Source organism: Tachypleus tridentatus, chromosome 1 (assembly GCF_004210375.1).
Source record: "Tachypleus tridentatus isolate NWPU-2018 chromosome 1, ASM421037v1, whole genome shotgun sequence".
In the NCBI taxonomy this organism is placed as follows: domain Eukaryota; kingdom Metazoa; phylum Arthropoda; class Merostomata; order Xiphosura; family Limulidae; genus Tachypleus; species Tachypleus tridentatus.
Window position 1 is genome coordinate 177931584 of NC_134825.1, and position 70499 is coordinate 178002082.

The 70499-nt window shown below is 32.9% G+C and overlaps 2 protein-coding genes across 3 annotated transcripts; one reads left to right on the top strand and one right to left on the bottom strand.

The window, feature by feature from the left end:
• Positions 1 to 255: 255 nt before the first annotated feature.
• Positions 256 to 45441, top strand: LOC143231159 (R3H domain-containing protein 4-like). 2 transcript variants are annotated; one of them, XR_013016798.1, is made up of 8 exons: positions 256 to 511; positions 28496 to 28629; positions 29508 to 29623; positions 41842 to 41968; positions 42538 to 42623; positions 43230 to 43371; positions 44013 to 45319; positions 45363 to 45441. XR_013016798.1 is itself a non-coding variant. In XM_076465818.1 (7 exons), the coding sequence occupies exons 1-7, from the start codon at positions 435 to 437 to the stop codon at positions 44138 to 44140; spliced, it is 810 nt and encodes a 269-aa protein (XP_076321933.1). In that variant the 5' UTR covers positions 256 to 434; the 3' UTR covers positions 44141 to 45441. The 2 variants fall into 2 exon arrangements, 1 of the variants encoding a protein (XP_076321933.1); XM_076465818.1 differs by having other exon boundaries at positions 44013 to 45441.
• Positions 45442 to 45909: 468 nt separating this feature from the next.
• On the bottom strand, positions 45910 to 47652 carry LOC143233778 (uncharacterized). The gene is made up of 4 exons (XM_076470433.1): positions 47547 to 47652; positions 47339 to 47485; positions 47042 to 47249; positions 45910 to 46211 (listed from the first exon to the last, which is right to left on the bottom strand). Exons 1-4 carry the CDS (start codon positions 47650 to 47652, stop codon positions 46034 to 46036), a joined length of 639 nt encoding a protein of 212 aa, XP_076326548.1. The 3' UTR covers positions 45910 to 46033.
• Positions 47653 to 70499: the final 22847 nt, after the last annotated feature.

Here is a 70499-nt window from a genome sequence, read left to right on the forward strand (position 1 = left end):
TTGACGTACATGACCTAGTTTCACCAAGCTAATGTCTGCAAAACGTGAACCAAGCACATCAGGCAGAATATCAAAATTTTAAACTAGAAAAAAATATTTGAAACAGAGATAATATTACTTGAAAGAGGTAATAAAATCATTACTTTGTGAATATTATTTTTTGTTTGAAATATTTTTATTTAATTAATATAATAATTTTGGCTTATACTTTTTTCTTTGTTAGTTTAGCATGTTTCACCTTTTTTGAGTTCGGAGAAAGTGAACAGGTAGTTTCTTTCGCACTGAAAGAGGGCGAAAGGTCGCGAAGTTGGAGATAGTAAACGAGTTCAACGTAATCTTTGTATATCTGAAGCAAAATATTGATCCTCTTGCTTTTTCAATCACATCCGTTTACGAAGAAGATTTACATATATATATATATATAAACCGACAGGATGGGCGTTATTCATAACTTCAATTTTTTAACGGACTCTCCTGTTGCTCTGGCTGAACTGGAAGACAACTTGGATGAGTAAGTTAAGAATTAACTCTAGTTATTTATACAAACTAACTTGTAGTGTTGAAATATTGTTAATAGTTTTACTTTTAGTGTTACTGATAGTTGCAGAAATTGACTGAGGAAGTGTCTGACACTGGTAAGTTGCAAAACAAGATTTTCTTGCCTATTATAAACAAACTCTTCTCCCACAGTTTATATTGTTGGTGTTTCAGTGTTTGTCACTCAGTCATATAAGTACGTCTATTTATTACTGATGGTCTAACATGAGATTGGTAACAGAAAAGTTGAAAAGTTTCGAATTTTACTATTCTCTTACGATTTTCTCCCCAGTGGCACAACGGTACGCCTGTAGACTTATAACGCTAGAAACCGTGTTTCGACACCCGCGGTGGGCAGAGCATAGGTACCCCATTGTGTAGCTTTGTGCTTAATTACAAACAACAACAGCTCTTACGATTTTTTTCGTTATCTTAATAATAAGTTATTGGTTTATAACAATATATTTTATTTATGGCAACATACAAATTATAAGTTCACTAAGTTTAGAACTAAGGCTGGGTAAATGTTAGCCAAGATAAATGATGCTAAGTTGATGCACACCGTTAAAAAGATTCAGTGTTAGTAATGCACATTAAAGATACATTTTGTTTTTTACATTTGCTACTCAAATAGCTGTTGTTTTGAATAATTTCTAACCATTTGGGTTAAGTCCTTTTTGGACTGGTTCACACCCTTGAAAATAATAGTGGAATTTGATTTGTTAAATGTGTTGTAATTAGCCTGAGTCTGACCACACTCTTAAGGAACAATGTCAACTTTGGATGAGGTTGTCCAAGCTGTTGACAGGGCTGCTAGAGATTGCTTAAGAAGTGGTTATCATGGTATAATTTATTATTATTACGTATTAGTTTATCCTGAAGGTGATACCAGAAGAACCTTGCTCAGAAAATATACAGAGTGGCCCATAAGTTCCTACCCATTCATATGTTATTATGTTATATTCAATTATGCATGTATTATAAATGTTTCTTTTTTTCAGAGAAATATGGCGATGTAAGCCCATTTACACATGAATAACATATTGTGACAAGTACGTGGACACATGAGCACAAGAATACTGGTGACACCACACCGATACACTAGATACATAAGATATGTGGATGGGTAGGGACTTACGAGCCACCCTGTAGATTCTGGAAGTAAAAAACTAGAGTATTTGGTTTGTCATATTCAAATATGAATGTAAATCTTCTTGTGTCACTCCCTGAAGGGGGACTCTAAGAGTACATGCCCAATATGGTGACAATTCATCCAGTGTTTTGCTAGTTATGAGTAGACAGGCACATGCATACACTTCTTGTCAATTCTGATAATGTGTGTGTTGATACTTCAGATAGGAAACCACATTTCTTAGCAACTATACCTCATCCAGCTTATCTCTTTGTGTTTCTTAACATGTTGGATAAGATAGAAGTGGATAAGCTATATAAATGTAGCACTGATTTCTTCACATGATTCATTTGCTTTCAAGTTTATTCTCAAATTGCATCTTCAAACATTATCCTATGTGTGAAAAGTAAGCTATTTACCAAAAACAAAATTTAGATGTTTTTAACATAAACACTCTTTGAATAATTAAACTGAACTTGTAATTTATGTTTTCAGAGTAATTTTATAATATCTGTTGATATTTTAACTTTGTTGACAAAATATTATGTTTTTTGTAAAACAAATACTTGTAGTGCTAATTACCTGAAATCGAGGGAATGAAGAGATCTTTTTTCCATTTACATCCAATTGAATTATGAACAAAATATGTTAAAATAAAATGTTTCTCTGTCTTTGTCCACAGTACTAAGTCACAAAGTTACTGTTGACCACTCGCTAATTTCTATAAATGTTTCACTATCAATTTTCTTATTCTATGTACATAAAGTTGACAATTTCTAAGCTTTCTGTTTGTTCAGTGAAATATTTATAGTTGAAACCAGACATCTCAATATGAGAATTGGATAACCAAGTTTTCTACATTCAAGTTATAAGGTATAGTTGTTAACTCTGTGTAAAGATGCCAACATTTGTGGATTTGTGTAGCATGTTCCTGGCTCACAATCTCAACATGGCCAGTTTTGAACAACTGAAAAATTGAAAACTGTCTATATTACTGTTTGAGACCTGCAAGAAGTTGTATTTGTACCAAATCTAATATCAGTTATCTCGCACGAACATAGATAGTTTAGAAAAACTTTAAATTCTATTTCTTTGCTGAAAAATTGAGAAAAGACAAAAATTGTCCACATCTTTATTTGTAAAGAGTGTCTTTGTACTAAATTCCATGTAAATTGGTTGAAAGAAGGCTAATAAATTGACTAAAACTACTAAAACAATCATAAAATTATGCTTTTTGTAGCATCTTGACCTTCTTTTAGTCAATAAAATGGGCAAGACAACAATTTTATTTTTCAGTTTGTTGGGCCTTTAGAAAAGTATCCTTATACCAGATCCCTTATACATTGGCCAAAACCTCAAAATTTCTTTATTTCCTAAAGATACTGAAAATGGGCAAATCCAACTTTTTTATGTCAATATGTTGAGTGCCAGAAAATTTATATATCTGTGTCAGTTTTCATTTTATTACTGCACAGGAGCCCAAAATATACTTATTTTGTGTTGTTTGACCTTGACTCCATAAAAAACCTTCAAGTGACCTAAATTAAAAAAATAGAATAAAAACTTGTTTAGACATATTGGACCAATGTATAACCCTTTAAGGTTTCAAGTTAATTTGTCGAGAAGTGAAACAAAACAAATTATAACAATAAATAATTTTTTCCTTTCATTTCTTTACATGTATATATAGTTTATTATAAACAAAAACAAGCCAAAACTAAAATGCAAAATAGTGCATCAATTGAAAGGATTTGCAGGGTACAGTCTGTGACGTGGGGTATAAAATTAGTGAAAGGATCCACAAGGTACAGGCTGTGACGTGGGGTATAAAATTAGTGAAAGGATCCACAAGGTACAGGCTGTGACGTGGGGTATAAAATTAGTGAAAGGATCCACAAGGCATAGGCTGTGACGTGGGGTATAAAATTAGTGAAAGGATCCACAAGGTACAGGCTGTGACATGGAGTATAAAATTAGTAAAAGGATCTGCAGGGTACAGGCTGTGACGTGGGGTATAAAATTCGTGAAAGGATCTGCAGGGTACAGGCTGTGACGTGGGGTATAAAATTCGTGAAAGGATCTGCAGGGTACAAGCTATGGCGTGGGGTATAAAATTAGTGAAAGGATCTGTAGGGTACAGCCCGTGACGTGGCATATAAAATTAGTGTAGCATTTTGAATTTTTGTTTTGGCTTGTATGTGCTTATTTACTTTCACGCACCACCAGGAGACTTTGACATGGTAGGCCTTTCTATAGGATAGTAGTTTTAACAATATGGGCTTGAAACAACCCATAGATATAATTTTTTTACGTGTACGAACAGGTCAGAGTAGCAAGTGGATGACAGATCAACAATATGGGCTTCAAATAACCCATAGATCTCATCTTTTTACACGTATGAACAGGTCAGAGTAGCAAATGGACAACAGATCAGCAATATGGTCTTGAAACAACTCATAGGTCTCATCTTTTTACCTGTATGAACAGCTCAGAGTAGCAACGGGATAGAGATTGGTATGCAGATGGTCTGAATCAGGATTTATGAAGGTTATTCTCTATATTGGATAATAATGGTTTGCCTTTAGTATGTTGTCACAAAATTTTCTGTCTTCAACAATATTGAGAACATGTAGCAGTTAAAAATGTATGAATCACAAATAACACTACAGTAAGACATGAAATGTGTAGTTGTGTACATGATAAAATCCATTTTAGCTTTAGGGAGAGAAACTTTATATTATGATAGCAGCAAATGGGTTTGGACAGATATCAGTATTGGTTAGCACACTAAAGTTTATGTGCTTCAACTTGGCAGTATGAATACCTTCAGATGTAAGGTTTCAGTGTTATGACAATTAATGATGCTAGTGATAATGCGCGCCTCCACTGGTCTGACATTTCTTCAAATGGATGATAACATGGACATTCACTGGTCTGGCATTTCTTCTGGTGGATGATAATGTCCCCATCCACCGGTCTGATGGGTAATAACATGCACATCCACCAGTCAGACGTTTCTTCTGATGGGTAATAACGTGCACATCCAACAGTCAGACGTTTCTTCTGATGGGTAATAACGTGCACATCCACCGGTCAGACGTTTCTTCTGATGGGTAATAATGTGCACATCCACCGGTCAGACGTTTCTTATGATGGGTGATAGAAAGTATTAAACAACTGAATGCTTACCAACTAATGAATGGTAAAAGTGTTTAGGAAGATTGGTAATGTGTGATTCACTGCTTAAAAGTCTTGATGAACTGTGACAAAAAGTAGGTCCATATTATCTCCATGTTTCCTTTAACTGCACTACTTTAGTGTATGATATGTATTAGTTGGTCATCCACATTTATTATCAAATGTTTTTGTGACCATTTATTGAAATACATAGTCTGTTGTAACAATGCACATTGACATTAGATATTTGCAAACCTGGTCAAATAACACTTGTGCTTGTATTAACATAAATTGAGGGATACCACTGACATTATGCCATATTAATAGTTGTGTCTTGTCTTAGCTAGAACATAGAAAAGGAAAGAGCTGAAATTGATATCTAATAAGAATACTTGTAACAAGTATACAAAGTTTTGTTTTTTTAATATATATGTATTGATATTTTGTCACAGTTCTTTGCATAGAGCTTGGAATCATATTAACTTTATAGATAAAACAACTTGAATCACGTGACATGAACAAATAATTGTATAATCGATATTACAAGGTGTTTAGAAAGTCACTGTGCAATTTTGTAATCATATTTTATTCAGTCTATTTCAAGCCAGCACCTGATAGAGGTGTTTAGAAACAAAATAAGAAGGATCCAGGCTTGTAATGATGCCAACGGGGGTCACTTTCAACATTGTTTATAATTGTCATTCATATTTACCTCCTGTATTCTATATTGAAACATGTCTGTTAATAAATATATAAGTGCACAGTGACTTTCCAAACACCCTGTACATATATATAAAAGTGCACAGTGACTTTCCGAATACCATGTAGAATTTTTTATTGTGCTCCAAATCTGTTAATAACAAGCTAACAATGGTAACTGTAAATATGTACACTGTGAACCCAACTGATAATGAGTGTTGTGAACAACACCATAAATAGACCAAAATAGTATGGTAACTGTAAATACATACACTCTGAACCCAACTGATAATGAGTGTTGTGAACAACACCATAAACAGACCAAAAGAGTAGTTTAAAAGAATTTGTTAATTAGGTTCAAGAGAGTCACAGACTATAATATTTCTTGATATATTTTATAGAGTGTATAATGGTGTGATCATGTTTAGTGATACCTGTATAACACCAAGTGCAGGAAATATTTACAACAAAACCAGTGATAAACATCTTTAAACACTCTTTTATGAATAAGTGTAAAATCTGTTGTGTTTCAGCTCTAGAAAACTGTTAATCTCTTAGACATTAACAGTTATGTAAATGGACAGTTAGCTTCACAAACCTTTATGGTCCATTCCAAAATACAAACTATCTTCTTTATAGCCTTCTAATGGGATATAATTTTCAGATTATAACCTTTGCAGAGTACACAAAAAAATAAATTTGTTTCTGATTTCTTTTATAAAACACAGATTTATAACAGTTGACAGTAAGGCTGGTGTTGCCTCTATTTACAAGTAAATTGGAAAATAATAACAGCATTCAAACCATTGTTAATGGTTTAACTTCTCCAGGCTGGATATTATACTGTTCTTACTTTATTACAAAATATGGACATGAAATTTTGCTATATTATTTAACAATATTTAAGATGTCTTATCTTACAGCAGAAGGATATATTAAAGTCAACACAAAGTTTGTAGTATCAGCTTATTCGTTACTGTCTGGTTCAAAGTTTTTAAGCTATAGTTAAACACAAGGTCTCTGGTATCAGCTTATTGGTTGTTTTCTGGTCCAACATTTTTAATCTTAGTTAAACACAAGGTGTATGGTACTAGCTTATTGGTTATTGTTTGGTTCAAGGTTTTTAATCTTACTTAAATACAAGATCTATGGTACTAGCTTATTGGTTATTGTTTGGTTCAAGGTTTTTAATCTTAGTTAAACACAAGATCTATGGTACTAGCTTATTGGTTATTGTTTGGTTCAAGGTTTTTAATCTTAGTTAAACACAAGGTTTATGGTATCAACTTATTGGTTATTGTTTGGTTCAAGGTTTTAATTCTTAGTTAAATACAAGATATATGGTACAAGCTTATTGGTTATTGTTTGGTTCAAGGTTTTTAATCTTAGTTAAACACAAGATCTATGGTACTAGCTTATTGGTTATTGTTTGGTTCAATGTTTTTAATCTTAGTTAAACACAAGATCTATGGTACTAGCTTATTGGTTATTGTTTGGTTCAAGGTTTTTAATCTTAGTTAAACACAAGGTTTATGGTATCAACTTATTGGTTATTGTTTGGTGCAAGGTTTTAATCTTAGTTAAATACAAGATCTATGGTACTAGCTTATTGGTTATTGTTTGGTTCAAGGTTTTTAATCTTAGTTAAACACAAGGTTTATGGTATCAACTTATTGGTTATTGTCTGGTTCAAGGTTTTTAATCTTAGATAAACACAAGGTTTATGGTACTAGCTTATTGGTTATTGTTTGGTTCAAGGTTTTTAATCTTACTTAAATACAAGATCTATGGTACTAGCTTATTGGTTATTGTTTGGTTCAAGGTTTTTAATCTTAGTTAAACACAAGATCTATGGTACTAGCTTATTGGTTATTGTTTGGTTCAAGGTTTTTAATCTTAGTTAAACACAAGGTTTATGGTATCAACTTATTGGTTATTGTTTGGTTCAAGGTTTTAATTCTTAGTTAAATACAAGATCTATGGTACAAGCTTATTGGTTATTGTTTGGTTCAACGTTTTTAATCTTAGTTAAACACAAGATCTATGGTACTAGCTTATTGGTTATTGTTTGGTTCAAGGTTTTTAATCTTAGTTAAACACAAGATCTATGGTACTAGCTTATTGGTTATTGTTTGGTGCAAGGTTTTTAATCTTAGTTAAATACAAGATCTATGGTACTAGCTTATTGGTTATTGTTTGGTTCAAGGTTTTAATCTTAGTTAAACACAAGATCTATGGTACTAGCTTATTGGTTATTGTTTGGTTCAAGGTTTTTAATCTTAGTTAAACACAAGATCTATGGTACTAGCTTATTGGTTATTGTTTGGTGCAAGGTTTTTGATCTTAGTTAAACACAAGATCTATGGTACTAGCTTATTGGTTATTGTTTGGTTCAAGGTTTTTAATCTTAGTTAAACACAAGGTTTATGGTATCAACTTATTGGTTATTGTTTGGTTCAAGGTTTTTAATCTTAGTTAAACACAAGATCTATGGTACTAGCTTATTGGTTATTGTTTGGTTCAAGGTTTTAATGTTAGTTAAACACAAGATCTATGGTACTAGGTTATTGGTTATTGTTTGGTTCAAGGTTTTTAATCTTAGTTAAACACAAGGTTTATGGTATCAACTTATTGGTTATTGTTTGGTGCAAGGTTTTTAATCTTAGTTAAATACAAGATCTATGGTACTTATTGGTTATTGTTTGGTTCAAGGTTTTTAATCTTAGTTAAACACAAGGTTTATGGTATCAACTTATTGGCTATTGTCTGGTTCAAGGTTTTTAATCTTAGTTAAACACAAGGTTTATGGTATCAACTTATTGGTTATTGTTTGGTTCAAGGTTTTTAATCTTAGTTAAATACAAGATCTATGGTACTAGCTTATTGGTTATTGTTTGGTTCAAGGTTTTTAATCTTAGTTAAACACAAGATCTATGGTACTAGCTTATTGGTTATTGTTTGGTTCAAGGTTTTTAATCTTAGTTAAACACAAGATCTATGGTACTAGCTTATTGGTTATTGTTTGGTTCAAGGTTTTTAATCTTAGTTAAATACAAGATCTATGGTACTAGCTTATTGGTTATTGTTTGGTTCAAGGTTTTTAATCTTAGTTAAATACAAGATCTATGGTACTAGCTTATTGGTTATTGTTTGGTTCAAGATTTTTAATCTTAGTTAAATACAAGGTCTATGGTACTAGCTTATTGGTTATTGTTTGGTTCAAGGTTTTTAATCTTAGTTAAATACAAGATCTATGGTACTAGCTTATTGGTTATTGTTTGTATCAAGGTTTTTAATCTTAGTTAAACACAAGGTTTATGGTATCAACTTATTGGTTATTGTCTGGTTCAAGGTTTTTAATCTTAGTTAAACACAAGATCTATGGTACTAGCTTATTGGTTATTGTTTGGTTCAAGGTTTTTAATCTTAGTTAAACACAAGATCTATGGTACTAGCTTATTGGTTATTGTTTGGTTCAAGGTTTTTAATCTTAGTTAAATACAAGATCTATGGTACTAGCTTATTGGTTATTGTTTGGTTCAAGGTTTTTAATCTTAGTTAAATACAAGGCCTATGGTACTAGCTTATTGGTTATTGTTTGGTTCAAGATTTTTAATCTTAGTTAAATACAAGGTCTATGGTACTAGCTTATTGGTTATTGTTTGGATCAAGGTTTTTAATCTTAGTTAAACACAAGATCTATGGTACTAGCTTATTGGTTATTGTTTGATTCAAGGTTTTTAATCTTAGTTAAATACAAGATCTATGGTACAAGCTTATTGGTTATTGTTTGGTTCAAGGTTTTTAATCTTAGTTAAACACAAGATCTTTGGTACTAGCTTATTGGTTATTGTTTGGTTCAAGGTTTTTAATCTTAGTTAAATACAAGATCTATGGTACTAGCTTATTGGTTATTGTTTGGTTCAAGGTTTTTAATCTTAGTTAAACACAAGATCTATGGTACTAGCTTATTGGTTATTGTTTGGTTCAAGGTTTTAATCTTAGTTAAACACAAGGTTTATGGTATCAACTTATTGGTTATTGTTTGGTTCAAGGTTTTTAATCTTAGTTAAACACAAGATCTATGGTACTAGCTTATTGGTTATTGTTTGGTTCAAGGTTTTTAATCTTAGCTAAACACAAGATCTATGGTACTAGCTTATTGGTTATTGTTTGGTGCAAGGTTTTTAATCTTAGTTAAATACAAGATCTATGGTACAAGCTTATTGGTTATTGTTTGGTTCAAGGTTTTTAATCTTAGTTAAACACAAGATCTATGGTACTAGCTTATTGGTTATTGTTTGGTTCAAGGTTTTTAATCTTAGTTAAACACAAGGTTTATGGTATCAACTTATTGGTTATTGTTTGGTGCAAGGTTTTTAATCTTAGTTAAATACAAGATCTATGGTACTAGCTTATTGGTTATTGTTTGGTTCAAGGTTTTTAATCTTAGTTAAACACAAGGTTTATGGTATCAACTTATTGGTTATTGTCTGGTTCAAGGTTTTTAATCTTAGTTAAATACAAGATCTATGGTACTAGCTTATTGGTTATTGTTTGGTTCAAGGTTTTTAATCTTAGTTAAATACAAGATCTATGGTACTTATTGGTTATTGTTTGGTTCAAGGTTTTTAATCTTAGTTAAACACAAGGTTTATGGTATCAACTTATTGGCTATTGTCTGGTTCAAGGTTTTTAATCTTAGTTAAACACAAGGTTTATGGTATCAACTTATTGGTTATTGTTTGGTTCAAGGTTTTTAATCTTAGTTAAATACAAGATCTATGGTACTAGCTTATTGGTTATTGTTTGGTTCAAGGTTTTTAATCTTAGTTAAACACAAGATCTATGGTACTAGCTTATTGGTTATTGTTTGGTTTAAGGTTTTTAATCTTAGTTAAACACAAGATCTATGGTACTAGCTTATTGGTTATTGTTTGGTTCAAGGTTTTTAATCTTAGTTAAACACAAGATCTATGGTACTAGCTTATTGGTTATTGTTTGGTTCAAGGTTTTTAATCTTAGTTAAACACAAGATCTATGGTACTAGCTTATTGGTTATTGTTTGGTTCAAGGTTTTAATCTTAGTTAAATACAAGATCTATGGTACTAGCTTATTGGTTATTGTTTGGTTCAAGGTTTTAATCTTAGTTAAATACAAGATCTATGGTACTAGCTTATTGGTTATTGTTTGGTTCAAGGTTTTAATCTTAGTTAAATACAAGATCTATGGTACTAGCTTATTGGTTATTGTTTGGTTCAAGATTTTTAATCTTAGTTAAATACAAGATCTATGGTACTAGCTTATTGGTTATTGTTTGTATCAAGGTTTTTAATCTTAGTTAAACACAAGGTTTATGGTATCAACTTATTGGTTATTGTCTGGTTCAAGGTTTTAATCTTAGTTAAACACAAGATCTATGGTACTAGCTTATTGGTTATTGTTTGGTTCAAGGTTTTAATCTTAGTTAAACACAAGATCTATGGTACTAGCTTATTGGTTATTGTTTGGTTCAAGGTTTTAATCTTAGTTAAATACAAGATCTATGGTACTAGCTTATTGGTTATTGTTTGGTTCAAGGTTTTTAATCTTAGTTAAATACAAGGCCTATGGTACTAGCTTATTGGTTATTGTTTGGATCAAGGTTTTTAATCTTAGTTAAACACAAGATCTATGGTACTAGCTTATTGGTTATTGTTTGATTCAAGGTTTTTAATCTTAGTTAAACACAAGGTTTATGGTATCAACTTATTGGTTATTGTTTGGTTCAAGGTTTTAATCTTAGTTAAATACAAGATCTATGGTACAAGCTTATTGGTTATTGTTTGGTTCAAGGTTTTAATCTTAGTTAAACACAAGATCTTTGGTACTAGCTTATTGGTTATTGTTTGGTTCAAGGTTTTAATCTTAGTTAAATACAAGATCTATGGTACTAGCTTATTGGTTATTGTTTGGTTCAAGGTTTTAATCTTAGTTAAACACAAGATCTATGGTACTAGCTTATTGGTTATTGTTTGGTTCAAGGTTTTAATCTTAGTTAAACACAAGGTTTATGGTATCAACTTATTGGTTATTGTTTGGTTCAAGGTTTTAATCTTAGTTAAACACAAGATCTATGGTACTAGCTTATTGGTTATTGTTTGGTTCAAGGTTTTAATCTTAGCTAAACACAAGATCTATGGTACTAGCTTATTGGTTATTGTTTGGTGCAAGGTTTTTAATCTTAGTTAAATACAAGATCTATGGTACTAGCTTATTGGTTATTGTTTGGTTCAAGGTTTTTAATCTTAGTTAAACACAAGATCTATGGTACTAGCTTATTGGTTATTGTTTGGTTCAAGGTTTTAATCTTAGTTAAACACAAGGTTTATGGTATCAACTTATTGGTTATTGTTTGGTGCAAGGTTTTTAATCTTAGTTAAACACAAGGTTTATGGTACTAGCTTATTGGTTATTGTTTGGTTCAAGGTTTTTAATCTTAGTTAAACACAAGATCTATGGTACTAGCTTATTGGTTATTGTTTGGTTCAAGGTTTTTAATCTTAGTTAAACACAAGATCTATGGTACTAGCTTATTGGTTATTGTTTGGTTCAAGGTTTTTAATCTTAGTTAAACACAAGGTTTATGGTATCAACTTATTGGTTATTGTTTGGTTCAAGGTTTTAATTCTTAGTTAAATACAAGATCTATGGTACAAGCTTATTGGTTATTGTTTGGTTCAAGGTTTTTAATCTTAGTTAAACACAAGATCTATGGTACTAGCTTATTGGTTATTGTTTGGTTCAAGGTTTTTAATCTTAGTTAAACACAAGATCTATGGTACTAGCTTATTGGTTATTGTTTGGTTCAAGGTTTTTAATCTTAGTTAAATACAAGGTCTATGGTACTAGCTTATTGGTTATTGTTTGGTTCAAGGTTTTTAATCTTAGTTAAATACAAGATCTATGGTACTAGCTTATTGGTTATTGTTTGGTTCAAGGTTTTTAATCTTAGTTAAACACAAGATCTATGGTACTAGCTTATTGGTTATTGTTTGGTTCAAGGTTTTTAATCTTAGTTAAACACAAGATCTATGGTACTAGCTTATTGGTTATTGTTTGGTTCAAGGTTTTTAATCTTAGTTAAACACAAGGTTTATGGTATCAACTTATTGGTTATTGTTTGGTGCAAGGTTTTTAATCTTAGTTAAATACAAGATCTATGGTACTTATTGGTTATTGTTTGGTTCAAGGTTTTTAATCTTAGTTAAACACAAGGTTTATGGTATCAACTTATTGGTTATTGTCTGGTTCAAGGTTTTTAATCTTAGTTAAACACAAGGTTTATGGTATCAACTTATTGGTTATTGTTTGGTTCAAGGTTTTTAATCTTAGTTAAATACAAGATCTATGGTACTAGCTTATTGGTTATTGTTTGGTTCAAGGTTTTTAATCTTAGTTAAACACAAGATCTATGGTACTAGCTTATTGGTTATTGTTTGGTTTAAGGTTTTTAATCTTAGTTAAACACAAGATCTATGGTACTAGCTTATTGGTTATTGTTTGGTTCAAGGTTTTTAATCTTAGTTAAACACAAGATCTATGGTACTAGCTTATTGGTTATTGTTTGGTTCAAGGTTTTTAATCTTAGTTAAACACAAGATCTATGGCACTAGCTTATTGGTTATTGTTTGGTTCAAGGTTTTTAATCTTAGTTAAATACAAGATCTATGGTACTAGCTTATTGGTTATTGTTTGGTTCAAGATTTTAATCTTAGTTAAATACAAGGTCTATGGTACTAGCTTATTGGTTATTGTTTGGTTCAAGGTTTTTAATCTTAGTTAAATACAAGATCTATGGTACTAGCTTATTGGTTATTGTTTGTTTCAAGGTTTTTAATCTTAGTTAAACACAAGGTTTATGGTATCAACTTATTGGTTATTGTCTGGTTCAAGGTTTTTAATCTTAGTTAAACACAAGATCTATGGTACTAGCTTATTGGTTATTGTTTGGTTCAAGGTTTTTAATCTTAAACACAAGATCTATGGTACTAGCTTATTGGTTATTGTTTGGTTCAAGGTTTTTAATCTTAGTTAAATACAAGATCTATGGTACTAGCTTATTGGTTATTGTTTGGTTCAAGGTTTTTAATCTTAGTTAAATACAAGGCCTATGGTACTAGCTTATTGGTTATTGTTTGTTTCAAGATTTTTAATCTTAGTTAAATACAAGGTCTATGGTACTAGCTTATTGGTTATTGTTTGGTTCAAGGTTTTTAATCTTAGTTAAATACAAGGTCTATGGTACTAGCTTATTGGTTATTGTTTGGTTCAACGTTTTTAATCTTAGTTAAATACAAGGTCTATGGTACTAGCTTATTGGTTATTGTTTGGTTCAAGGTTTTTAATCTTAGTTAAATACAAGATCTATGGTACTAGCTTATTGGTTATTGTTTGGTTCAAGGTTTTTAATCTTAGTTAAACACAAGATCTATGGTACTAGCTTATTGGTTATTGTTTGGTTCAAGGTTTTAATCTTAGTTAAACACAAGATCTATGGTACTAGCTTATTGGTTATTGTTTGGTTCAAGGTTTTAATCTTAGTTAAACACAAGGTTTATGGTATCAACTTATTGGTTATTGTTTGGTGCAAGGTTTTAATCTTAGTTAAACACAAGATCTATGGTACTAGCTTATTGGTTATTGTTTGGTTCAAGGTTTTAATCTTAGTTAAACACAAGGTTTATGGTATCAACTTATTGGTTATTGTTTGGTTCAAGGTTTTAATCTTAGTTAAATACAAGATCTATGGTACTAGCTTATTGGTTATTGTTTGGTTCAAGGTTTTTAATCTTAGTTAAACACAAGGTTTATGGTATCAACTTATTGGTTATTGTCTGGTTCAAGGTTTTTAATCTTAGTTAAACACAAGGTTTATGGTACTAGCTTATTGGTTATTGTTTGGTTCAAGGTTTTTAATCTTAGTTAAACACAAGATCTATGGTACTAGCTTATTGGTTATTGTTTGGTTCAAGGTTTTTAATCTTAGTTAAACACAAGGTTTATGGTATCAACTTATTGGTTATTGTTTGGTTCAAGGTTTTAATTCTTAGTTAAATACAAGATCTATGGTACAAGCTTATTGGTTATTGTTTGGTTCAAGGTTTTTAATCTTAGTTAAACACAAGATCTATGGTACTAGCTTATTGGTTATTGTTTGGTTCAAGGTTTTTAATCTTAGTTAAACACAAGATCTATGGTACTAGCTTATTGGTTATTGTTTGGTTCAAGGTTTTTAATCTTAGTTAAATACAAGATCTATGGTACTAGCTTATTGGTTATTGTTTGGTTCAGGGTTTTTAATCTTAGTTAAATACAAGGCCTATGGTACTAGCTTATTGGTTATTGTTTGGTTCAAGATTTTTAATCTTAGTTAAATACAAGGTGTATGGTACTAGCTTATTGGTTATTGTTTGGTTCAAGGTTTTTAATCTTAGTTAAACACAAGGTTTATGGTATCAACTTATTGGTTATTGTTTGGTGCAAGGTTTTTAATCTTAGTTAAATACAAGATCTATGGTACTTATTGGTTATTGTTTGGTTCAAGGTTTTTAATCTTAGTTAAACACAAGGTTTATGGTATCAACTTATTGGCTATTGTCTGGTTCAAGGTTTTTAATCTTAGTTAAACACAAGGTTTATGGTATCAACTTATTGGTTATTGTTTGGTTCAAGGTTTTAATCTTAGTTAAATACAAGATCTATGGTACTAGCTTATTGGTTATTGTTTGGTTCAAGGTTTTTAATCTTAGTTAAACACAAGATCTATGGTACTAGCTTATTGGTTATTGTTTGGTTCAAGGTTTTAATCTTAGTTAAACACAAGATCTATGGTACTAGCTTATTGGTTATTGTTTGGTTCAAGGTTTTAATCTTAGTTAAATACAAGATCTATGGTACTAGCTTATTGGTTATTGTTTGGTTCAAGGTTTTAATCTTAGTTAAATACAAGATCTATGGTACTAGCTTATTGGTTATTGTTTGGTTCAAGATTTTAATCTTAGTTAAATACAAGGTCTATGGTACTAGCTTATTGGTTATTGTTTGGTTCAAGGTTTTAATCTTAGTTAAATACAAGATCTATGGTACTAGCTTATTGGTTATTGTTTGTATCAAGGTTTTTAATCTTAGTTAAACACAAGGTTTATGGTATCAACTTATTGGTTATTGTCTGGTTCAAGGTTTTTAATCTTAGTTAAACACAAGATCTATGGTACTAGCTTATTGGTTATTGTTTGGTTCAAGGTTTTTAATCTTAGTTAAACACAAGATCTATGGTACTAGCTTATTGGTTATTGTTTGGTTCAAGGTTTTTAATCTTAGTTAAATACAAGATCTATGGTACTAGCTTATTGGTTATTGTTTGGTTCAAGGTTTTTAATCTTAGTTAAATACAAGGCCTATGGTACTAGCTTATTGGTTATTGTTTGGTTCAAGATTTTTAATCTTAGTTAAATACAAGGTCTATGGTACTAGCTTATTGGTTATTGTTTGGATCAAGGTTTTTAATCTTAGTTAAACACAAGATCTATGGTACTAGCTTATTGGTTATTGTTTGATTCAAGGTTTTTAATCTTAGTTAAATACAAGATCTATGGTACAAGCTTATTGGTTATTGTTTGGTTCAAGGTTTTTAATCTTAGTTAAACACAAGATCTTTGGTACTAGCTTATTGGTTATTGTTTGGTTCAAGGTTTTTAATCTTAGTTAAATACAAGATCTATGGTACTAGCTTATTGGTTATTGTTTGGTTCAAGGTTTTTAATCTTAGTTAAACACAAGATCTATGGTACTAGCTTATTGGTTATTGTTTGGTTCAAGGTTTTTAATCTTAGTTAAACACAAGGTTTATGGTATCAACTTATTGGTTATTGTTTGGTTCAAGGTTTTTAATCTTAGTTAAACACAAGATCTATGGTACTAGCTTATTGGTTATTGTTTGGTTCAAGGTTTTAATCTTAGCTAAACACAAGATCTATGGTACTAGCTTATTGGTTATTGTTTGGTGCAAGGTTTTTAATCTTAGTTAAATACAAGATCTATGGTACAAGCTTATTGGTTATTGTTTGGTTCAAGGTTTTTAATCTTAGTTAAACACAAGATCTATGGTACTAGCTTATTGGTTATTGTTTGGTTCAAGGTTTTAATCTTAGTTAAACACAAGGTTTATGGTATCAACTTATTGGTTATTGTTTGGTGCAAGGTTTTAATCTTAGTTAAATACAAGATCTATGGTACTAGCTTATTGGTTATTGTTTGGTTCAAGGTTTTAATCTTAGTTAAACACAAGGTTTATGGTATCAACTTATTGGTTATTGTCTGGTTCAAGGTTTTTAATCTTAGTTAAATACAAGATCTATGGTACTAGCTTATTGGTTATTGTTTGGTTCAAGGTTTTTAATCTTAGTTAAATACAAGATCTATGGTACTTATTGGTTATTGTTTGGTTCAAGGTTTTAATCTTAGTTAAACACAAGGTTTATGGTATCAACTTATTGGCTATTGTCTGGTTCAAGGTTTTAATCTTAGTTAAACACAAGGTTTATGGTATCAACTTATTGGTTATTGTTTGGTTCAAGGTTTTAATCTTAGTTAAATACAAGATCTATGGTACTAGCTTATTGGTTATTGTTTGGTTCAAGGTTTTAATCTTAGTTAAACACAAGATCTATGGTACTAGCTTATTGGTTATTGTTTGGTTTAAGGTTTTAATCTTAGTTAAACACAAGATCTATGGTACTAGCTTATTGGTTATTGTTTGGTTCAAGGTTTTAATCTTAGTTAAACACAAGATCTATGGTACTAGCTTATTGGTTATTGTTTGGTTCAAGGTTTTAATCTTAGTTAAACACAAGATCTATGGTACTAGCTTATTGGTTATTGTTTGGTTCAAGGTTTTAATCTTAGTTAAATACAAGATCTATGGTACTAGCTTATTGGTTATTGTTTGGTTCAAGGTTTTAATCTTAGTTAAATACAAGATCTATGGTACTAGCTTATTGGTTATTGTTTGGTTCAAGGTTTTAATCTTAGTTAAATACAAGATCTATGGTACTAGCTTATTGGTTATTGTTTGGTTCAAGATTTTTAATCTTAGTTAAATACAAGATCTATGGTACTAGCTTATTGGTTATTGTTTGTATCAAGGTTTTTAATCTTAGTTAAACACAAGGTTTATGGTATCAACTTATTGGTTATTGTCTGGTTCAAGGTTTTTAATCTTAGTTAAACACAAGATCTATGGTACTAGCTTATTGGTTATTGTTTGGTTCAAGGTTTTAATCTTAGTTAAACACAAGATCTATGGTACTAGCTTATTGGTTATTGTTTGGTTCAAGGTTTTAATCTTAGTTAAATACAAGATCTATGGTACTAGCTTATTGGTTATTGTTTGGTTCAAGGTTTTTAATCTTAGTTAAATACAAGGCCTATGGTACTAGCTTATTGGTTATTGTTTGGATCAAGGTTTTTAATCTTAGTTAAACACAAGATCTATGGTACTAGCTTATTGGTTATTGTTTGATTCAAGGTTTTAATCTTAGTTAAACACAAGGTTTATGGTATCAACTTATTGGTTATTGTTTGGTTCAAGGTTTTAATCTTAGTTAAATACAAGATCTATGGTACAAGCTTATTGGTTATTGTTTGGTTCAAGGTTTTAATCTTAGTTAAACACAAGATCTTTGGTACTAGCTTATTGGTTATTGTTTGGTTCAAGGTTTTAATCTTAGTTAAATACAAGATCTATGGTACTAGCTTATTGGTTATTGTTTGGTTCAAGGTTTTAATCTTAGTTAAACACAAGATCTATGGTACTAGCTTATTGGTTATTGTTTGGTTCAAGGTTTTAATCTTAGTTAAACACAAGGTTTATGGTATCAACTTATTGGTTATTGTTTGGTTCAAGGTTTTAATCTTAGTTAAACACAAGATCTATGGTACTAGCTTATTGGTTATTGTTTGGTTCAAGGTTTTAATCTTAGCTAAACACAAGATCTATGGTACTAGCTTATTGGTTATTGTTTGGTGCAAGGTTTTAATCTTAGTTAAATACAAGATCTATGGTACTAGCTTATTGGTTATTGTTTGGTTCAAGGTTTTAATCTTAGTTAAACACAAGATCTATGGTACTAGCTTATTGGTTATTGTTTGGTTCAAGGTTTTAATCTTAGTTAAACACAAGGTTTATGGTATCAACTTATTGGTTATTGTTTGGTGCAAGGTTTTTAATCTTAGTTAAACACAAGGTTTATGGTACTAGCTTATTGGTTATTGTTTGGTTCAAGGTTTTTAATCTTAGTTAAACACAAGATCTATGGTACTAGCTTATTGGTTATTGTTTGGTTCAAGGTTTTAATCTTAGTTAAACACAAGATCTATGGTACTAGCTTATTGGTTATTGTTTGGTTCAAGGTTTTAATCTTAGTTAAACACAAGGTTTATGGTATCAACTTATTGGTTATTGTTTGGTTCAAGGTTTTAATCTTAGTTAAATACAAGATCTATGGTACAAGCTTATTGGTTATTGTTTGGTTCAAGGTTTTTAATCTTAGTTAAACACAAGATCTATGGTACTAGCTTATTGGTTATTGTTTGGTTCAAGGTTTTTAATCTTAGTTAAACACAAGATCTATGGTACTAGCTTATTGGTTATTGTTTGGTTCAAGGTTTTTAATCTTAGTTAAATACAAGGTCTATGGTACTAGCTTATTGGTTATTGTTTGGTTCAAGGTTTTTAATCTTAGTTAAATACAAGATCTATGGTACTAGCTTATTGGTTATTGTTTGGTTCAAGGTTTTAATCTTAGTTAAACACAAGATCTATGGTACTAGCTTATTGGTTATTGTTTGGTTCAAGGTTTTAATCTTAGTTAAACACAAGATCTATGGTACTAGCTTATTGGTTATTGTTTGGTTCAAGGTTTTAATCTTAGTTAAACACAAGGTTTATGGTATCAACTTATTGGTTATTGTTTGGTGCAAGGTTTTTAATCTTAGTTAAATACAAGATCTATGGTACTTATTGGTTATTGTTTGGTTCAAGGTTTTTAATCTTAGTTAAACACAAGGTTTATGGTATCAACTTATTGGTTATTGTCTGGTTCAAGGTTTTTAATCTTAGTTAAACACAAGGTTTATGGTATCAACTTATTGGTTATTGTTTGGTTCAAGGTTTTTAATCTTAGTTAAATACAAGATCTATGGTACTAGCTTATTGGTTATTGTTTGGTTCAAGGTTTTTAATCTTAGTTAAACACAAGATCTATGGTACTAGCTTATTGGTTATTGTTTGGTTTAAGGTTTTTAATCTTAGTTAAACACAAGATCTATGGTACTAGCTTATTGGTTATTGTTTGGTTCAAGGTTTTTAATCTTAGTTAAACACAAGATCTATGGTACTAGCTTATTGGTTATTGTTTGGTTCAAGGTTTTTAATCTTAGTTAAACACAAGATCTATGGTACTAGCTTATTGGTTATTGTTTGGTTCAAGGTTTTTAATCTTAGTTAAATACAAGATCTATGGTACTAGCTTATTGGTTATTGTTTGGTTCAAGATTTTTAATCTTAGTTAAATACAAGGTCTATGGTACTAGCTTATTGGTTATTGTTTGGTTCAAGGTTTTTAATCTTAGTTAAATACAAGATCTATGGTACTAGCTTATTGGTTATTGTTTGTTTCAAGGTTTTTAATCTTAGTTAAACACAAGGTTTATGGTATCAACTTATTGGTTATTGTCTGGTTCAAGGTTTTTAATCTTAGTTAAACACAAGATCTATGGTACTAGCTTATTGGTTATTGTTTGGTTCAAGGTTTTTAATCTTAAACACAAGATCTATGGTACTAGCTTATTGGTTATTGTTTGGTTCAAGGTTTTTAATCTTAGTTAAATACAAGATCTATGGTACTAGCTTATTGGTTATTGTTTGGTTCAAGGTTTTTAATCTTAGTTAAATACAAGGCCTATGGTACTAGCTTATTGGTTATTGTTTGTTTCAAGATTTTTAATCTTAGTTAAATACAAGGTCTATGGTACTAGCTTATTGGTTATTGTTTGGTTCAAGGTTTTTAATCTTAGTTAAATACAAGGTCTATGGTACTAGCTTATTGGTTATTGTTTGGTTCAACGTTTTTAATCTTAGTTAAATACAAGGTCTATGGTACTAGCTTATTGGTTATTGTTTGGTTCAAGGTTTTTAATCTTAGTTAAATACAAGATCTATGGTACTAGCTTATTGGTTATTGTTTGGTTCAAGGTTTTTAATCTTAGTTAAACACAAGATCTATGGTACTAGCTTATTGGTTATTGTTTGGTTCAAGGTTTTTAATCTTAGTTAAACACAAGATCTATGGTACTAGCTTATTGGTTATTGTTTGGTTCAAGGTTTTTAATCTTAGTTAAACACAAGGTTTATGGTATCAACTTATTGGTTATTGTTTGGTGCAAGGTTTTAATCTTAGTTAAACACAAGATCTATGGTACTAGCTTATTGGTTATTGTTTGGTTCAAGGTTTTTAATCTTAGTTAAACACAAGGTTTATGGTATCAACTTATTGGTTATTGTTTGGTGCAAGGTTTTTAATCTTAGTTAAATACAAGATCTATGGTACTAGCTTATTGGTTATTGTTTGGTTCAAGGTTTTTAATCTTAGTTAAACACAAGGTTTATGGTATCAACTTATTGGTTATTGTCTGGTTCAAGGTTTTAATCTTAGTTAAACACAAGGTTTATGGTACTAGCTTATTGGTTATTGTTTGGTTCAAGGTTTTAATCTTAGTTAAACACAAGATCTATGGTACTAGCTTATTGGTTATTGTTTGGTTCAAGGTTTTAATCTTAGTTAAACACAAGGTTTATGGTATCAACTTATTGGTTATTGTTTGGTTCAAGGTTTTAATCTTAGTTAAATACAAGATCTATGGTACAAGCTTATTGGTTATTGTTTGGTTCAAGGTTTTAATCTTAGTTAAACACAAGATCTATGGTACTAGCTTATTGGTTATTGTTTGGTTCAAGGTTTTAATCTTAGTTAAACACAAGATCTATGGTACTAGCTTATTGGTTATTGTTTGGTTCAAGGTTTTAATCTTAGTTAAATACAAGATCTATGGTACTAGCTTATTGGTTATTGTTTGGTTCAGGGTTTTTAATCTTAGTTAAATACAAGGCCTATGGTACTAGCTTATTGGTTATTGTTTGGTTCAAGATTTTTAATCTTAGTTAAATACAAGGTGTATGGTACTAGCTTATTGGTTATTGTTTGGTTCAAGGTTTTTAATCTTAGTTAAACACAAGGTTTATGGTATCAACTTATTGGTTATTGTTTGGTGCAAGGTTTTTAATCTTAGTTAAATACAAGATCTATGGTACTTATTGGTTATTGTTTGGTTCAAGGTTTTAATCTTAGTTAAACACAAGGTTTATGGTATCAACTTATTGGTTATTGTCTGGTTCAAGGTTTTTAATCTTAGTTAAACACAAGGTTTATGGTATCAACTTATTGGTTATTGTTTGGTTCAAGGTTTTTAATCTTAGTTAAATACAAGATCTATGGTACTAGCTTATTGGTTATTGTTTGGTTCAAGGTTTTTAATCTTAGTTAAACACAAGATCTATGGTACTAACTTATTGGTTATTGTTTGGTTTAAGGTTTTTAATCTTAGTTAAACACAAGATCTATGGTCTTAGCTTATTGGTTATTGTTTGGTTCAAGGTTTTTAATCTTAGTTAAACACAAGATCTATGGTACTAGCTTATTGGTTATTGTTTGGTTCAAGGTTTTAATCTTAGTTAAATACAAGATCTATGGTACTAGCTTATTGGTTATTGTTTGGTTCAAGGTTTTAATCTTAGTTAAATACAAGGATCTATGGTACTAGCTTATTGGTTATTGTTTGGTTCAAGGTTTTAATCTTAGTTAAACACAAGGTTTATGGTATCAACTTATTGGTTATTGTTTGGTTCAAGGTTTTAATCTTAGTTAAACACAAGATCTATGGTACTAGCTTATTGGTTATTGTTTGGTGCAAGGTTTTTAATCTTAGTTAAATACAAGATCTATGGTACTAGCTTATTGGTTATTGTTTGGTTCAAGGTTTTAATCTTAGTTAAACACAAGATCTATGGTACTAGCTTATTGGTTATTGTTTGGTTCAAGGTTTTTAATCTTAGTTAAACACAAGGTTTATGGTATCAACTTATTGGTTATTGTTTGGTTCAAGGTTTTTAATCTTAGTTAAATACAAGATCTATGGTACTAGCTTATTGGTTATTGTTTGGTTCAAGGTTTTTAATCTTAGTTAAACACAAGATCTATGGTACTAGCTTATTGGTTATTGTTTGGTTCAAGGTTTTAATCTTAGTTAAACACAAGGTTTATGGTATCAACTTATTGGTTATTGTTTGGTTCAAGGTTTTAATTCTTAGTTAAATACAAGATCTATGGTACAAGCTTATTGGTTATTGTTTGGTTCAAGGTTTTTAATCTTAGTTAAATACAAGGTCTATGGTACTAGCTTATTGGTTATTGTTTGGTTCAAGGTTTTTAATCTTAGTTAAATACAAGATCTATGGTACTAGCTTATTGGTTATTGTTTGGTTCAAGATTTTTAATCTTAGTTAAATACAAGATCTATGGTACTAGCTTATTGGTTATTGTTTGGTTCAAGGTTTTTAATCTTAGTTAAATACAAGATCTATGGTACTAGCTTATTGGTTATTGTTTGTTTCAAGGTTTTTAATCTTAGTTAAACACAAGGTTTATGGTATCAACTTATTGGTTATTGTCTGGTTCAAGGTTTTTAATCTTAGTTAAACACAAGATCTATGGTACTAGCTTATTGGTTATTGTTTGGTTCAAGGTTTTTAATCTTAGTTAAACACAAGATCTATGGTACTAGCTTATTGGTTATTGTTTGGTTCAAGGTTTTTAATCTTAGTTAAATACAAGATCTATGGTACTAGCTTATTGGTTATTGTTTGGTTCAAGGTTTTTAATCTTAATTAAACACAAGGTTTATGGTATCAACTTATTGGTTATTGTCTGGTTCAAGGTTTTTAATCTTAGTTAAACACAAGGTTTATGGTATCAACTTATTGGTTATTGTTTGGTTCAAGGTTTTTAATCTTAGTTAAATACAAGGTTTATGGTACTAGCTTATTGGTTATTGTTTGGTTCAAGGTTTTTAATCTTAGTTAAACACAAGATCTATGGTACTAGCTTATTGGTTATTGTTTGGTTTAAGGTTTTAATCTTAGTTAAACACAAGATCTATGGTACTAGCTTATTGGTTATTGTTTGGTTCAAGGTTTTTAATCTTAGTTAAACACAAGATCTATGGTACTAGCTTATTGGTTATTGTTTGGTTCAAGGTTTTTAATCTTAGTTAAACACAAGATCTATGGTACTAGCTTATTGGTTATTGTTTGGTTCAAGGTTTTTAATCTTAGTTAAATGCAAGATCTATAGTACTAGCTTATTGGTTATTGTTTGGTTCAAGGTTTTTAATCTTAGTTAAACACAAGATCTATGGTACTAGCTTATTGGTTATTGTTTGGTTCAAGGTTTTAATCTTAGTTAAACACAAGATCTATGGTACTAGCTTATTGGTTATTGTTTGGTTCAAGGTTTTAATCTTAGTTAAACACAAGATCTATGGTACTAGCTTATTGGTTATTGTTTGGTTCAAGGTTTTAATCTTAGTTAAATACAAGATCTATGGTACTAGCTTATTGGTTATTGTTTGGTTCAAGGTTTTTAATCTTAGTTAAACACAAGGTTTATGGTATCAACTTATTGGTTATTGTTTGGTTTAAGGTTTTTAATCTTAGTTAATTACAAGATCTATGGTACTAGCTTATTGGTTATTGTTTGGTTCAAGGTTTTTAATCTTAGTTAAACACAAGATCTATGGTACTAGCTTATTGGTTATTGTTTGGTTCAAGGTTTTTAATCTTAGTTAAATACAAGATCTATGGTACTAGCTTATTGGTTATTGTTTGGTTCAAGGTTTTTAATCTTAGTTAAACACAAGATCTATGGTACTAGCTTATTGGTTATTGTTTGGTTCAAGGTTTTTAATCTTAGTTAAATACAAGATCTATGGTACTAGCTTATTGGTTATTGTTTGGTTCAGGGTTTTTAATCTTAGTTAAATACAAGGCCTATGGTACTAGCTTATTGGTTATTGTTTGATTCAAGATTTTTAATCTTAGTTAAATACAAGGTGTATGGTACTAGCTTATTGGTTATTGTTTGATTCAAGATTTTTAATCTTAGTTAAATACAAGGTGTATGGTACTAGCTTATTGGTTATTGTTTGGTTCAAGGTTTTTAATCTTAGTTAAATACAAGATCTATGGTACTAGCTTATTGGTTATTGTTTGGTTCAGGGTTTTTAATCTTAGTTAAATACAAGGCCTATGGTACTAGCTTATTGGTTATTGTTTGGTTCAAGGTTTTTAATCTTAGTTAAACACAAGGTTTATGGTATCAACTTATTGGTTATTGTTTGGTGCAAGGTTTTTAATCTTAGTTAAATACAAGATCTATGGTACTTATTGGTTATTGTTTGGTTCAAGGTTTTTAATCTTAAACACAAGGTTTATGGTATCAACTTATTGGTTATTGTCTGGTTCAAGGTTTTTAATCTTAGTTAAACACAAGGTTTATGGTATCAACTTATTGGTTATTGTTTGGTTCAAGGTTTTTAATCTTAGTTAAACACAAGATCTATGGTACTAGCTTATTGGTTATTGTTTGGTTCAAGGTTTTTAATCTTAGTTAAATACAAGATCTATGGTACTAGCTTATTGGTTATTGTTTGGTTCAAGGTTTTTAATCTTAGTTAAACACAAGATCTATGGTACTAGCTTATTGGTTATTGTTTGGTTCAAGGTTTTTAATCTTAGTTAAATACAAGATCTATGGTACTAGCTTATTGGTTATTGTTTGGTTCAGGGTTTTTAATCTTAGTTAAATACAAGGCCTATGGTACTAGCTTATTGGTTATTGTTTGATTCAAGATATTTAATCTTAGTTAAATACAAGGTGTATGGTACTAGCTTATTGGTTATTGTTTGGTTCAAGGTTTTAATCTTAGTTAAATACAAGATCTATGGTACTAGCTTATTGGTTATTGTTTGGTTCAGGGTTTTAATCTTAGTTAAACACAAGATCTATGGTACTAGCTTATTGGTTATTGTTTGGTTCAAGGTTTTAATCTTAGTTAAATACAAGATCTATGGTACTAGCTTATTGGTTATTGTTTGGTTCAAGGTTTTAATCTTAGTTAAACACAAGATCTATGGTACTAGCTTATTGGTTATTGTTTGGTTCAAGGTTTTTAATCTTAGTTAAATACAAGATCTATGGTACTAGCTTATTGGTTATTGTTTGGTTCAGGGTTTTTAATCTTAGTTAAATACAAGGCCTATGGTACTAGCTTATTGGTTATTGTTTGATTCAAGATTTTTAATCTTAGTTAAATACAAGGTGTATGGTACTAGCTTATTGGTTATTGTTTGGTTCAAGGTTTTTAATCTTAGTTAAATACAAGATCTATGGTACTAGCTTATTGGTTATTGTTTGGTTCAAGGTTTTTAATCTTAGTTAAACACAAGATCTATGGTACTATCTTATTGGTTATTGTTTGGTTCAAGGTTTTAATCTTAGTTAAACACAAGGTTTATGGTATCAACTTATTGGTTATTGTTTGGTTCAAGGTTTTTAATCTTAGTTAAACACAAGATCTATGGTACTAGCTTATTGGTTATTGTTTGGTTCAAGGTTTTTAATCTTAGCTAAACACAAGATCTATGGTACTAGCTTATTGGTTATTGTTTGGTTCAAGGTTTTAATCTTAGTTAAATACAAGATCTATGGTACTAGCTTATTGGTTATTGTTTGGTTCAAGGTTTTAATCTTAGTTAAACACAAGATCTATGGTACTAGCTTATTGGTTATTGTTTGGTTCAAGGTTTTAATCTTAGTTAAATACAAGATCTATGGTACAAGCTTATTGGTTATTGTTTGGTTCAAGGTTTTAATCTTAGTTAAACACAAGGTTTATGGTATCAACTTATTGGTTATTGTTTGGTTCAAGGTTTTAATCTTAGTTAAATACAAGATCTATGGTACTAGCTTATTGGTTATTGTTTGGTTCAAGGTTTTTTAATCTTAGTTAAACACAAGATCTATGGTACTAGCTTATTGGTTATTGTTTGGTTCAAGGTTTTAATCTTAGTTAAACACAAGATCTATGGTACTAGCTTATTGGTTATTGTTTGGTTCAAGGTTTTAATCTTAGTTAAACACAAGATCTATGGTACTAGCTTATTGGTTATTGTTTGGTTCAAGGTTTTAATCTTAGTTAAATACAAGATCTATGGTACTAGCTTATTGGTTATTGTTTGGTTCAAGGTTTTTAATCTTAGTTAAACACAAGATCTATGGTACTAGCTTATTGGTTATTGTTTGGTTCAAGGTTTTTAATCTTAGTTAAACACAAGGTTTATGGTATCAACTTATTGGTTATTGTTTGGTTCAAGGTTTTTAATCTTAGTTAAACACAAGATCTATGGTACTAGCTTATTGGTTATTGTTTGGTTCAAGGTTTTTAATCTTAGTTAAACACAAGATCTATGGTACTAGCTTATTGGTTATTGTTTGGTGCAAGGTTTTTAATCTTAGTTAAATACAAGATCTATGGTACTAGCTTATTGGTTATTGTTTGGTTCAAGGTTTTTAATCTTAGTTAAACACAAGGTTTATGGTATCAACTTATTGGTTATTGTTTGGTTCAAGGTTTTTAATCTTAGTTAAATACAAGATCTATGGTACTAGCTTATTGGTTATTGTTTGGTTCAAGGTTTTTAATCTTAGTTAAACACAAGGTTTATGGTACTAGCTTATTGGTTATTGTTTGGTTCAAGGTTTTAATCTTAGTTAAACACAAGATCTATGGTACTAGCTTATTGGTTATTGTTTGGTTCAAGGTTTTAATCTTAGTTAAACACAAGATCTATGGTACTAGCTTATTGGTTATTGTTTGGTTCAAGGTTTTAATCTTAGTTAAACACAAGGTTTATGGTATCAACTTATTGGTTATTGTTTGGTTCAAGGTTTTAATCTTAGTTAAATACAAGATCTATGGTACTAGCTTATTGGTTATTGTTTGGTTCAAGGTTTTAATCTTAGTTAAACACAAGGTTTATGGTATCAACTTATTGGTTATTGTTTGGTTCAAGGTTTTTAATCTTAGTTAAATACAAGGTTTATGGTACTAGCTTATTGGTTATTGTTTGGTTCAAGGTTTTTAATCTTAGTTAAACACAAGATCTATGGTACTAGCTTATTGGTTATTGTTTGGTTCAAGGTTTTTAATCTTAGTTAAATACAAGATCTATGGTACTAGCTTATTGGTTATTGTTTGGTTCAAGGTTTTTAATCTTAGTTAAATACAAGATCTATGGTACTAGCTTATTGGTTATTGTTTGGTTCAAGGTTTTAATCTTAGTTAAATACAAGATCTATGGTACTAGCTTATTGTTTATTGTTTGGTTCAAGGTTTTTAATCTTAGTTAAACACAAGGTCTATGGTACTAGCTTATTGGTTATTGTTTGGTTCAAGGTTTTTAATCTTAGTTAAATACAAGGTCTATGGTACTAGCTTATTGGTTATTGTCTGGTTCAAGGTTTTTAATCTTTAATTGACTACAGAATTTTTTAGTACCGACTTGTTAAGATTTGTATGTTTTAACACAACACAGAATTATTATGATAAATATTTGTCAGTGTTAGTTTGATGATAATGTTATGTTTTCAAATACAGTGTTTCCATAAGTAAATCTTCAGAATTCATCTTATAAGGCTGAGTTGATTTTCACTGCTGTTTACTTGTTTTTACAGAATACCTGAGAATACTGTGCATGATGAACAAGTTCACCGTAGACAAAGAAAGATCAAGCACAGGAATCCTGTTAGGCCTGAGGTTTCTGGCATCAGAGTTCGAAATGGGAAACGTTTCAAACATGGAGAAACAAGTATTTTAACACTTGTGTATATATGTTAGACTTTAATATTAAAATTAATCTACTTGGTTTTAATGCTGGTATACATCTGTTAGACTTTATTATTGAAATAAATTTACTTGATGTTAACATTGGTATATATCTGTTAGACTTTATTATTAAAATAAATTTACTTGATGTTAACACTGGTATATATCTGTTAGACTTTATTATTAAAATAAATTTACTTGATGTTAACACTGGTATATATCTGTTAGACTTTATTGTTAAAATAAATTTACTTGATGTTAACACTGGTATATATCTGTTAGACTATTATTAAAATAAATTTACTTGATGTTAACACTGGTATACATCTGTTAGACTTTATTATTAAAATAAATTTACTTGATGTTAACACTGGTATACATCTGTTAGACTTTATTATTAAAATAAATTTACTTGATGTTAACACTGGTATACATCTGTTAGACTTTATTATTAAAATAAATTTACTTGATGTTAACACTGGTATACATCTGTTAGACTTTATTATTAAAATAAATTTACTTGATGTTAACACTGGTATACATCTGTTAGACTTTATTATTAAAATAAATTTACTTGATGTTAACACTGGTATACATCTGTTAGACTTTATTATTAAAATAAATTTACTTGATGTTAACACTGGTATACATCTGTTAGACTTTATTATTAAAATTAATCTACTTGGTTTTAAAGTCTGTTAGACTTTACTATTAAAATAAATTTACGTGGTCTTAACACTGGTATATATCTGTTAGACTTTACTATTAAAATTAATGTACTTGGTTTTAACACTGGTATACATCTGTTAGATTTGAAATTAATCGACTTGGTCTTTCGCTATTTACATATATCTGATATAGCTGGTTTGCTGAAACCTGTAGATGATGAAGACATCGAAGAATTGAATATCTATGATTTTATTCCCAAGACGATGTCAGTTTTCTCTCTGTTGTTACAGGAGAGAGAAAAAATGAAGGTAAAGAACTTTTCAACATTATCACTAATGTGTTAAATCAGAACTAACCCTACTTGGATATGATATCACTTGTGTTAAGTCAAGAGTAAGTCTACTTATATATGACTAACATGAATATATTTAATATGAAAGTGGAACACTAATGTTTTTATCCTATACTTATATATGACTAACATGAGTATAATTAATATGAAAGTGGAACACTAATGTTTTTATCCTATACTTATATATGACTAACATGAGTATAATTAATATGAAAGTGGAACATTAATGTTATTATCCTGTACTTATATATGACTAACATGAGTATAATTAATATGAAAGTGGAACACTAATGTTATTACCCTGTACTTATATATGACTAACATGAGTATAATTAATATGAAAGTGGAACACTAATGTTATTACCCTATACTTATATATGACTAACATGAGTATAATTAATATGAAAGTGGAACATTAATGTTATTACCCTATACTTATATATGACTAACATGAGTATAATTAATATGAAAGTGGAACATTAATGTTATTACCCTATACTTATATATGACTAACATGAGTATAATTAATATGAAAGTGGAACATTAATGTTATTATCCTATACTTATATATGACTAACATGAGTATAATTAATATGAAAGTGGAACACTAATGTTATTATCCTATACTTATATATGACTAACATGAGTATAATTAATATGAAAGTGGAACATTAATGTTATTATCCTATACTTATATATGACTAACATGAGTATAATTAATATGAAAGTGGAACACTAATGTTATTACCCTAGCACTTTCAAATGATGGATCTTTCTTCTTCAGGGCAAAGTATTCATGGTATAGGATTTTATATTAAGACTTTGAATCTGTCTGGTTTTGATAATTCTGAATGTGTTATTACATCAATATGTGAAATAATTCTACAGTTGTACTAAGGTTCAAAACATACATTGTTTAGTCAGTCCTGAGTAACTAGGAAGTTCATGGGTCAACTAGAATATCCAAACAATAATGTTACTGGCCCAACAGGGCAAACTGTAGTTTTAAGCTGGGTTATTCCATGTAAAAATATCCAGATTTTGGAAAATTTTCCAGGTGACCCCCTCAGAATGCCTTAAAAAAAATTCACATATTCTCATCTACCCATATAATGAGAAATTACCAAAGATTAGATCAATATCTCTAATAGTTTCTGATTTACAGCTCTGTAAAGTTTAGTTAATTTTTTTTTTATTTTTCGTGAATTCATTTTCGAGCAACTTTGGCTGCTTAAAGCTGCAAGGGTAATGGTGGTAGAAGGCTTAAATTTGCAACATTGACTAAATTAATATTACAAAATTCAAAAATGATCTCAAACCAAGTTTATCTCTCTTAGGATTTTCATTGTGAAGCTGTAAAATTACCTGAAAACCCAAAATCGTAAAACATATTGGTTTATTTAATAAGCCATAGCTCTAAAACTTAATATGATACAAAGATGAATTGTTTTTTCAAATTTCCTATAACATATGTGTTGATAAATCAGCAATTGTTATACTTAAAAGTCTGTTAGATCTACTGTAAAAAAATGTATCTGCATGCAACTTTTTATAATTTAGCTAAAAATAGCCCAACTTCAGGCCACAGTTTGACCATGTCACCAGTTATACAGCCTTTTCAGATTTTTACCATATATTCTTACATTTCTGAATATGATCTACAAAAAACATCAGGATGGTGTTCAACCTACTTTTTGAGTTATAATTTTTTAAAGTATCCTCTGACCACATGTTGTTTACTTGAAAAAAAAATTCAGTTCAGGTGTGTTACTGTGTGCAAATATATCCAGACAATTTTGAAAAAAATGATGAATCCCATTGAAATACTCTAATCAGCCTTTACCATATATTCTTACATTTCTGAACATGATCTTAAGATATCAGTGTTGTTACCATGTGTGTTCCATCAGAATGTCTGAAATACGACACAGTAGTTGTTCATGCTTTCATTATCACAGTACTGAGCCATGCTGAAAAGAAATATTCAAACACAGAAAAGATCATTTATTTCAGTGATGGTGCAGCTTCACAATACAATAATTTTAAAATCTTTTAAATCCTTGCTACCATTTTGAAGATTATCAGTTGTCTGCTGAATGGCATTTTTTTGCCACCAGTCATTTGAAAAGTCCATGTGATGGAATTCGGGGTATGGTGAAGAGGCTGGTGGCTCATGCAAGCCTTCAGTTGCCTATAAATAATAAAATTTTAAGTGTCTCTGATATGTACCATTGGGCAAAGGACCACATTCAGGGCATTCAGTTCTTTCTTGTCAATCAGTAATCAGTCCTGCAGAATTGTGTAAAGTTTGATCTACTTGAGCACTTTGAAAATGTAAAACTGTGACAGGTATGAGGTCACATCATAGTTTTATTCCCCACTCTACCAACAAATTGTGTATGAGAAGGTGATGATGTGTACACAGTTGTAACTGTTGGTAGTAGCAGTGAAAGTGATGCTACAGCAGCTCAAATAGGGTCTAATGATAACAATGACAATTATCAGCCAGGGAAATATGTGGCATACATATATGATCATGAATGGTATGTGGGAAACATAACAGATAGATCAGATGAACATTCAGATGTGTTGGTGTAATTTATGAAGAAATCAAGAAGCGAACTGTTCTCATGGCCTGCAAGGTCACGTAAAGATGAAAGTTGGATTTCTTTCCAACATATTCTTTGTCTGACAGGTGCACCTACCATGCAAGGCAGTAGTGCTCACCACTATGTTCTAAGTCAAAGTAATCTTAACATAATCAAACTCGAAGTTTAGAAATTTATTCAAGCTGTCTGAACAAAGTAATGTTTATTTGATGTTGTTTATGGCTAATTTATCACCAAAGCAGTTTTTGAAACATTTTATTGTCTCGATTATTGCAGTTTGGTGTAACTATAATCTTTCTCGGTTATCCCCTGTTATAGCACTGTGTCTGATTTACTTTTGTATTTATTATATTATGAATGTAATATATTATAATTTATTATAATATGAACTCAGCCATATCTGCATAATTGTAATGCATACACAATATATTTGCATTGCCATGTGATCTAACTAGTTATGTCAATAAACTTGTTCAGAAATGAATTAATTCTTTCTTGTTTCTTACAACTTCATTATTTAACATTGTGAAAGGCTGGTTAGAATATTTCAGTGGGATTCATAACGTTCTGACAGGTATTTTTTTCAAAATTCTCTGGATATGTTTGCACACAGTAACACAACTGAACTGAATTTTTTTTTTCAAGTAAACAACATGTAGTCAGAGGATACTTTAAAAACTTGTAACTCAAAAAGTAGGTTGAACACTATCCTGATTTTTTTTTGTAGATCATATTCAGAGATGTAAGAACATATGGTAAAAATCTGAAAAGGCTGAATAACTGGTGACATGGTCAAACTGTGGCCTGAAGTAGGGCTATTTTTAGCTAAATCATAAAAAGTTGCATGCAGCTACATTTTTTACAGTAGATCTAACAGACTTTTAATTATAACAATTTCTGATTTATCAACACATATGTTATAGGAAATTTGAAAAAAACAATTCATCTTTGTATCATATTAAGTCTTAGAGCTATAGCTTATTACACAAACCAATGTTTTATACAATTTTGGGTTTTCAGGTGATTTTACAGCCTCACTATGAAAATCCTAAGAGATAAACTTGGTTTGAGACCATTTTGAATTCTGTGGGATTAATCCAGTCAGTGTAGCAAATTTCAGTTTTACCACTGTTACTTTTGCAGCTTTAAGCAGCCAGTGTTGCCCAAAATGAATTTGCCAAAAAATAAAAATAAAAATCTAAATTTTACAGGGCTGTAAATTAGAAACTATTAGAGATATTGATCTGATCTTTGGCAGTTGTTCATTATATGGGTAGATGAGCACATGTGAATTTTGTCAAGGCATTCTGTGGGGGTCATCTACAGCCCCCTGGATGATTTGACATGGAATGACCCAGCATCTTTCCTGATTTATCTTGTTACCAAATATGTATTTTTATAGTTATGTGTTGATCCACAGTGTCTTATTTAATTTCTCAAATAAAGTCTTTAGTTTTCTAGAGATCCCTGATCTATTTATAAATATTGTGGGATACCTCTATAAGGTCTGAAATAAACAGGTGGTTCTCTAATATGTGAATAGCAAGATCAAACAAAGTATGATGAATGTTGATATCTGAAGGGAGGAACACCTCACCTTTTGGTCAGAATTAAAATTCACATATATATATGCGTGTGTTTTTATCTGGATAATTCTATCAGCACAGGTCAAAGGCCATGTCCAGAGATGCCAACCATTACGATTTGAGCGTAATCATTACAATTTTGGTGTATACACTATGACTAGATGCTCATACAGACAAATATTACGACTTGTTGCAACTCCTAAATTATTATATATTATATAGGCCTATACAATAAAGTGATAAATTGTTCCCCCAGGGCTTGAAAGGGGTGAAAAGAAAATTTCGAGGGAGATACAACTAAATTTTGATGATAAATAAAAGACATAGTCCAAATGGCTACTTGCAATAATCATGTTTGTGCTTGAAGTAATAAAAAATATTTGTATCTCCGACATCCACCAATAGTTTGAGTGTGGTGCTTCTCCATACTGGGTATGTGGGGCAATCCATATTTACATAATCAGTGCTTGTCAGCCAATCAGCACTCACTTAGATGGGTAGTTCTTATTTTCTAATCAGCATAGAAACACCAATGCGATCGTTCATAAGATGGAAAAAAAGAAGCCTCATTCACCAGATTGCCTTGTTTTGGCAAATCTAAAAGGACTAAAACTGTGAATCAAAAATTTAGAAAAGAGTATAGTGCAAAATATCTGGTCATTGCATCAAAAGACAGTGACAGTCATGTGTTTTGTTCAGTTTGTCATATTGATTTTTCTGTGGTGCATGGTGGGATAAACGATTGTTCCAGACATAAAAAATCAGCATTTCACCAACAAAAGGCTGAGGCGAAGACAAAAACAATGCAGATAACGACGTTTACGAGTAAGAATTCAGAATATGAAACCATAAATGCAGAAGTGATGTTCATGCAATTTGTCATTGCTCACAATTTACCCATAGCTGTAGTTAATATGCAGGACATCTATTCAGAAAAATGTTCCCAGACTCTGATATAGTGAAAACATGTTGCTGTGCTAGAACCAAAACTACAGCCGTTGTACAAATGTTGGGTTGTGAAGATGACAAAATTATTTCAAGCATACCTACTAACAGTGTTTACAGTTTAGCCACAGAAACTGAATATATATATTCAGGCTATATATATATATATGTCTGAATACAGACATGGATGACTCAAAACTGTGTCCAGTCATAAATGAGCAATCTATAGCAGTAATAAATAATAATAATTATAATAACAATATAATAATAAACAGCTTAGAGACATTGGTCAGGCCTAGTAGCCACAAATGATAAAGGGCTCTGTCTACAATCATTATGCTCAGTCATTTGAAATAGTTGGCATCTCAGCATGTTGTCATGGCATTTGATAACTTGCATTTGAATGTGGATTGTAAGCTAAATTTTAGTATACATTAATTAATTTATACATTAATTAATAACTTAATTTAAAAGTTAATATTAAAAAAAACACCATCTAAACATCAATTTTAGTGAATCATGTAATTTGTTGAATGCAGCACTGGTTCAAATTAAATTTTTGTATTGTTAAAATATAAGGCTATAGTTTCATACAAATTAAGAACTCAAATTATTGATATTCTCAAGCTTGAATTATATATTAAGAACTGCCCATATTTTATATTTGCCAAGATATCACTGTGTTTACTGAATCAAACACAGTGGCACCATCCACTCCTTTCAATTTTGGAAACACTTCCTTACATTCAACAACTTCTGTCTCTGTGATGTGAATAACAAATCAAAAGCTCAGAATGTCCTCCTAGTGGCTTTTGCACCATTTCAAAGTGTTAGGGTGTAAATTTTGTTCTTTTGATACATTTCATGTGGTAAAATGTTAGTGAGCTCAAAATTTGATATATTTTTTAGACCCAAACACAGTTTAGCTATTAATCTTGATAAATTATAGTAGAATTCTGTGGTATTCATTTAGTAATTTATGATTTTTTGTTATTTCAAATATTTATATAAAACCTAAAAAGATAGTTTGTTTTACATCTTTCATGTGTGAAATTTGATAAGGCTTAGCAACATATGAGAGCAGTACATTAGTATAAAGTTCATAACTAGAAGAAATAATTATTTGTTATATTTTTTATTTACTGTTTGTGTTTTAAGAAACATAATTAACTCCTTCGGAATAGGGTTCAAAGACCATGTCATTGTGTTTACTGAATTCCATTCAAAAGTTTATTGAAGTAATATTTTATGAATTTATGTCAATAAGTTTGGAATCAAATTGTAGATTATAATTTAAACTTTAATATTATATACGAGTTAATTTCTTAAAATAAATATTAAAAGAACATGCCTTTAATATAAATTTTAGTGAGTTACCTGGTTTGTTGAATGTAGCAGTGTTTTAAAATTAGATGTTTGTGATGTTAAGATACTAAGTCTATAGTTTTGTACAAACTAGGAACTCAGATTACTAGTATTATCAGCTAGAATATAAAATTAGAACCTAATATATTTTTATTTTGTTGATATATGGCTTATGTACTGAATCATACATAGTGGCCTCCTTTCAACTCTTTCCATTTTTTAAACAGTCCCTTATATATACTTACTTCAATATATGGCATGTGAATAACCAATTAATCAACAGCTTAGAATGTCCCTAGATAGTTTCTCTGCCATTTTTATCTTTCAAAATACAACACTACTCTCTCAATCCAAGGTTTCAATGAGGTAAGTATTGTTTGTTTTTAGTCTGCTTGAGGTTTCATATTTTTTAAAATCCAAATAAATGTTAGTCACTAAGTTTAATAAATTATAGTGGAATTCTGTGGTATCATTGTAGTTATTTATGATTTTTTGGTTATTCTACTGCATATATAAAACTTTAAAATGTTTCATATCCTCCATGTGCATAATATTAAAAGGCTTAGCAATCTATATCCAACAGCATCTGAGTACAAAGGTTGTAGTGAGAAAAGATAATTGTTTGTTTTACTTCTTGATTTATTGTCCTCTATTTTAAGAGAAAAGTTTAATAATTTGTTTCTAAATAGTAATAATCTATATACAATATATATTTACAAATATATTACAAAATACTAGTTTACTAAAACACAGGGAAAACTAAAGGTCAGTTTTATATATCACTAGATACATGAGCACATGTGAACCGTGTAAGGACAGATTATGTAATGTTATAAAGTATGAAAAGAAGATCGGGTATAGTAAAAAATAAATATATATGTTTATATATAGTGTTATGAGACATTAGCTACATAGACTAAACATTTGTATTTTTGTGTTATAATATGTAGTAATTCTAGCATGAGAAAAGTATAACTTTCCTGATTTCCTTTATATATTTATTTTTATGGCAGTTGCAAGGTTGGTCAAATGACATACCCAGTGTAGTTAGAGCAGTGGTTCTTAACCTTGTTGGAGGTACTGAACCCCGGAAGTTTTGTACTTGCATTCACTGAACCTTTCTTAATTGAAAAAATGAAATATGATTTTTTCAAATTCAAAACATTAGTAGATATCTTATTGGTGCACAAAATAAACCATGCTTCAGTTGCACACAATATCACTGTGTTCAAAGAACAAAAACCAACAAAACATGAATTTCACACAAAAACATAACTCAATGAATATTTACTGCAAATCAATGTGATTTTTGCTGTTGAGACAAGTTCAGAAATGCACAGCTGCACCTTGGCAAGTACCACTCTCATGTCATTTTCACAACAAAGTCTGTTCCTTTTCTTCGTTTTTATGTCTACCATCCTCGGAAAGGATTGCTCGCAAAAATACGTTGTAACAAACAGTATGAGTATCTCAAGGGCTTTCTTAGCAATAAAAGTGCGCTACGATTTGGTGACACCAAAGCGTTGAGAGTGTTGTTGTTCTGAAAAGTGGTTGTTGAACCTAGCTCTGCTGAAGTTCAATGATTTCGTCGAGGTATTCATCATTGACATCTGCTGTCACAACACTAAACGTGAACGGCTGTCTCACCCATGCTGGATATGACTCTCTGGTGGGTAAGTATCCGTCAAGAGACTTTGCGAGCTCATCTAAGTGCATGGCAATTGCTTACTTCAGTTCCCTGAGTACAGAAATGTCTCGATTTCAGACACATCTTGATCTTACTTACACAGTCGTCCAGCAGGGAAAAGTTTGCGAAGTTATCATTCTCTGTTCGTCGTTTCCATAACAGTAACTTTTGTGAAAAGCCTTCAGGTTTTCTTCCGCTTTGATGATGTTGACTCCACCGCTCTGCATCTGTTGATTGATAGCATTGAAGATATCGGCCATGTACGCCAAAATGAGAGTGAATTCAGATTTTTCGAAGCAATCTGCATGGCAGTGTTGGTATTCTCACAAAAACAGGGCTAATTCCACACGCATGGCAAAAACACAATTCAACACCTTTCCCCGGGATAACCACCGGCGTTAGAATGGTACAGAAGTACCTCAATTCAGAGCCCATTTCATTACACAGCTCTTTGAAGATGCAGTGCTTCAGGGCACTATTTCACACAAAGTTCACACATTCCACTACAATTTTTAATACTTCTGCCAGTTTTGAAGGCTAGGGTTTTGTTGCCAATGCATGCCTGTGCAGAACACAGTGTGTTACAATAATGTGTGGTGCATCAGCTTTCACCAGTGCACCAAAACCAGAGTTTCGTCCCAGCATGACTGGTGCTCCGTCCGAACAAACTGCAGAAACCATATCCCATGAAAGATCGTTGTCTCTGAAGAAGTCATCCACAAGTTTGTTCAAATCGACTGCCTTAGTTGTTGTTGTAAGAGGCTTACAAAATAAAAAATCTTATTTTATCTCGTTGTTCTTCACATAGCGCATGAATACAAGTTTCTTCATATCAGCTGCCTTAGTTGTTGTTGTAAGAGGCTTACAAAATAAAAAACCTTATTTTATCTTGTCGTTCTTTACATAGCGCATGAATACAAAAGCTAGCCTAGATTGGAAACATTGGTGGTCTCATCAAGTTGAAGGCTGAGTTTTGCTGGGCTTGAAATCAGATCTGCAACTACTTGAGTCAATGTCATCTATTCTGCTGCTGATGGTGTCATTTGAAAGAGGAATTTGGGATAACTTTTTTCAGCAGCTTTTCCCAGCATGATATTCGCCATCTTGAATGCAGCTGGTTTTACGAGTGCTTCACCAATGGTGTGTGGTTTGCCCTGCTTTGCGATCAAGTACGCAACTTCGTACGATGCTGTGAGGATCGCTTTGTCGATGGGTACAAAGCCGAGAACAGGCAGAGTAGCTTTTTCATCGAACCTGGCTCTCTTTACCATGAATTCAGCAAGCGTTATGTTCTTGTATTTCCTATCTCCATGCAGCTTTAGGGAGTGTTCTCTTAGTTTTGCCAGTGCTAGACTAGAATTGCTCGACTTGGTATTGCAACTCATGCATTGAGGACACTGACTCCCATCATGTTCCGTTATACATGTGAATCCATATTGTACGTATTTGTCTGACCACTTACAGTTTTTGCTCGATATAGTTAGTATGAAGGGTTTGAAAGATTAGGAAAAAATAAAAAATGATGCACGATTACTACAGTCACAAGTCGACTGCTAAGCGCATGAAGTTCCTTGCAAGCACAGATATTAAGACCAAGTGGAGCATGATGTCACGAATCATACGAGTGAGGTGAACGGAACGGACACACTTGTGTGTGTGTCTTGACCTCTGTCGAACCCAGGTTAAGAACCACTGAGTTAGAGTATAAAAAATAACGATGTATGATGTGTTACTGAAAACAAAAGTTTGAAATGTATTTAGAAAGTTCTAGAGATTACACAAAAATAATATTTGAGAATTTTGGGACAAAGAATGGTGTGTCTAACAAACTATAATATTGTAGTAAGATTATCACTAATATTTGAAATTTGGCTAAACCTTTCTATATGGTAGTGTGCCTAACAAGGTCGGATACTGTAGCAAGATTATCACTAATGTGTAAAACTAGGCCTAACCTTTTTATAGTTAAATACACCAAGTTATAGCCATTGTGCTTTTGTTTTTTAGAGAAACCATAATAAGTGTTGTAAAGAAACTGATGTGACACATGTAAAATACTATTCTCACAATGCTTTCATTCATTGTTTTCTAGTTTTTGGACATCCCAGTGTATAGGAGTATATTGGCTATGAAAGAATTGTCCATTGAGAATATAATTTTCATGGTTTGTTTGTCATGTTAATACCCTTTTCTATCAGGGGTTCACTTCATGTGATTTTTATTGTTTATTGTATTCTGAGTTCAATAGTGTTGATGCTGCTTTTGATGTACTGTATACCACTTGTGGTTTTCAATGTTTATTGTATTCTTGGTTCAATAGTGTTGATGCTGCTTTTGATGTACTGTATACCACTTGTGGTTTTCAATGTTTATTGTATTCTGAGTTCAATAGTGTTGATGCCGCTTTTGATGTACTGTATACCACTTGTGGTTTTCAATGTTTATTGTATTCTTGGTTCAATAGTGTTGATGCTGCTTTTGATGTACTGTATACCACTTGTGGTTTTCAATGTTTATTGTATTCTTGGTTCAGTAGTGTTGATGCTGCTTTTGATGTACTGTATACCACTTGTGGTTTTCAATGTTTATTGTATTCTTGGCTCAGTAGTGTTGATGCTGCTTTTGATGTACTGTATACTACTTGTGGTTTTCAATGTTTATTGTATTCTTGGTTCAGTAGTGTTGATGCTGCTTTTGATGTACTGTATACCACTTGTGGTTTTCAATGTTTATTGTATTCTGAGTTCAATAGTGTTGATGCTGCTTTTGATGTACTGTATACCACTTGTGGTTTTCAATGTTTATTGTATTCTTGGTTCAGTAGTGTTGATGCTGCTTTTGATGTACTGTATACCACTTGTGGTTTTCAATGTTTATTGTATTCTTGGTTCAGTAGTGTTGAATGCTGCTTTTGATGTACTGTATACCACTTGTGGTTTTCAATGTTTATTGTATTCTTGGTTCAGTAGTGTTGAATGCTGCTTTTGATGTACTGTATACCACTTGTGGTTTTCAATGTTTATTGTATTCTTGGTTCAGTAGTGTTGAATGCTGCTTTTGATGTACTGTATACCACTTGTGGTTTTCAATGTTTATTGTATTCTGAGTTCAGTAGTGTTGAATGCTGCTTTTGATGTACTGTATACCACTTGTGGTTTTCAATGTTTATTGTATTCTTGGTTCAGTAGTGTTGATGCTGCTTTTGATGTACTGTATACCACTTGTGGTTTTCAATGTTTATTGTATTCTTGGTTCAGTAGTGTTGATGCTGCTTTTGATGTACTGTATACCACTTGTGGTTTTCAATGTTTATTGTATTCTGAGTTCAATAGTGTTGATGCTGCTTTTAATGTACTGTATACCACTTGTGGTTTTCAATATTTATTGTATTCTTGGTTCAATAGTGTTGATGCTGCTTTTGATGTACTGTATACCACTTGTGGTTTTCAATGTTTATTGTATTCTTGGTTCAATAGTGTTGATGCTGCTTTTGATGTACTGTATACCACTTGTGGTTTTCAATGTTTATTGTATTCTTGGTTCAGTAGTGTTGAATGCTGCTTTTGATGTACTGTATACCACTTGTGGTTTTCAATGTTTATTGTATTCTGAGTTCAATAGTGTTGATGCTGCTTTTGATGTACTGTATACCACTTGTGGTTTTCAATGTTTATTGTATTCTTGGTTCAATAGTGTTGATGCTGCTTTTGATGTACTGTATACCACTTGTGGTTTTCAATGTTTATTGTATTCTGAGTTCAGTAGTGTTGATGCTGCTTTTGATGTACTGTATACCACTTGTGGTTTTCAATGTTTATTGTATTCTGAGTTCAATAGTGTTGATGCTGCTTTTGATGTACTGTATACCACTTGTGGTTTTCAATGTTTATTGTATTCTTGGTTCAGTAGTGTTGATGCTGCTTTTGATGTACTGTATACTACATGATGTTTTTTTGATCAGTGAAATTTGATTCTCTTCAAGGCTTGGAACAACTTTATTAACAGCAGTGATGAAGAACAGTGGAAAATTCTGAACAAAACTGATGATCAGTCTGAATGGATTGTTAATGATGGTGATGAAGACTGTGTTGATGATGATAGACGTAACAGTAAGTATCATTTTAGAATATTTTGGTTTTCATTTATCTAAAGCTTTGAGGCTATTAATCTCATTATTGTATTAAATCACTAATTTAATCTGTTCTAAATCCTCTTTATAATTTATATTCTCACATTTTACCAAACTTCTTTATCTGGAACTGAAATTGAATGTTAATGAAGCAATGGGTTTTAAAGGTATTAACTTGACAAATTCAAAGTGTGACTGCTTTTAAATTAGTTAATTGTTTATAAAGATTTTATGTTACGTAAACAACTTGTTACATTGGATATAAAACAACTTTCTAAGCAGAGAATATTGCATGTTTTAGTGCTAATAATATTGAGTTTCTTAAAGTTATCATTTTAAAAGTGATATGTTTTGATACTGGTTCTGTCTTTTTATGTCTAAAATATAAAATGTCAATGGGACAGTTACATTATCATCCCAACATAGTAAGTTAGATATGATGTTAATTAATATAAATAATTTATTCAAATCACTTCACTGACTTCCAAAATGAAATATATTAGATTTGTGGATTATGTAAATTACAATTGATGTTGCTGTTGGCTGTAGGTCATCCTGCTTTCTCTGCTGAAGAATGCTACAGTAAGATTGACTGGGACTTGAGAAACACGTTAAAGAAGCGTCACATACCTATGGTGAGAAACCTTTAGTTGTGGTAGAAATGATTTAATCTCTCATATATATTTTTTAAGGTAATTAATCATAAAGGTTTAATATTATGTTGCACAAAAGGTGCTCAATTTAAGAACATTTTCAGATCTTGGGGAATAACTGAGAAACTATTAGCCTGAACTTATTAGGAATGTATTGTTTCTTTAGTTATTGTCATGGTAATAACCCACAGCATAAGTTATAAAGTGATTATACAATTAGGTTTTAAGGTATCTTCTCTTACAGTATTATGATAAGACACTTAGCTGTAGATTGTAAGTAACTGTAACATTTTTTTTATTAAGGAAATTAAGTATAACAATAGTTTACAAAGTTAACACTAAATAATATTACTTTAACCATCTTAACATAAAGCATGTTGAAATATGTCACTCGAGTATTCTTTTTGATGCACAAATATATGTACCACTTTATATGCTATCCCAAAGTCATACTAAAGTACTTTACAGAGCTATTATAACTTATTAAACCTTGTATGTATTACAGTTGAATGACATGTATCGAGTAACTGTACCTTCACAAAAGTATTACAAGTTATTAGATTTTGTATGTTTTTGCATGCTGTTAAGGGAACATTGATCCAGTTGGAAAAGAAGCTATCAGATTTCTTTTTGAACCAACCATACTCTATCTACAAACTGCGTCTGGGGAACAGCTATGAAAGACTGATGGTTCATGCTCTCTGTCAATACATGGGCTTAAAGTCATGTAGTAAGTTTCATATATTAAATGCTTTCAAAGTTTATTTTTGTGGAGACTGTTAATCAACATAATTCTAATGTTACTCAGATATTTAATGTGTAAAACAGTTCATGTCTTGGTTTTTCATTTCTGTGTTAAAAGGGATAAATTAAATATAAGTGGAAATTACATTACCAATCGCAATCACTGTCATTATTCAGTAGGGTTAGTGCAGTGTGTAAAACTGTCATCGTTCAGTAGGGTTAGTGTTATTGATAAATTCATATTCTGCCAGGAGAATGTTAACAAAGCTGTATAAACAGTTGTTGAGGTCAGAATTTATTTTAAATGTTTATTGATGACAACTTGATGTTTTAAATTCAGTAACGTGTATTGTTAGAATAATCAGTGTTAGTCTACAATGATATTTGAGAATCCATTGTTTTAATTTTTCATGAAAACATTTTTTTTGAAGGAATAATAATATTGGAAAGTGTTTTTAAATAACTAACATTTTTTTAGTGACTATGTAAACAGAGGGTCAGTAGTGTATTAGTTTGTCTTAATGTACAAGCTAACTTTATTACAAAGTGTGATGTGTCTGTCATCTGTGATACATGCTCCTTATCAAGAAAGCATTAGACATCAACTTAACCAATATAATTTTTAAGGCTACAATGAAAATGGTGTTCGTTGGACCAAAGTACATAACAAGTACGTGATATTCCATCCACCACCAGTCTTCTTGTCTACCTTCTTGGAGCTGAGAGCACAACGTTTCTGTCGAGGTTTCTGCTAATTGCTTGTTTGTAAACTGGACACAATGTAGTGTTTCTCGAGTTTAGACAAAATTGTAAACAGTGTATTTAAATTGGTTTTGTATTCCCCTCTTCAACTTAAGGTAGGACATGGTGTTGTATTTTAAAATCTTGTACTCGTGCCTTCATTGTACAGCAGTCTTTATCAACTGTTCCTTTAAGTTTTATTTCTAACAATAAATTTTTTGTTAAGCTTCTTTGTTCAGTTTTTGTGAATCTAGAACTGTTCTTCAGATGTTATTTGTTGATATATACTTCTCAATTGTTATTACTTTGGAGGAAATGAATTGTTACTTTTGTGGCAACATTATTTCAACTGGTATTAGCATGTTTGTTTTTATATCATATGTGGGTTTTGAAACTTTTTATATACAAGGTACATACTTATGTAGATATTTAGAAGTAGACATTGTGTTGGTTTTCATGTAATTATATTGTGACTATAAGACTTAAGATATAAAATTTAATTTGAAATATGTTTGTGATAATATGAAATTTTATTTTAAGAAACAAGTTGATCCTAATGTAAGATTTAAGTATTACATGTCCATGTATAATGAATATCAGATGGAATTCTCTCCTTTACATACTACAATGTTGCGTGTCCATAGCTACTATGAACGTGAGATGTAATTCTGTCCTTTACATACTACAATGTTGCGTGTCCGTAGCTACTATGAACGTGAGATGTAATTCTCTACTTTACATACTTAGTGAGCTCTTTACAAATATAATATCCAAGCTGTTTATTGTCTTATTTTTATTGTGAGTTAAAACAACTTTTATTTAAAAAAATGATAATTAAATGTAAAAACCTTTTTTTCCAGGAAAAAAGGTTCACTCCAATTTTTCTATATTCTCTGCTGATAAATAGTATGCCTTAATTCATCAGAAACAGACACCAAACTTTCAGAACAATCAGGTGTGTGTGTAATTGAACCAACGTTTTTCATTAAGCCTCTGGTGGATGTACAATATCTAATTTAGTTAATACAAAAAAAACACCTTCTTTAAGTAAACATAGGATAACAAGTTGAATGTTAATGTGAAAGTTACCAGATAACACTGATTTAGGTGTACGTTTTTATATGAAAGTTAAAATATAACACTGATTCTGGTGTACGATATAATTTGAAAGTTATCGGATAACGCTGAGTCAGGTGTACGATTTAATTTGAAAGTTATCGGATAACGCTGAGTCAGGTGTATGATGTAATCTGTGAAGGTACTGCTAACCAGTTTCTGGGTATTTGGAGAACAATAAATGGATTGGATGAATTAATTACAGCACTAAAATTTTAATTCTGATGTATCTTTCATATATCACACAGTCAAATTAATAAGTAATAAATAAGTACAACATATTTAAAACATGAAGAAATGAGGCATTACAAACAATACATGTTACACATATGTACAATAACCTGTGTAGATGTACTAACATGAAATTGATGATATAAACCCAATATATACAAGATGTGTGGGTGTAGTAATAGCAGAAATGAGATGCTGTTAACCCCCATTTTACCACTAATATCCTCTTTACATTACAACTTTTATATTTGTTGACCTTGGTTTCCATCCAAGGTCTGTTGATTGATTTTCAAAGTGTCTTTGTTAAACACCCTAGCTGTATGACTGACTGTTGTAACACTCTTAGAAATACATAATGTGTGAATTGTCTGACATCACAGTTGTGAAACACTCACTCTGACTTCTTTTGTCTTGAAGGCTTAATCTGACTGTTAAACAATAACAAATGCAGGTATCTTATTATGATAACAGAACTCTTTTGAATGGCCCAAACAGGTTTGTCAAATGTGGTGGTAATTGTGTTAAGTTTGTCATTCTAGTTGGATAAATAGTGATACTGTTTAGAATAATGTTAGTATGGCTGATATTTCAACTTCAAACGGGTGTTCCAAATGTTGCTGTTGTTCATTTCTGTTTACACGGTATTTAGGGCACTGGCTTCCATCTCGAGACAAAGCTGCCATTTTGAAAACACCCATCTTAGACTCCATCCAGTTCGGGACGAATTTATCAACAATGCTAAAAATAAATATTGGATTTACCGTTATTTATTTGAATAAACTGGAACACTAGAATGACAACTATAAAATTTCACCAGTTCCATATTTTATAAAAAACAAGAAATTACAACAGCTTTATAAAAAGTGAAAACCTTTCAATTTAAACTGATCAAGCAACACTAAACTATAACATCCACCTGACCCTGTACTCTAATCAGTTCAAGGTTCCTAGTATTTGTTATTATTATTATAGATTCAGTGTTTATACATGCATTTAAGCATCTTTAAAACATTTTGTTATATTGTTACCTTTAATGTTACGTGTTCTTTCTAAACTTTCAGTTGTATCAGAAACTTTAAAAGCTGGTGTTCCAGGTTGTTTCTCAATTGTAATCAGTCAATAACTAAACTCAAATGAAACTAAGTACAGAGATTTTCAACTTATTTAATTTATAACACCATAAGCTTAATATCATATTTAAACATTGCTTCATCATATCCTTCTTCTTACATCACTTCAAATTTAAATTGTACTCTACCTTATAATAGTTGTCTTTCATCTGGTGTCAAGTTATTATCATTATAATTTACCATCAAATTCAAATTGTGCTCTTTACTTGGTTATATAATGTCTCCCCTCTGGTGTCAGTTATTAACACTATAATTAACCATCAAATTCAAACTGTGCTCTTTACTTGGTTATATAATGTCTCCCCTCTGGTGTCAGTTATTAACACTATAATTAACCAAATTTAAATTGTGCTCTTTACTTGATCATAAATGTTTTCCCTCTGGTGCTACTCATCAACACTATAGTATACTATTAAATTTAAACTTTTCTCTACTTACTTAATCATAATTGTCTTCCCTTTGATGTCACTCATCGTACTTCCCAGTTCACAAATTATTCTGTTCATACAGTTTTCATCTTCTACAGCTGACCGATAGATAGAATAATATTTCTCAAACTTCTTGCGATAGCTACTGAAGACATCTGACATTTCACCTACTTCCCGCTTCCGTCGCGTAGAAGCGCTGGTTCCAGTTAGGCTAGTGACTGTGGGTAAGAGAAGTCGAGACCTATCAAACCCAGAATAGGCATGGCTAATGAGTAGAGACCGAAGCCATTACTTGCTTGTTTGATACCATAATCGCCAGCTTCGTTGCCATAGTGATAGTTGAAGCTGCTAGAAGGTGGAAAGTAGCCTGCATAGCCTCCTGGGTTACCTTGGAAACCTCCATATCCTCCAGCAATTAGTTGGTTTACTCCACTCTCGAATCCACTTTTATATCCTGAGTTCCGAAATGACCTGCATTAGTACCTCCAAACTGACCATCATTAAAACTTCCAAACTGATCAGAACTAAGTCCTGCGGCTCCCTGGTAAATGTCACCTGAAGAACTTTGGACTGAGGTGGTATCGAAGTTCGACCTGACTGGACTGAAATTGGATGCAGCATAGGTTGGTTGTAGCTCAGAACCAGAAATGCTACTGTCTTGTACCTTGGGTTTCTCCTGCACGGGGTAGTAGTAGTAATACTGACTATTTTTACTAGCAGAGGATGGCTGGTAACTCTGGCTAGAAGAATCCAGCCTGCTTCCACTCGAAGATTGGCTGGATGGAGTATATAGGCTGATGATTACTCTCACTTGATTTCTTGTCTTCTCTTTTTGAGGAAGATCCTGATGCAACGAAAGTTAGGACTAATAGCCCCAAATAAAACACTAACTTCAGCATCCTAAAGGAAAAAAACAGAACCATGTAAAATATACCAAACAGTAACTTCAACATACTAAAGGTAAAAAAGCAGAACCATGTGAAATATACCAAACAGTAACTTCAACATACTAAAGGTAAAAAAGCAGAACCATGTGAAATATACCAAACAGTAACTTCAACATGCTAAAGGTAAAAAAACAAAACCATGTGAAATATACCAAACAGTAACTTCAACATACTAAAGGTAAAAAAACAAAACCAAGTGAAATATACTTAACAGTAACTTCAACATCCTAAAAAGTAAAAAACAAAACAAAAACAGAACCAAACGAAACTTTAACTAGAAACAAGGGATTTTAGCACTACAAGTAGCAATGGACTTTATAACTAGAAGTAACAAAGAACTTTATCACTACAAGTAACAGATGATTATAAATACAAACATTAGACGACTATAATTACAGACAACAATAGATTATAAATACAGATAACAATGGACTATCATTACAACGAAACTTTATATTATTAACAAATTTTTAGTAACCACTCTAGCAACTTTAAATAACGTATTATTTACTTAACGTATTTATTATTTACATTAAATCGAGAAGTTCCTATTTCCTTTACTTACTTTCTGATGGAACTGTCCGTCTTCTTACAAACCTTGACGAGTTTTTATTTCAACGCAGATAGCATGGGAATTAAGTACTCCGACTACAGTATGACGTCACTATAATCACGTGACATATATTTATCAAATAACCTCATTCCGAGTCCCGTTATACGTGTTTTGTGAAATAGTACTTGCTGTGATTGGATAACTTCAATTTCAGTGTCAATTTGCCTTCAGGTGCCACCTTGTACCTACAGTTGGGTCACTATTTGTATTTGACCCGGAAACAAACAACTTATATCCGTCTTGGCTTTGACCGATATCGGAAGAGGGTCACGCCGAGAGGTGCGGTGTTATTTCTAAAGAGGCATTCCTCAAAACAGACCCATTTTCAGTCTTCCGCGTTCTGTTGAGGTCATTAAACCTTGAGTACAAGTTCAAGGATTCGACTAGTTTACGAATCCTTCATTTCCATTTCACAACTAGTTTCCAGCGAGGTACCTAGAGCTGACTTAGAGGAGACGACACTTTCGGTGTAAAGATGATTTCTTACGAAAATAAAAAAACAATTGTGTATCATAAAATCATGAACTTGAAAATATCAAAAAGTCTATAAAAAAAAACTACCTTCTTGTAAAAGAACACTCTTCATTAGTCTGAGAAGTAACAAAACAAAGTCTCTGTATTTATATATGAAGTAAAACAAATAATGTTAAATAACAAACCTATCTGTATTTACATATGAAGTGAAACAAGTTGCATTAAATAACAGCCTATCTGTATTGATATACGAAGTATAACAAGTAACAATAAGAAACTAACTTTATTTATATATGAAATAAAACAAGTAACATTGAATGACAAACTATCTTTATTTATATATGAAGTGAAATGAGTAACTAAGAGTTCTTCAATGATACCAAAATGGAAAAGTAACATTGAATTACAACATTTCTTTGTGTATCTAAAGGGTAAAAGATAATAACGAGTATTTTAACTAAGTTTTCCAATGACATAAAATTAAAGTACATGGCAACGAAAAAATCAATTTGAGTTAAAAGAAGACAGAGTAGGACTAAGTCAGTTTAACCATATCATATAAATAAGAGACAAACATACTATCTGAACATAATGCTGGTAAACCATATGAGAAAGTTCTAGTTCTAAAACAAAGAAACAAAATTAGCGTAAAATCTGTTCAATGTAAGATGAACGAAGAGTGAATTTAGATCATTTATTTAACGTATTAATGAAAATACCACTTTTTCTCTGCCTTGAAATTTTACGGAAAATATAATTTAATCTCATTTTGATATAACTCTCTTATTTGTGTAATTTAAGGAATTAAAATATTCGTTTTTTACTAAATATATATTTTTACTGTTTTGAAAAATTTGACTTTAATCCCTAAATATTTTAATACCTTTGAAGAATGCTACAATGCTCTGTTTTGATGGTCATATTTATCTAAACGAACACGTTAAATGAAAGTTAGGACTAAGTACTCGTTTCGAGAAAGAGTGAGGCCTAATTATACCACAATGTCAGTTCACCAGCAGTTTCAGACAAATAAAGAAAATACAACCATAAAGATGTCAGAACAACTGTGCTGCAGTGATGGAAAGTGGGGAGGGAGGAACACAGTAACCTGAAAACCTTCTACAAACAAAATTTTGTTGTTAGGAGATTCCAACTTCAACTTAAGGCTTGTTAAATAAAAATCGTGCCGAATCCACTTCTTTTCCTTAGAAGCAAAACTCGCCTGTTAAAACTGTTACAGTTAATATAAGAAGTGTGTTTGAGAAATTTAAAACTAACAGACGTAAACCTGAGGTTGAATCTGTTCGTCAATTTCCCGAGTAAAGTAAATATGATGGTATTGTTTCCATGGTGACATATCCCCTTTCTTTGTCTCCTTTTGTTCTATATCACATTTTGTACTCACCATACTATATGCCAGTCTGTTGTACGTCCGTCTCATATCTCAAATAAATACCTCACTCTTTTCCAACGTGTGTAGTATATGTCTCTGTCTATATCTCTTGTTTACGTTAAACTATCTGTGTACGTAAACATTGCATGCCACTAAGTTTTAATACATACCGCACTGTTTATCTCTATATAATATATGCATATTAACTTCCTTGTCTGCATTTAGCATATAAAGTTTGTTTGTATACACCTGTAGTGTACGTTAATTACCCTGTTTGTCTATATATTACCCTGCTTGGATGTATCATAATCCATATCAAGAGTACGCCACACTGTTTGTTTACATATGTAGTGTAAGTTAAAATACACATGATGACAACACACCCACTTCAAATATGTATTTTCAAGACGGATGTATGGGTATTAAAAATTTTAATTACAATAAACCACAAAACGTTTCGACCTTCTCTGATCATCTTCAGATCCATATGTGGTTTACACTACTGACGTAGACATACAGTGTGGCCATTAATACAGATGTAAATATATAGTGTGGCTCATATAATACATGTAGACGTATAGTGTGGACTCCACTACAGATGCAACGATATAGTGTGGTCCACTCTATATTTCTACATTTATACAATAAGCCACACTATATGTCTACATGTGTATTAATATATACATATATATATATCTACATCAGTAGAGTAAGTCACACAATATGACTCCATCTGTATTATTGGTCACAGTATATCTCTACACATATAATGTAGCCAATACTACATCTATAATGTAGGTCACACTATATGTCTACATTTATTTTATTGGCCACACTTCATATGTGCATCTGTATTATTAGCCACACCATCTGTCTACATTTATAGCATAGATCACATTATAGGACTACATCTCTATTATTGGCCCCACTTTATTTCTAAATCTACAATATTTGCCACACTATATGCCTAGATCTATATTACTGGCCACACCACATCTATATCATTGGCCACACTATATATCTACATCTGTAGAGTAAGTCACACTATATGACTCCATCTGTATTATTGGCCACACTATATCTCTACATATATAATGTAGCCAATACTACATCTATAATGTAGGTCACACTATATGTCTACATTTATATTATTGGCCAGACTTCATATGTGCATCTGTCTACATTTATAGCGTAGATCACATTATAGGACTACATCTATATTATTGGCCCCACCCTATTTCTAAATCTATAATATTCGCCACACTATATGCCTAGATCTATATTATAGGCCACACTATATGTCCACATCTATATTATTGGTCAAAACATATGTCTACATTTACCTTATTGGTCACATTACATACATGCCTATATCTGTATTATTTGCCACACTATATGTCTACTTTTATATTATTGGCTTCACTATATCTACATTTATAGTGTAGATCCCACTACATCTCTACATGTATATTATTGGCCGAAATATATATATATATATATCGTCAATATTATTGGTCACACTATAAGTCCAGACCTATTTGATTGGCCATAATGTATGTCTACATTTACATTATTAGCCAAACTATATGTCCACACCTATAGTGTAGGCGACACTATGTACCTACATCTATACTGATATCCACACTATATATCTACATCTATAATGACATCCACACTATGTATCTGCATCTATACTGATATCCACACTGTGTATCTGCATCTATACTGATATCCACACTATATATCTGCATCTATGCTGATATCCACACTGTGTATCTGCATCTATACTGATATCCACACTATATATCTGCATCTATGCTGATATCCACACTATATATCTGCATCTATAATGACATCCACACTATATATCTGCATCTATACTGATATCACACTATATATCTGCGTCTATGCTGATATCCACACTGTGTATCTGCATCTATGCTGATATCCACACTATGTATCTGCGTCTATACTGATATCCACACTGCGTATCTGCATCTATGCTGATATCCACACTATGTGCGTCTGCGTCTATGCTTTGATATCCACACTATGTATCTGCATTTATGCTGATATCCACACTGGGGTATCTGCATCTATGTTGATATCACACGCTGTCTAACTGCATCTATGCTGATATCCACACTATATATCTGCATCTATGCTGATATCCGCACTATGTATATCTGCATCTATGCTGATATCCACACTATGTGTGTCTGCGTCTATACTGATATCCACACTGTATATCTGCGTCACATACTGATATCCACACTGTGTATGCGTACATCTATGCGCGATATCCACACTATATATCTGCATCTATACTGATGTCCACACTGTATATCTCTGCGTCTATACTGATATCCACACTATATGTCTATATCTATACTGATATCCACACTATGTATCTACATCTATACTGATATCCACACTGTGTGTCTGCATCCATACTGATATCACACTGTATATCTGCATCTATACTGATATCACACTGTGTGTCTGCATCCGTACTGATATCCACACTGTGTATCTGCATCTATACTGATATCCTCACGTATGTATCTGCGTCTATACTGATATCCACACTATGTATCTGCATCTATCGATATCCACACTGTATATCTGCGTCTGTGCTGATATACACACTATGTATCTGCATCTATACTGATATCCACACTATATATCTACATCTATACTGATATCCACACTATATATCTACATCTATACTGATATCTACACTATATATCTACATCTATACTGATATCCACACAATGTATCTACATCTATTCTGATATCTACATCTATACTGATATCCACACTATGTATCTACATCTATACTGATATCCACACTATATATCTACATCTATACTGATATCCACACTACGTATCTACATCTATACTGATATCCAAACTATATATCTACATCTATACTGATATCCACTCTATATATCTACATCTATACTGATATCCACACTATATATCTACATCTATACTGACATCCACACTATATGTCTACATCTATATTATTAGCCAAACTATATGTCTACATCTATATTATTAGCCAAACTATATGTCCACACCTATAGAGTAGGCTTACACTGTGTATGTACATCTATGCTGATATCCACACTATATATCTGCATCTATACTGATATCCACACTATATATCTACATCTATACTGACATCCACACTATATGTCTACATCTATATTATTAGCCAAACTATATGTCTACATCTATATTATTAGCCAAACTATATGTCCACACCTATAGAGTAGGTGACACTATGTATCTACATCTATACTGATATCCACACTATATACCTACATCTATACTGATATCCACACTATATATCTACATCTATACTGATATCCACATTATATATATACATCTATACTGATATCCACACTATATATCTACATCTATACTGATATCCACACTATGTTTCTACATCTATACTGATATCCACAGTATATATCTACATCTATACTGATATCCACACTATATATCTACATCTATACTGATATCCACACTATATATCTACATCTATATTATTAGCCAAACTATATGTCCACACCTATACTGATATCCACACTATATATCTACATCTATACTGATATCCACACTATATACCTACATCTATACTGATATCCACACTATGTATCTACATCTATATTATTAGCCAAACTATATGTCTACATCTATATTATTGGACACACTCTATGTATACATTAATATTATTAGACAGATGATATGTCTACATTCATATTACTGACCACACCATATGTCTACATCTAAAGCTTAGGTCACACTATATGTCTACGTCTATATTGTTGGCCATACTGCATCTCTACATCTATAACGTTGGCCACAATATATGTATGGATCTATATTATTGGCTACACTGTACGTCTATATTGATATCACTGGACACACTATATCTCAACATCTAAAATGTAGGCCACACTATGTGTACATTTATATTACTTACAACATTAAATCTCTACATTTATATTATTGGCCTCAGTATATCTCTACAACTTAATAATTGACCACACTATATGTCAACATCTATATTATTGCTGATACTATATGTCTATATCTATATTATTGGCCATACTATATTTCTACATCTATAATATAGGTCACACTATGTGTCTGCATCTGTATTATCGGCCATACTGTATATCTACATCTATATTATTGGCGATACAATATGTCTAAATCTATATTATTGGCGATACTTTATCTATGTTATTCGACACACTGTATGTCTATATTTATATTATTGGCCACACTATATGTCTACATCTATGCTATTCGCCAGACTATATGTGTATATTGATATTATTGGCCACAGTATATATCAACATATATATGATAGGTTATACTATATGTCTGCATTTCCTCTGTAGACCACACTACATCTCTACATCTACAATGCAGTCAACAGAGTACCTCTACGTCTATATTGTAGGTTACGCTTATATGTCTGCATGAGTATTATTGATACACACTATGTGTCTAGATCTATATTACTGGCAACACTATATGTCTAAATCTACATTATTGGTCACACTATATCTCTACATCTATAATGTTATGCACAATATGTGTACATCTACATTAATGGCCACACTATATTTGTACATCTGTATTATTGGCTACACTATATCTCTATATCTATAGCATAGTTCACACTATATATATACATCTATATTTTTGGCCACACTATATTCCTACATCTATAATGTAGGCCACAGAATACGCTTTCATCTATAGTGTAAGTTGCAACATATGTCCTCCATCTATATTATTGGCCAAACTACATCTCTACATCTATAATGTTGAGCACGATGTGTCTACATTTATATTACTGGCCACACTCTATGTCTACATCTATATTATTGGCCACACTATATGTCACGCGTATATTATATACCACACGAAATGTCTACATCTATACTATTGGCCACACTATATGTCAACACTTATATTACTGGCCACGCTATATCTCGACATCTATAGTGTAAGACGCACTATATCTCTATTATATATATATTATTGTCTATACTATATGTCAACTTTTGTATGATTGGAAACACTATATTGCTACATCTATAGTGAATGTCACACTATATGTGTATATCCATATTATTGGCCACATTATATGTCTATATCCTTATTATTACACACACTCTTTGTCTACATCCATATTATTGACCATACTGTATGTCTATATCTACACTGTAGATCATTGTAAATTATTGTCCACACTATATGTCTGAATCTATACTATTGGCCAAACTATGTGTCTTCATATATATTATTGGACATACTATATCTCAACATCTATAGAGTATGATGCACTGTAGATCATACTATATAACTACATGTAAATTATGGTCCACACTATATGTCTGAATCTATATTATTGGACATACTATATCTCAACATCTATACAGTATGATACACTATATATCTATATTATTGTCGACACTATATGCTAAATTTATATTATTCACCAAAGTATATTTCAATATCTATATTGCTGGCCACACTTTATGTCTACATTTATATTATTCGTCACACTATATCTCTACATTTATATTATTGGCCATACTATATCTCTACATTTATATTATTGGCCACACTATATCTCTATGTCTATATTATTGGCCACACTATATCTCTATGTCTATATTATTGGCCACACTATATCTCTATGTATATATTATTGGCCACACTATATCTCTATGTCTATATTATTGGCCACACTATATGTTTACATCTATATTCCTGGCTACACGGCATCTCTATGTCTATATTTCTGGCCACACTATATGTCTACATGTACTCGTACAGTATATACTGTCTTGATTACATTATATTCCCCTCTAACGCCTGTGTTTATAACATTTTCTATTTTAGCTACAACTTATATAAATTTCGGCGAATATTGAAATTGACCGTTATATTACGATCCCCCCAACATTGGAAGAGTTAATATGTTCATTGAAAGGATTCAAACCTGTGATCCACTATTTGCGAATCAGGAAATCTCTTCAAAGTCACTTTCAAGATTACAATTCAACAGTTAAACATGAACTTGATAATAATTAAGATTCACTTATATAATCTCGTTCCCACAGTAACAATAGTTGGACATGAAAATCTAGAATAAATATAATGCCTAGACCATGGTTTTTCAAACTGTGCCCCGCGGAGCCCTTGGGCTCCGCCAAAGTTACCTGGGGCTCCGCGAGGAAATTTTAGAATGTTAATATATTTTCCTAAAATTATAATTAGAATACCCTGTAAAAAAAAAGTAAAATGTATCTTTTATATAACAAGTTCGTCACTTATTGGACCTTTTAGTATTTTATTCTGCCAGACGGTTTTGTTTAACTTGGGGAAGTTCTCGCGGTGAAAGTGTTAATATAATATCAGTTAACTTTGACAGTGGCAAAACTGGTTGATAGTAGATATGGCACCATCTCAAGATCACATGCTTCATTGGAGATGAAAGATATCTTAGTAATTTTCCTATGAAACATCGGTCAACACTAGGTAGTGATGCCAACTGTCGTGTAACACGCAGATCTGGATTAGCGGCTAACTGTCGAATAAAATGAAACATGACGTCATAGCTGAAACTTGTCCAAGTTTGAAACATTGTAATGAAACTAAATGCAGTATCAATTGTTTCAATTTCAAAGTATATTTATATGAAGTATAATTATATTTATGACAATTATAATTTACTTAAGTGGAGATGCAAAAGTTTGAGTCTTACAGTACATATCTGATTAGTGTACAACTTCTGGGGAATACTGCCCTCCTCATGTACAACTACCGGGGAATACTGCCCTCCTCATGTACAACTACTGGGGAATACTGCCCTCCTCATGTACAACTACTAGGGAATACTGCCATCCTCATGTACAACTTCCGGGGAATACTGCCCTCCTCATGTACAACTACTAGGGAATACTGCCCTCCTCATGTACAACTTCCGGGGAATACTGCCCTCCTCATGTACAACTACTGGGGAATACTGCCCTCCTCATGTACAACTTCCGGGGAATACTGCCCTCCTCATGTACAACTACTGGGAATACTGCCCTCCTCATGTACAACTTCCGGGAATACTGCCTTCCTCATGTACAACTTCCGGGGAATACTGCCCTCCTCATGTACAACTACTGGGGAATACTGCCATCCTCATGTACAACTTCCGGGGAATACTGCCCTCCTCATGTACAACTACTAGGGAATACTGCCCTCCTCATGTACAACTTCCGGGAATACTGCCCTCCTCATGTACAACTACTGGGGAATACTGCCCTTCTCATGTACAACTACTGGGGAATACTGCCCTCCTCATGTACAACTACTGGGAAATACTGCCTTTCTCATGTACAACTACTGGGGAATACTGCCCTCCTCATGTACAACTACTGGGGAATACTGCCCTTCTCATGTACAACTACTGGGGAATACTGCCCTCCTCATGTACATCTAATGGGAATACTGCCCTCCTCATGTAGAAAAATTACTGCAGATTCAAAATCCTTTTGTTGACTCTGCAAATACCAACGATTTGTCTTTGAAAGAGTAAGAACAGCTTATAGAAAGTTCAACTGATTACACACTAAAAACAAAATTTTAGCAGGAAGAAATCACACAATCTTGGATTCAAATAGTTATGGAATACCCTGAAATAAGTAACAGAGCTTTGGAAATTTTGATGCGTTTTCCAACAATATATCTTTGTGAGCAAACATTTTCACTGTATACAGCTACAAAGATCAAATTTAGAAACAGGCTAAATATTGAAGATGATTTGTGCTTACAAGTGACGACCAAATATTGAACTACTTTGTTAACAAAAGCAAGCCCGTACGAACCACTAATAAATAAATAAGTACACCGTACTTTTACTGATATAAATTTTGTAAGTAGAATGGTATGAACAAGTAGAAGTAAAAATGTTTCTTTAAATATTGATATTTTAAATAAATTTATATTCTAAAAGTTTGAAGTAAACTTTATCTGGTGCTAGTGGCCGATTGTTTCTATTTTTAGTGTATTTTATTTTATTAAGGCTCCGGAATGTTTGTTCTTTTTATGTGAAGCTCGGCAGGTCTAAAAGTTTGGGAATCCTTCCGAGATCACCGAAGTAGCCGTCAAATCCGTCAAGTCTGATAAGCCCTGTAACTAGACTAAAGTCCGCATTGGCATTAAATATAGTGTCTTTGTAATAAAGTTTACTTTGCTTTCTCGCATGACTCTTCTATATAGGTACTCTGTTCTCGCATGACTCTTCTATATACATGCTATGAGCCCGGCATGGCCAGATGGTTAAGGTACTCGAATCGTAATCCAACGGTCGCGGGTTCGAATCCCCGACACATGGAACATACTCGCCCTTTCAGCCGTGGAGTCGTTATAATGTGACGGTCAAACCCAATATTAGTTGGTAAAACAGTAGCCCAAAAGTTGTCCGTTGGCGGTGATGACTAGTTGCCTTCCCTTTAGTCTCACACTGCTAAACTAGGGATGGCTAGGGCAGATAGCCCTCTAGTAACTTTGCGCGAAATTCAAAACAATCAAACAAACAATACATGCTCTCTTCTCGCAACACTCTTCCTTAGAGATGCTCTGTTCTCTCATGACTCTTCTCTGTAGGTGCTCTGTTCTCGCATTACTCTTCTCCATAGGTGCTCTGTTCTCGCATTACTCTTCTCTATAGGTGCTCTGTTCTCACATGACTCTTCTCTCTAGATGCTCTGTTCTCGCATCACTCTTCTCTGTAAATGTTCTGTTCTCGAATGACTCTTCTCTATAGATGCTCTGTTCTTGCATGACTCTTCTCTATAGATGCTCTGTTCTCGCATGACTCTTGACTATAGATACTCTGTTTTTGCATGACTCTTCTCTATATATGCTCTGTTTTCGCATGACTCTACTCTATAGGTGCTCTATTCTCGCATGACTCTTCTCTATAGACGCTCTGTTCTCGGATGACTCTTCTCTATAGATGCTGTGTTCTCGCATGACTCTTCCCTATAAATACTCTGTTCTCGCATGACTCTTCTCAATAGATGCTCTGTTCTTGCATCAATCTTCTTTATAAATACTGCGTTCTCGCATGACTCTTCTCTATAGTTGCTCTGTTCTCGCATGACTCTTCCCTATAAATATAGATGCTCTGTTCTCGCATGACTTTTCTCTATAGATGCTCTTTTCTCGCATGACTCTTCTCTATAGAGTCTCTGTGCTCGCATCACTCTTCCCTATAGTTGCTCTGTTCTGGGACGACTTTTCTCTGTAGTTGCGATGTTTTCGCATGACTCTTCTCTATGGGTGCTCTGTTCTCGCATCACTCTTCTCTCTAGATGCTCTGTTCTCGCATGATTCTTCTCTATAGGTGCTCTGTTGTCGAATAACTCTTCTCTATAGATGCTCTTTTCTCACATGACTCTTCCTTATAAGTATAAATGTTCTTTTCTCGCATGACTCTTGCCTATAGATACTCTGTTCTCGCATGACCCTACTCTATAGATGCTCTGTTCTCGCATGACTCTTCCCTATATGTGCTCTGTTCTCGCATGACTCTTCCCTCTAAATATAGATGCTCTGTTCTCGCATGACTCTTCTCTGTAGATGCTGTGTTCTCTCATGACTCTTCTCTGTAGGTGCTCTGTTTTCGCATGACTCTTCCCTATAAATATAAATGCTCTATTCTCGCATGACGCTTCTCTATAGATGCTCTGTTCTTGCATGACTCTTCCATATAAATGCTCTGTTCTCACTTCACTGTTCTTTATAAATGCTCTGTTGTCGCATGACTCTTCTCTATAGTTGCTCTGTTCTCGGATGACTTTTCTCTAAAGTTGCTATGTTCTCGCATGACTCTTCTCTATAGAGTCTCTGTGCTCGCATCACTCTTCCGTATAGGTGCTCTGTTCTCTCATGACTGTTCTCTATAGATGCTCCGTTTTCGCATGACTCTTCTCTATAGGTGATTTGTTCTCGCATCACTCTTCTATATAAATGCTCTGTGATTGCATCACTCTTCCCTATATGTGCTCTGTTCTCGTATGACTCTTCTCTATAAATGCTCTGTTTTCGCATGACTCTTCTCTGTAGATGCTCTGTTCTCGCATGACTCTTCTCTATACATGCTCTGTTTTTGCATGACTCTTCTCTATAGTTGCTCTGTTCTCGGATGACTTTTCTCTAAAGTTGCTATGTTTTCGCATGACTCTTCTTTATAGGTGCTCTGTTCTCGCATGACTCTTCTCTATAGAGTCTCTGTGCTCGGATCACTCTTCCCTATAGGTGCTCTGTTCTCGCATCACTCTTCTCTATAGTTGCTCTGTTCTCGGACGACTTTTCTCTGTAGTTGCGATGTTTTTGCATGACTCTTCTCTATGGGTGCTCTGTTCTCGCATCACTCTTCTCTATAGATGCTCTGTGCCCGCATCACTCTTCCCTATATGTGCTATGTTCTCGTATGACTCTTTCTGTGGATGCTCTATTCTTGCATGACTATTCTCTATAGATGCTCTGTTTTCGCATGACTCTTCTTTATAGTTGCTCTGTTCTCGGATGACGTTTCTCTGTAGTTGCTCAGTTCTCGTATGACTCTTCTCTATAGGTGCTCTGTTCTCGCATGACTCTTCTCTATAGATGCTCTGTTTTCGCATGACTCTTCTCTATAGTTGCTCTGTTCTCGGATGACTTTTCTTTAAAGTTGCTATGTTCTCGCATGACTCTTCTCTATAGATGCTCTGTGCTCGCATCACTCTTTCCTATATGTGCTCTGTTCTCGCATGATTCTTCTGTATAGGTGCTCTGTTGTCGAATATCTCTTCTCTATAGATGCTCTTTTCTCGCATCACTCTTCCCTAGAAATATAAATGTTCTGTTCTCGCATGACTCTTGCCTATAGATACTCTGTTCTCGCATAACTCTTGCCTATAGATACTCTGTTCTCGCATGACTCTTCTCTATAGATGCTCTGTTCTTGCATGACTCTTCCATATAAATGCTCTGTTCTCACTTCACTCTTCCCTATAAATGCTCTGTTGTCGCATGACTCTTCTCTATAGTTGCTATGTTCTCGCATGACTCTTCTTTATAGGTGCTCTGTTCTCGCATGACTCTTCTCTATAGAGTCTCTGTGCTCGCACCACTCTTCCCTATAGGTGCTCTGTTCTCGCATGACTATTCTCTATAGATGCTCTGTTTTCGCATGACTCTTCTCTATAGTTGTTCTGTTCTCGGATGACGTTTCTTTAAAGTTGCTCTGTTCTCGCATGACTCTTCTCTATGGGTGATCTGTTCTCGCATCACTCTTCTCTATAAATGCTCTGTGCTTGCATCACTCTTCCCTATATGTGCTCTGTTCTCGTATGACTCTTCTCTATAAATGCTCTGTTTTCGCATGACTCTTCTCTATAGATGCTCTGTTCTCGCATGACTCTTCTCTCTAGATGCTCTGTTCTTGCATGACTCTTCTCTCTAGATGCTCTGTTCTTGCATGATTCTTCTGTATAGGTGCTCTGTTGTCGAATAACTCTTCTCTATAGATGCTCTGTTCTTGCATGACTCTTCCATATAAATGCTCTGTTCTCACTTCACTCTTCCCTATAAATGCTCTGTTGTCGCATGACTCTTCTCTATAGTTGCTCTGTTCTCGGATGACTTTTCTCTGTAGTTGCGATGTTTTTGCATGACTCTTCTCTATAGGTGCTCTGTTCTCGCATCACTCTTCTCTATAGATGCTCTGTGCTCGCATCACTCTTCCCTATATGTGCTCTGTTCTCGTATGATTCTTCCCTGTAGATGCACTGTTCTCGCATGACTCGTCTCTGTAGATGCTCTCTTCCCTATAAATATAAATGCTCTGTTCTCGCATGACTTGCCTATGGATGCTCTGTTATTGCATGATTCCTCCCTATAAATGTTCTGTTATCGCATGACTCTTCTCTATAGCTGCTCTGTTCTCGGATGACTTTTCTCTAAAGTTGCTATGTTCTCGCATGACTCTTCTTTATAGGTGCTCTGTTTTCGCATGACTCTTATCTATAGAGTCTTTGTGCTCGCATCACTCTTTCCTATAGGTGCTCTGTTCTCGCGTGACTATTCTCTATAGGTGCTCTGTTCTCGCATGACTCTTTTCTATAGATGCTCTGTCCTCGCATCACTCTTCCCTATATGTGCTCTGTTCTCGTATGACTCTTCTCTATAAATGCTCTGTTTTCGCATGACTCTTCTCTGTAGATGCTCTGTTCTCGCATGACTCTTCTCTGTAGATGCTCTGTTCTCGCATGACTCTTCTCTGTAGATGCTCTTTGCTCGCATAACACTTCTCTGTAGATGCTCTGTGCTCGCATAACTCTTCCCTAAAAATATAGATGCTCTGTTCTCGCATGACTCTTCTCTATAAATATAGATGCTCTGTTCTCTCATGCTTCTTCTCTGTAGGTACTCTGTTCTCACATTACTCTTCTCTATAGGTGCTCTATTCTCGCATAACTCTTCCCTATAAATATAAATGCTCTGTTCTCGCATGACTATTGCCTATGAATGCTCTGTTCTTGCATGATTCTTCCCTATAAATGCTCTGTTCTCATTTCACTGTTCCCTATAAATGCTCTGTTCTCACTTCACTGTTCTCTATAAATGCTCTGTTGTCGCATGACTCTTCTCTATAGTTGCTCTGTTCTCGGATGACTTTTCTCTAAAGTTGCTATGTTCTCGCATGACTCTTCTCTATAGATGCTCTGTGCTCGCATGACTCTTCCCTATATGTGCTCTGTTCTCGCATGACTCTTCTCTATAGATGCTCTGTTTTTGCATGACTCTTCTCTATAGATACTCTGTTCTCGCATGACCCTACTCTATAGATGCTTTGTTCTCGCATAACTCTTCTCTGTAGATGCTGTTCTCGCACGACTCTTCCTTATATGTGCTCTGTTCTCGTATGACTCTTCTCTGTAGGTGCTCTGTTCTCGCATTACTTTTCTCTATAGGTGCTCTGTTCTCGCATGACTCTTCCCTATAAATATAAATGCTCTGTTCTCGCATGACTCTTGCCTATGGATGCTCTGTTTTTGCATGATTCTTCCCTATAAATGCTCTGTTCTCACTTCACTGTTCCCTGTAAATGCTGTGTTGTCGCATGCCTCTTCTGTATAGTAGCTCTGTTCTCGGATGACTTTTCTCTAAAGTTGCTATGTTCTCGCATGACTCTTCTTTATAGGTGCTCTGTTTTCGCATGACTCTTCTCTATAGAGTCTCTGTGCTCGCATCACTCTTCCCTATAGGTGCTCTGTTCTCGCATGACTATTCTCTATAGGTGCTCTGTTCTCGCATGACTCTTCTCTATAGATGCTCTGTCCTCGCATCACTCTTCCCTATATGTGCTCTGTTCTCGTATGACTCTTCTCTATAAATGCTCTGTTTTCACATGACTCTTCTCTGTAGATGCTCTGTTCTCGCATGACTCTTCTCTGTAGATGCTCTGTTCTCGCATGACTCTTCTCTGTAGATGCTCTTTGCTCGCATGACACTTCTCTGTAGATGCTCTGTTCTCGCATAACTCTTCCCTATAAATATAGATGCTCTGTTCTCGCATGACTCTTCTCTATAGGTGCTCTGTTCTCGCATGACTGTTCTCTATAGGTGCTCTGTTCTCGCATGACTCTTCTCTATAAATATAGATGCTCTGTTCTCTCATGCTTCTTCTCTGTAGGTACTCTGTTCTCACATTACTCTTCTCTATAGGTGCTCTATTCTCGCATAACTCTTCCCTATAAATATAAATGCTCTGTTCTCGCATGACTCTTGCCTATAAATGCTCTGTTCTCACTTCACTGTTCCCTATAAATGCTCTGTTGTCGCATGACTCTTCTCTATAGTTGCTCTGTTCTCGGATGACTTTTCTCTAAAGTTGCTATGTTCTCGCATGACTCTTCTCTATAGATGCTCTGTGCTCGCATGACTCTTCCCTATATGTGCTCTGTTTTTGCATGACTCTTCTCTATAGATGCTCTTTTCTCGCATGACTCTTCTTTATAAATATAAATGTTCTGTTCTCGCATGACTCTTGCCTATAGATACTCTGTTCTCGCATGACCCTACTCTATAGATGCTCTGTTCTCGCATAACTCTTCTCTGTAGATGCTGTTCTCGCACGACTCTTCCTTATATGTGCTCTGTTCTCGTATGACTCTTCTCTGTAGGTGCTCTGTTCTCGCATTACTTTTCTCTATAGGTGCTCTGTTCTCGCATGACTCTTCCCTATAAATATAAATGCTCTGTTCTCGCATGACTCTTGCCTATGGATGCTCTGTTTTTGCATGATTCTTCCCTATAAATGCTCTGTTCTCACTTCACTGTTCCCTGTAAATGCTGTGTTGTCGCATGCCTCTTCTGTATAGTAGCTCTGTTCTCGGATGACTTTTCTCTAAAGTTGCTATGTTCTCGCATGACTCTTCTTTATAGGCGCTCTGTTTTCGCATGACTCTTCTCTATATAGTCTCTGTGCTCGCATCACTCTTCCCTATAGGTGCTCTGTTCTCGCATGACTATTCTCTATAGGTGCTCTGTTTTCGCATGACTCTTCTCTATAGTTGCTCTGTTCTCGGATGACTTTTCTCTAAAGTTGCTATGTTCTCGCATGACTCTTCTTTATAGGTGCTCTGTTCTCGCATGACTCTTCTCTATAGAGTCTCTGTGCTTGCACCACTCTTCCCTATAGGTGCTCTGTTCTCGCATGACTATTCTCTATAGATGCTCTGTTTTCGCATGACTCTTCTCTATAGTTGCTCTGTTTTCGGACGACTTTTCTCTGTAGTTGCGATGTTTTCGCATGACTCTTCTCTATAGGTGCTTTGTTCTCGCATCACTCTTCTCTATAGATGCTCTGTGCTCGCATCACTCTTCTCTATAGAGTCTCTGTGCTCGCATCACTCTTCCCTATAGGTGCTCTGTTCTCGCATGACTATTCTCTATAGGTGCTCTGTTCTCGCATGACTCTTCTCTATAGATGCTCTGTCCTCGCATCACTCTTCCCTATATGTGCTCTGTTCTCGTATGACTCTTCTCTATAAATGCTCTGTTTTCGCATGACTCTTCTCTGTAGATGCTCTGTTCTTGCATGACTTTTCTCTGTAGATGCTCTTTGCTCGCATGACACTTCTCTGTAGATGCTTTGTGCTCGCATAACTCTTGCCTATAAATATAGATGCTCTGTTCTCGCATGACTCTTCTCTATAAATATAGATGCTCTGTTCTCTCTTGCTTCTTCTCTGTAGGTACTCTATTCTCACATTACTCTTCTCTATAGGTGCTCTGTTCTCGCATAACTCTTCCCTATAAATATAAATGCTCTGTTCTCGCATGACTATTGCCTATGGATGCTCTGTTCTTGCATAATTCTTCCCTATAAATGCTCTGTTCTCATTTCACTGTTCTCTATAAATGCTCTGTTCTCACTTCACTGTTCCCTATAAATGCTCTGTTGTCGCATGACTCTTCTCTATAGATGCTCTGTGCTCGCATGACTCTTCCCTTTATGTGCTCTGTTCTCGCATGACTCTTCTCTGTAGATGCTCGGTTCTCGCATGACTCTTCTCTATAGATGCTCTGTTTTTGCATGACTCTTCTCTCTAGATGCTCTGTTCTCGCATGATTCTTCTCTATAGGTGCTCTGTTGTCGAATAACTCTTCTCTATAGATGCTCTTTTCTCGCATGACTCTTCCTTATAAATATAAATGTTCTGTTCTCGCATGACTCTTGCCTATGGATGCTCTGTTTTTGCATGATTCTTCCCTATAAATGCTCTGTTCTCACTTCACTGTTCCCTGTAAATGCTGTGTTGCCGCATGCCTCTTCTGTATAGTAGCTCTGTTCTCGGATGACTTTTCTCTAAAGTTGCTATGTTCTCGCATGACTCTTCTTTATAGGCGCTCTGTTTTCGCATGACTCTTCTCTATAGAGTCTCTGTGCTCGCATCACTCTTCCCTATAGGTGCTCTGTTCTCGCATGACTATTCTCTGTAGGTGCTCTGTTCTCGCATGACTCTTCTCTATAGATGCTCTGTTTTCGCATGACTCTTCTCTATAGTTGCTCTGTTCTCGGATGACTTTTCTCTAAAGTTGCTATGTTCTCGCATGGCTCTTCTCTATAGATGCTCTGTGCTCGCATCACTCTTCCCTATATGTGCTCTGTTCTCTTATGACTCTTCTCTATAGATGCTCTGTTTTCGCTTGACTCTTCTCTGTAGATGCTCTGTTCTCGCATGACTCTTCTCTATAGATGCTCTGTTCTTCCATGACTTTTCTCTCTAGATGCTCTGTTCTCGCATGATTCTTCTGTATAGGTGCTCTATTGTCGAATAACTTCTCTATAGATGCTCTTTTCTCGCATGACTCTTACCTAGAAATATAAATGTTCTGTTCTCGCATGACTCTTGCCTATAGATACTCTGTTCTCGCATGACCCTTCTCTATAGATGCTCTGTTCTTGCATAACTCTTCTCTGTAGATGCTGTTCTCGCATGACTCTTCCCTATATGTGCTCTGTTCTCGTATGACACTTCTCTGTAGATGCTCTGTTCTCGCATGACTCTTCTCTGTAAATGTTCTGTTCTCGCATTACTCTTCTCTATAGATGCTCTGTTTCTGCATGACTTTTCTCTATAGATGCTTTGTTCTCGTATGACTCTTGGCTATAGATACTCTGTTCTCGGATGACTTTCCTCTGTAGTTTCTCAGTTCTCGCATGACTCTATTCTATTGATGCTCTGTTCTCGCATGACTCTACTCTATTGATGCTCTGTTCTCGCATGACTCTACTCTATTGATGCTCTGTTCTCGCATGACTCTTCTCTATAGTTGCTCTGTTCTCGGATGACTCTTCTCTATAGTTGCTATGTTCTCGGATGACTTTTCTCTGTAGTTGCTATGTTCTCGCATGACTCTTCTCTATAGTTGCTCTGTTCTCGGATAACTTTTCTCTGTAGTTTCTCTGTTCTCGCATGACTCTTCTCTATAGATGCTCTGTTTTCTTATTTGATGAAATATATTTTAACGCATGCACTTTTTCAATTTGTTCTTCCAAATTCAGCTCTATATAAAGAAAACACAGAAAGTATTGGGTAGAGTAGCGATTGTTCACTTACAGAGCGAAACTATTTCTGCTACTATTATCTATGTAAATACAAAGGAAATATAAATATTAAATTTATCTTTGTTTGTTTAACACGTTGCTAGTTTTTGTTTTAAATCGAATTTTCGTATAAGGTGGGCATAACCAGGTAGCTAAAGTGTTCTGGTGTTTCATGGTTTAATATTCTTTGAACACTACGTTCTAAATTAGATTTCACTTCCGGTGGTTCGTTTTTTTACTGTTAATTGAACGCCATGTTCCAAATTATATTTCAATTCCGGTGTTTCATGGTTTATTGTTAGTTGAACGCCATGTTCCAAATCAGATTTAACTGGTTAGTGAACTGGTAGGGTATCGATAGCTCCTGACGAAACTGTTATGGTGAAATGTTGATGTTATATTCTGTGGTGAAATGTTGATGTTATGTTCTGGAGATAGAGAGCTTGATTTAGTTCACGTTTATAACTATTATATTGTGTTATTTTTACCTTACTAACCATACGGCAACACTCGTACATTAACAACCTATATAGGATAGTACAAGCCATCGTACTATTGCAGTTCGCATCGAATAATTGTTTATCGGAAAACTAAAGACTCAGAGAAATAACCACGTGTAGGATGTTTGTTGTTTTAAATATGATTCTTATTAACGCCTCATTGTTCAGATTGATCACGTTTTACTAAATATATTTATATTTGCTTGAAAATTCAATTAATATTATATAGTGGTAATAATTATTTGTAAACACATATTTTTTAAAAGTAAAATGATCATAAATGTGTTTCGTTGTAAGAAACCCTGTAAGACAGGGTAGAAAGTGTTTTCAACATCTACGTTTATAAATCCATTATGTACCGTCGAAATGGTGTGGTTCCTTCCGGTTAACCAAATTGATGTGTTCTTTACCCTTTTACACATCCTACTAAGGTGTTTTGGTATTTCATTCCTTACTGATGTCATAAAGGAACAAATACTTTCGGCGTATATAGTTGAAGATTCATCGTACTGTACTGCGGGTAATATTGAACAACATAATATATTGAGTTTTATCGTATTCATATACATAACACACATTTATTTAGCGGAGCTTTCAACCTGTTTCGATTGCAAATCTGAATGTGATGAAACCCTTTTTTAACCCACAGTTTTAATTTTCATTCTAACTGTTGAAAACCTATCGGTATGATACACATTGCTGAACAATTTTGTGGCGTTCATATTTTCAAAGGCTCCGGCACTCGTAATTTGAAGGTCGCGGGTTTGAATCGCTGTTACACCACACATGCTCGCCCTTTCAGCCGAGGAGGGGGCGTTATAATATTGCGATCAATCCTATTATTCGTTGGTGAAAGAGTAACCCAAGAGCCAAGAGTTGACGGTGGGTGGTGATAACTAGCTGCCTTTCCTCTGGTCTTATACTGTTAAATTAGGGATGGCTAGCGCACATAGCCCTCATGTAGCTTTGGGCAAAATAAAAAAAAAACACAACAACAACATATTTTCAGTTTCACTGCAATTTTATTTCGCTGGACGTGGTCCTGTTTTCATCACACTCTGACGAAGTTACGATATTAAATCAAAATAGGAAGATAGTGGGCAGACAGAAACTGGTCTATGTTCAATATCCAGACGATATCAAGAAAAATGAAAGAAAAACTTTCTTCTGTGATTTTAAATAATTTATTTCATAAGCCATAATGTCTTTTACAATATTTTTGTACATATTTCATAACTTTTATGTATATATAAGTTTTGTTCCAACTTAATAAAGAAAAGAAAATACTAAATTATAATTGGTTAATTAATTATGTTATAAACATCATGTTTAGGGATAGCGAAAATAATACACAGTAACGATTTACAGAAATCTTATGATAATTATATCGGAAAACAGTAACTGCAGATTGTTTTTAACCCCATATATTAAGTATCTAATTAGTCTTTGTTATCATGAGATAATAATGTCACAAACAAACACCGAATAAGCCAATCATAGCATTTATTAAGGGTAATAAACTATTACGGAAGTGAACCATAATGCCGTTTCATAATGTTAACAAACTATCACGGAAGTGGATTATGATAACGTTTGGTAATGTTAAAAATAATGCGGAAGTATACTATAATAACGTTTCGAAATATTAACAAATTCATACAGAAGTGGCTCTGTTAATGTTTCATGATATAACGACATAAAACGCAAGTGAACTGTAATATAATAAACTATTACCGAAGTGAAGCATAATAACAAAGGCCGACAGTATCGTAGTGTCTTGGATGTCTGACCTCTAGATTTATTTCAGATCTGGTTCTTTTATATGCCACATCGAATTCACTAGTTCATTTAACGCTACTAAACAATATAAAGTGATGACGTATAGATAATGTGAAAAAACTCAAATCAACTTAAAGCGTAAAATTCGGAATCTTACTAGCCAATCAAAACTCGTAATCCTACAAGCCAATCAAAACTCGAAGCCTCTTCTGGAGAAAGTGAACATTTTGGTGTATTTCAAATCTTTCACTTACTTGGTTATTTAACTTACATACCAATACAGCTCTAACTCCAGTTTCATCCAAATAACATGTTATGGTTCATAGTTTGTTATACATTTCTCGCAAAGTTACGCGAGGGTTATCTGCACAAATCGTCCTCAAGAAACGACGCTGTTCACAATCACCTACCGACAACTCTTGAGATACTTTTTTAACCAATCAATAATGGGACTAATCAACGTTATAACGCTCCTACAGTTGAAAAGGCGAGCATGTTTGGAGATCCGGATTAAATTGTGACTTAAGTGAAAGATGTCAGTTTAGTGTTTTATTTATTAACACTAGTCATT

Coding starts and splice junctions, on each gene's coding strand:
- LOC143231159 (XM_076465818.1), top strand. CDS start 435: ATGGGCGTTATTCATAACTTCAATTTTTTAACGGACTCTCCTGTTGCT. Junction 28,630..29,507: donor TTTCAAACATGGAGAAACAA/GTATTTTAACAC, acceptor TATCTGATATAG/CTGGTTTGCTGAAACCTGTA. Junction 42,624..43,229: donor AGAAGCGTCACATACCTATG/GTGAGAAACCTT, acceptor CATGCTGTTAAG/GGAACATTGATCCAGTTGGA.
- LOC143233778 (XM_076470433.1), bottom strand. CDS start 47,652: ATGCTGCATCCAATTTCAGTCCAGTCAGGTCGAACTTCGATACCACCT. Junction 47,486..47,546: donor GCAGGACTTAGTTCTGATCA/GTTTGGAAGTTT, acceptor TTCGGAACTCAG/GATATAAAAGTGGATTCGAG. Junction 46,212..47,041: donor GGGAAGACAATTATGATTAA/GTAAGTAGAGAA, acceptor ATTTATTTTTAG/CATTGTTGATAAATTCGTCC.